General features: G+C 36.0%; 4 protein-coding genes across 8 annotated transcripts; 3 read left to right on the forward strand and 1 right to left on the reverse strand.

Moving 5' to 3' along the window:
* The first annotated feature begins 262 nt into the window (after positions 1-262).
* Positions 263-4,759, forward strand: LOC131145622 (pyridoxal reductase, chloroplastic). 2 transcript variants are annotated; one of them, XM_058094798.1, is made up of 9 exons: positions 285-459; positions 575-803; positions 1,960-2,053; positions 2,310-2,433; positions 2,803-2,904; positions 3,220-3,371; positions 3,467-3,560; positions 4,271-4,452; positions 4,567-4,759. In XM_058094798.1, exons 1-9 carry the CDS (start codon positions 355-357, stop codon positions 4,568-4,570), a joined length of 1,086 nt encoding a protein of 361 aa, XP_057950781.1. In that variant the 5' UTR covers positions 285-354; the 3' UTR covers positions 4,571-4,759. The 2 variants fall into 2 exon arrangements, with proteins under 2 accessions (XP_057950782.1, XP_057950781.1); XM_058094799.1 differs by having other exon boundaries at positions 263-459; positions 4,271-4,759.
* A 1,466-nt stretch (positions 4,760-6,225) lies between these two features.
* On the reverse strand, positions 6,226-9,978 carry LOC131145623 (ubiquitin-ribosomal protein eL40 fusion protein). Of its 3 annotated transcripts, none has more exons than XM_058094802.1 (5): positions 9,521-9,978; positions 9,293-9,379; positions 8,335-8,437; positions 6,697-6,763; positions 6,226-6,540 (listed from the first exon to the last, which is right to left on the reverse strand). In XM_058094802.1, exons 1-5 carry the CDS (start codon positions 9,621-9,623, stop codon positions 6,514-6,516), a joined length of 387 nt encoding a protein of 128 aa, XP_057950785.1. In that variant the 5' UTR covers positions 9,624-9,978; the 3' UTR covers positions 6,226-6,513. The 3 variants fall into 3 exon arrangements, with proteins under 3 accessions (XP_057950785.1, XP_057950784.1, XP_057950783.1); XM_058094801.1 differs by having other exon boundaries at positions 6,640-6,763; positions 9,521-9,775; XM_058094800.1 differs by having other exon boundaries at positions 6,226-6,763; positions 9,521-9,757.
* A 4,958-nt stretch (positions 9,979-14,936) lies between these two features.
* LOC131145625 (probable 6-phosphogluconolactonase 4, chloroplastic) lies at positions 14,937-29,168 on the forward strand. Its single transcript, XM_058094803.1, has 3 exons — positions 14,937-15,473; positions 27,457-27,592; positions 28,474-29,168. Exons 1-3 carry the CDS (start codon positions 15,106-15,108, stop codon positions 28,936-28,938), a joined length of 969 nt encoding a protein of 322 aa, XP_057950786.1. The 5' UTR covers positions 14,937-15,105; the 3' UTR covers positions 28,939-29,168.
* Positions 29,169-44,848: 15,680 nt separating this feature from the next.
* Positions 44,849-54,988, forward strand: LOC131145626 (rab GTPase-activating protein 22-like). 2 transcript variants are annotated; one of them, XM_058094805.1, is made up of 5 exons: positions 44,849-45,460; positions 48,255-48,390; positions 48,518-48,567; positions 53,277-53,330; positions 53,430-54,988. In XM_058094805.1, exons 1-5 carry the CDS (start codon positions 45,288-45,290, stop codon positions 54,673-54,675), a joined length of 1,659 nt encoding a protein of 552 aa, XP_057950788.1. In that variant the 5' UTR covers positions 44,849-45,287; the 3' UTR covers positions 54,676-54,988. The 2 variants fall into 2 exon arrangements, with proteins under 2 accessions (XP_057950788.1, XP_057950787.1); XM_058094804.1 differs by having other exon boundaries at positions 44,849-45,187.
* Positions 54,989-72,089: the final 17,101 nt, after the last annotated feature.

The raw sequence follows: 72,089 nt of genomic DNA on the forward strand, positions 1-72,089 counted from the left end.
CTTGAAGCTACAACTTTTTATTTGAGAAAATATCTTACAATTTAAGTGGACGGACACATTATGTCGATTAATTAGTCAATTGTTTAAATAGTTTTTGACACCATATTTTCAAAAAAAAAAGTGTAAAATTAAAATTTTATTTATTAATTTGATATATGTATTTTTAATTAAATTAAATAATTAAAATTATTTATTATCTATACAATAAAATTATGTAGAATTCCACATATCAACAAATTAATAAAAATGAATAAATAAAATGGTAGCGCTTCCTCACCACAGAGACCCAACCAGAAGGCTTCTCAATCCAAATCTAATCAAGTCGCAAGTCGCAGGGGCCTCTCGCTGGGTGCAATGGCTTCCTCACCAGCCACATTCACCAACGCCACTCTTCTTTCATCTTCTTCCTCCTCCTTCAAGCCTCTTCTCAAGTTCCCACCCTTTTGGCCATGGCAGAAGGCAAGTGCCTTCTCCCCCATCTCACTCTCTCTCTCTCTCTCTCTCTCACACACACACACACACATACATTGTTTCTCACTCTTGAAATTTCAATGGCGTGTGAATATGTTAGCAGGTAAAGATTGGCCCAATGAGTGTGTCGCCGATGGGATTTGGAACGTGGGCATGGGGGAACCAATTCCTGTGGGGTTATCAACCATCGATGGACGCTGGACTTCAAAAGACCTTCAATTTGGCGGTGGAGAATGGAATCAATCTCTTCGACACTGCTGATTCCTACGGGACTGGCCGCCTAAATGGGCGGAGCGAGAAGCTTCTTGGCAGGTTCATCCGCGAGTTCCCAGGTCAGAAGCTTCAGCTTCCATCTTTCCATAAATTGCTCGTGTTCAGTTTGTTGCTTCTGCGAATTGTTGTACAGTCCGGAAAAAAAAAAATGCATACCATTTGATGATGTATTGACTGCCCAAGTGCCCATATGATGCTGTGAACTTGTCAGAATGCGACCCCATTGCAGTCGTTTAATTGCTTTTTTGCTTTAAGTTCAAAAAATTGCGTATTCATTAGATGAGTCGATGTTTTTGTGAGTCAATATGATTCAATTGCAATATTTTAGTCGCCCATTCTCAGTTTTTGGCCACTGCCCATTACGTGATGTTTGAAAAGTTGCATACCCATTTGATGGTGTTACGTTCTTGTGAATGAATGACTCGGTTTCCACGCACAAGTTTCAAGCCCGGGTAAAGGCATTGGGTAGTCAGCAAGAATTTACGAACCCCTATTGATTTCGATGGGATGACTCCTAGCACTCCAACTTCTGGGAGCCTAGATTCTGCAGAATGATGAAAGATGATTCATGCCCGACAATCCTACCAAATTAGACTTGAAGATAAGTTATTGCTATTGCTGTATCTTCCTGTGAATGAATGTGATTGGATTGCTGTCTTTTAAGCCATTAAGGCAATATGTTATGATTAATTTTTTGAAGTTATGTTGATTAATCCATTGCTTGGTGATTGAATAAATTATACCTTAATAAATACCTAATTACCTATTTGATCACATCATGTATTTTGGAACGTTTGGATCTAGATGTAATCTTTCATGCATTTTTCTTTTCTTTCTATTTTTTTTCTTGGTTAGCCTTTCATGGGGTCAAGGCAACGTAAATCATAATTCACGACCCATTTCTTAATTATTCAATCGGGCACACACCCAATTGATCAACCTGCCTTTAGATAGCGATGAATGCCCTTTATTTGTCAATTCTTTTCAGACAATTAGCTATATTATGCTCAAATAATCTCGTATGCATTTCATCGCCCTTCCTTTATTGTTCTTGTGGATGATTGTGTGTCAAGTTTGTCAACTGTTAAGATCCCAGTTGAGGGATTTCCATTTTGGCCCATGAGGTATTCTTGGGAGTCTATTGAAGCATAATATTTTTCATTCTATGTTAGAATTGTTTTAATAAGCTAAATGTATAGATTACCATATTCTCAGGGCGAAATGGGGTACAAGATGACATTGTGATTGCTACAAAGTTGGCTGCATATCCATGGCGCTTGACTCCCAGACAGTTTGTAAATGCTTGCAAGTACACTTTCCACTTCTGCTAATTGCTTTGTGTGCTCATGGATATAATCTTCCTGATTTCTCTTTGGTTCTTCATTGAAGGATAAGTATAACTTGGCACTAGCTATTAGTTTGGTGAAATTTATGTCTCAACTGGAATAAAATATTGGTTCATCACCCTTCAGTGCAATGCTTTAGAAAGAAGGGACGAAGAAAGAATATCCGGTAGCATGGTTTGGGTTGACATTCGAAAGATTCTGATGTTAATAATATTTCAGGTCCTCTCTGGCTAGAATGCAAGTTCAGCAAATTGGGATAGGTCAATTGCATTGGTCAACTGCAAATTATGCTCCTTTGCAGGAGTTGTCTCTTTGGGATGGTTTAGTGGCAATGTATGAGAAGGTTACTATTATTTATTTTCTAACAAAAGAATTATAGCAGTATATATATATATAAAGAAAAAAGAAAGAAAATATAGAACAATGGCGACTAATATAGTGCCCCTCCCCCACAAATATATATATATATACAATATATACACACAATATATATATATATATATATATATATATATAAATGTTCTTCCTATAGCTTACTTGGTCAACGCTTTTTCCCTTTCCTCAAAATTTAAGAAGACTTGATTGCAATGATTCCACATTGTAAGTTAAGCAACAGGCAAAGCCTAGAGGGCTTCATTGATTGATAAATTTCTTGGGATTTGTCCAACCAACCACAATATCTAACTAAACCTGTGCAGATGGTAACATGCAGGGTTTAGTTCGAGCAGTTGGTGTAAGCAACTATGGACCAAAGCAGCTTGTGAAGATACGCAATTACCTCAAAGCCCGAGGTGTCCCACTATGCTCAGCTCAGGTGCCTCTTTGTCCAATCTCAAGATAGACTATGGCTTCACAAGGCATATCAGCCTCTCTTTCTCTTTCCGTTTTTTTATTTTTTTTCCCAAGTGACACACCCAAAGCAACATGTGTTCCATCGATGCTGCAAGGTGGGGCCTTGGATGTCAAAGAGGCTCACTATTTGAATGTGCTAGGTAGCATTTTGGTGGAGGCAAATCCTATCCTCCGGGATCTATTCTCCATAGAACTCTAGACCTAGGGTGAATTGTATTTCATGTGGTTGGATTTGGGGAATGTTGACCTTGTATTTAGGTAGGCGTCGATTTTTCAGGTGCAGTTTTCTTTGCTGAGTATGGGAGAGGATCAGATGGAGATAAAAAATATATGTGATTGTTTGGGTATCCGCTTAATTTCTTACAGTCCTCTAGGACTTGGGATGCTTACCGGAAAATATACACCATCTAAATTGCCACAGGGGCCTAGGTACGGATGTTTGTAAGTTTTTTCTTTATTGATTATTTATAAAGAGTATGTGAATGATCTAACAGGCTCTCATCCTTCTTTTTCTTATTTTACAGGGCTCTATTATTCAGCCAAATTCTTCCAGGATTGGAGCCTTTGTTGAATTCATTGACAGAAGTTGCCCAAAAAAGGCGCAAAACCATACCTCAAGTATTGACTTCTATCATTCTTTGGCTAGTGTTGCATCCATAAGTTATCATAATAGTACATTACCCAAAAATTGAGCTAACAAATAAATTAGCATGATCATGTTAAGTAATTTGTTATGTGGCACTGTGGCACACCTCTTTGTTGGAAACATTGGGAACATGGGGAGGATCCACATGCCCAAGTGGGTTATAGTCTATAGCCCCTACTCAAGGAACTAAAAACTCATTACATTATATATGTAAAGGGCTAAAAAGCAACAGCTTTTTAGGGATTTCATCCGACTCAATTTGCTGCTGCATGGGATCCAAATCCAAATACACAAAATTTGTGGGTGTTGTTACAAATTTTCTTTTAAAAGAGAAGAAAATCCAACCAATGAAAAAAAAAATCTAATGTTTGCGACTCTGTTTTTGGTTGCCTAAACTGTCCTAAACTAACTTCATTTAACTTACCAATGCTCTCTACGCCCGTCATATTAGAACTTGCTTCATTTGACATACATGCTTGCATTCGAAGAGACTATAGTCCCTTGCATGGTGGGGAAATGTCTCCATGCTACTCTTACTTGTAAACATTGTTCATGGAGAAAGCTGTTCATGTATTATTTGTTCATGTTTCCACTTTTATGCTTTCATTGTCTCTGATGCTGATCCATTCCAATGGCGTTTATCCTTGAATAAATCTTCTTCTAAATGGGTTTTGTTGGGTAGGTTGCTATAAATTGGTGCATTAGCAAGGGTACCATTCCTATCCCTGGAGTTAAGACAAGAAAACAAGCAGAAGACAATTTGGGAGCCCTCGGTTGGCGCCTCAGCTCAGATGAGTTGACTCAGTTAGAACTTGCAGCACAGGCAGCTCCACGGAAGATGATCCAAAACATTTTCCAGACAAGGTGAAACATCATACTTTATGACACGATTATTTTTAGAGGGAATGAAGTCTCAAAACGCTCGGAATGACAAAAATGTTTTTCTGCTTTTGTTTTCTTCCGGCTTCAAATGTACAGATGAAGTTTGGAAAAGCAGATAGGGGAAAATGATTGGAGATGATCTGCCTAGAGCTGTGAAAAAATAAGAAAGGGTAATGCAAGTTTTAGGATGCAAAAGAATATGTCGAGTGATTGGCAATTTTTGTTTTTGGATAGATGTATATCCCTTGTTGCAGTTAATGAAAATTTTCTTTTATTTTTTCTTTTTAAAGGGTAAACTAGCATCAAAGACAACGAGTCCTTCAACAATTGTGAATGCTTGAATTTCATTTAGCACCATTTAGGAGCACTTGAAAAAAGTGTTTATATGACACTTATCACTTAAAATAAGTAATTTTATAAACAAAAAAAAATTATGTTATTTTACTTGAACAATAGCAAACAACAATAACAAAATCAAGTCTTATTTTCATTAAGTGGGATCGGCTATATGAATCATTTTTCATCAATTTATGCGATTATGGACCATTTCTTTTGATAGATTTAAGAATATTAAATCTTTACTCACTATCTCCTCTCAAGTTATTTTAGGTTTACATTTACCCCTTCTATTACCCTATACAGTAACTAAGTCACTCTTTCTCATAGGTGCACTATAAGGCTTACGTTGCAAGTATTCATATCATTTGAGTCGTCCCTCCTTTATCTTATCTTTTATAGGAGTTACACTTAATTTACCAATTTTTATTTTTTTTTATAATTATTTAAGTAAATTTTAAGAAGCAATTTACGATAAGTGTCATTGTTCATATGTAGACTCAATTTTGTAAATATAAGAAAATTTAGTAATTATTTTATAATTTAAAAAATACAGTAGAAGATAATTATATATTTTTTGTTATATATTGTAATATGTTAATTATTAATGAAATATAATTTAATTATGGAATGAAGAGGAAAAATCATCTATTAATTTAAATTCATATTAGAAATTTAAATATTAAATTCATTAAAAATATTTATTGACATAAATAATCATTTTTTATAAATATAAATTAAGAATAACATTATTGTTAATCAAAAAATACCATTACATTATATTTACGTATAAAAATATTTTAAATATTAATTAAAAATAACAATTAATATATTTTTTAATTAAAAAATTTAATGTAATTATCATTTAAAGTTTTAATAATAAAAATAATAATATTTTTATTTAAATATATTTTAAAAATACATATTAGTTATTATAATTTAATTAATGATTGAACAATAAATATATTATTATTTTAAATTTAAATAATAATGTTTTTATCATAATTTAATTTGATAGTGATATGTTATAGATATACATTAATAACAAAATTATTATTAACTAAAAATAACAATCTTATATTATTTTTTTAATAAAAAAATATTTAAATTTTAAAAAAATAATTTAAATAAATTTTAATTAAATTATTAATTAAAAAATATCAACATTTGTAATCTAAAATAAATATCCCATAATCCACATTCATCACTAATACCAAGAATGATCTGTCCTGCCTCCACAATTTTATAGTGTCTCTTTTTACTAGGGACAACAAATCTGTCTCACCAATTGTGGGGAAAAAAGAATAACAATTCCTAAGTCTACTCTTTGTACACATATTTATCTATTCATATTTACTATTTAGGGCAGATTTGGAAAGCAAATAGGTTAAGCATTGAGACATTCATTTGGGAGACAGATTTGGATCAAGAAAATATATTTTCCTGACAACCATTGTTTCCAGTACAACACATTGCTCAAGGAACTTCAAATTTTCAACCAAACCAAAAAACCAATTAAAATGAACATGTTTAGATCATAACAAAACAAAGTAACATGCAAAAGGCAGATCCATGCCAGATGTTTAAACCTAGAAGTTCTAATCTCCTCACAGGCCTAAAATGAAGGTGCTCAAATTTTCCCTGAAAATCCATGTGATGCTTCAGAAGAAACAAGCACGAACCCGAAGTCTCCTCACAACCAGCCATCTACTTGATTTTCTTCTTTGGCCTCAACTGCAATTCCAAGCACCCAAATGAAGAATGTTAATCAATAACAATTGTAACAGAACCCAAAAAATAAAAAATAAAAGAAAAAAATTCAATATAAGGCACCTGGTTGCTGTGTCCACACACCCAAAAAATAAAAGAAAAAAATTCAATATAAGGCACCTGGTTGCTGTGTCCACACTTCTTCTTTCTGCAATTGACAGCTCGAGGGTGCAGACGGGCATAGCATCTGAAACACCAACTCATCATTCAAAGCATGTTAGAATTGGATTTGAACATAATAACACCAACTATGATATGCATACCCAGCATTTTGCACTGCTGCATATGGAATCATTTATGTTTTGGACAAATTCGGGCACAAAATAGGGGAGTTAAAATGACATTATTTTTTTTACAATTGAACATAAAAGATTTTAACTACAATAAACAGGGCATTAACATTGATGTATGGCCTTGTCAGTACAAACAAGCTCAAAGAAATATATGCAAAAACCCACAATGGGAGGGAATCGAGCTTGGTTGAGATCACTTTGTCCTACAACGGCTAATTTGCTAAACCTCAACTTACTGCCGTGCTAAAACACCTCATTACAATGATGAGATTAGTAAAAGGGTAGGGAAAGGAGGAAAAAAGAAAGGGTGGGTGGAACTAGTTTATCATAGCCTGGTTACAACTCAACACAACTTCAAGCCTCATCCACATCTACTTGTGGTTAGGTAGAGCAGTGTATTGATTTGATTCTTCTAAAAATTAAGTATTAAAATTAATTTAAGTTACCACTCAAAATGTGGATGGAGACCTAGAATCATAGAAATGATAGGGTGATTCAGTATTTCAACGCGTTTCATATATTAAGTAGTAGCCATCAAAAACAGCAAAAACCTTTCAAGCCCCAAAGAACTTCAAAATGCATTGAATTTCTAAATCACCTTAGCATTTCTATGATTCTGGGTCCCCATCCACATTTTGAGGGGATAACTTCAATAATTTATATTAATTAATTTTTAAAAGAATCAAAATCGATAAACTGCTCTACCTAACCATCAAAAACAACAAAAAAAAATTCAAGCTCCAAAGAACTTCAAAAGATATCCCCTTTTGTCATTAATGTTGAAAGTTCTAGGATTAAGTACTTTTAAACTCAATAATTATTGAATAAAATGTGCATGCATGCATGAGCATGTACAAGCATATGTCAATATTCAATAAATATTATAAAAAGCTCAAAAGACTACATGGACCTCCCATGAGATTCCAGAAATTCCATAAGCCTAACTTGGATTTGCCAAAATGACATGGTTCAGAAAATTTCACAAATCCTCTCCTATGGTTTGGCAAAGAGATGTGGGCTTCCCTTATATTTGGCAAAAGGAAGGTCCATTGGATTTTTGACATGGGAGGTTCACGTCTTTTACCAAACTAGAGGGGTCCTCAGGAAAGCCCACATCATTCTGCCAAACCTTGGGAAGGTTGGTGAAAGGAAACTACCAGAAGAGCTAAATTAAAGACCAGGCAGCTACAAAACTAACTACTAAATATCCTGTTGAGAACTTTCCAAATAATCAACATGAAGTTCAAATATAAAATACAAGTGAAACAAAAATCTAAAATGGCCATTCAGTAAAAAAAATACAACCATGTTCTAGAGATAATGGGCATTTCCATATACCATCTACTCTCAAAAAAGATTAGAAATATTAGAGAACAAAAACAAGCAATAAAAATATACTGATAAACAATATAAGATTATTAGAACCACTTATTGAGAGTTAAAACTTATGAAAGCCAACACTTACTTGCGGCAGATCATTTTGTCCTGGTTATATTTCCGTGCCAATGCCATCAAAGATGGTTCTATGATTCCACCACGAAGCCTCAAGACAAGATGCAGAGTTGATTCTGCACAATTGCACATTCTTTTAAATCAAACAGGGAAATCTACCATAGATATTTAACCTGAGATTATTAAAACATCCAAGGATTCTCTCCTTCTAGAGGGTGCAGAAGACCATCTTCTGCACATGCATCCATGTGACAAGTGTATACCATAAGTGATTGAACGGCCATAGATTAGCCACGTCATCATTATTATATTGCTATAGTATCTATCACTGATCATATTGAATGGTCAAAATATAAGCCATATCATCATTATTGTATTACTGTAGTATTCATTCACTCACAACACTCATGGAAGATACATGTCACGGCCCCTGACAAGAAGCAAATCTTGGCCCATTAACAAGAGTATAAATAAATTTCCAATTTATTTTTCAACAAAGAGTGTAAACTCTCAAAATATATTCCTTTCCCCTTCAAGCATGTTTTGGAAAACAGATGTCCATTGGGACGATTGAGTTCAAACTGTGTTTGGTGGAAAGTGTGGAATTGAACCAAAAAAAAAAGACAAAATTGTGATAGTTTCGTTGAATCCCACGCAAGCCAAATCCATAGCTCATAATCCCGGAAGATCATTACGCAAAAGCATGACTTCAAAACAGGGAAAAAAAATCCAATGTTTTTTCAACGAAAAAGCAAGCTTTTTTTAAATTTTCTCTTTTTCGAAGCATTTCCCAGAAACAAATTACAAAAACAAACGTGAACACAAATTTTCATGTCTACTAACAAAAAAAATACACGTTTACGCATAATATCCAGCGCAAGTTTACAAAAGCAACCAAAAAAGAGAGAAAAGAGAGAAAAAAAACAAAAACAGAACCTGAAACGTCCTTAGATTCATAAACATCCACTAACCTTTCTGGATATTGTAATCCGCGAGAGTACGGCCATCCTCGAGCTGTTTCCCAGCGAAGATCAATCTCTGCTGGTCAGGCGGAATACCTGAGACATTTACATCATCGAGTATAATTGATCAGATCATGAAAAAACAAAAAAAATATGGAACTGCTCAAAAAAGGAATAACAGAAATTGGCCTGAGCTTCAATTCAACAAAGCCAAAGAACGTAATAACATGTAGGTACCTTCTTTATCCTGAATTTTCGCCTTCACATTGTCAATGGTGTCGCTCGATTCGACCTCGAGCGTGATGGTCTTCCCAGTTAGGGTTTTCACAAAGATCTGCATCCTCTCTCTCTCTCTCTCTCTCTCTCTCTCTCTCGGCTACAGCACTCCGTTGTATACGGCTGGATTAGGGTTTTTGACGCGGCTGCTAGGGCTTCCCATCGAAACGCACCGTTTTTGCGTCGCACGCCCATCAAAACACACCAGGACGGCACCTTTCTTTTTTCTTTTTCTTTTTTCATATATATATATATATATATATATAAACACTTCAAAAAATATCACTATTATGAACATTAATTGGACTTAATGGTTATTGGCTCTGAAAAAGAAATGCACGTTAATTGATTAGTGAGAAATAATAGGAAAAGTTATTTTCTTATCTATCTACTTTAATACAAAGCAGGAAGCAGGATAACTGTTTATAAGAATTGTTCTCTCTCTATTCACATATTCTTTTTCATGATAACTATTTAATAGTAACCACAATTTGGGTTATGTGGGGTATAATTTTTAAAAATAATAATAATAAATAATAAATCAAAGATTATAATTTGTGATTTGAAACACTTATATCCCTTCACTTAAAGAGTGTTTGTCATCACACACACACACACACACACACACACACACACACACACATATATATATATATATATATATATGGAATAATGAGATTCCCATGCAAAAAGAAAAATAACTTGAAATTACAATAATAACAACAACAAAATCAAGTCTTAGTCCCACTAAGTGAGGTCGGTTATATGAATCCTTTTCTGTCAATTTATGCGATTATGGATCATTTTTTTTTATAGATTCAGGGATATTAAATCCTTACTCACTATTTTCTCCCAAATTATTTTAGGTCTACCCCTAATCCTTCTACTACTCCTGCACAATAACTAAGTCACTCTTCCTCACATGTGCACTACGTGGCCTACATTACAAGTGTCCATGTTATTTAAGTCGTCCCTTCTTTATCTTATATTTTATAAGAGTTACACCTAACTTACTATAAATATGTTCATTCCTCAATTTATCTTTCAATGTTATACCACTCATCCATTTAAACATTTTCATCTCGACAACTTTTACTTTTTGGATATTATGTTTATGAATAATGTCTTATTTTCCATTTTATTGATTCTCTATATTTTACACTGTAATTTGTTAGATATTATGTGCAAGAAATAAAAAGCTTAGAGTGCCTCGTTTACCTTACAAATTCTTCTTTGTGCTTAATATATTTCTTTATTTTTTAATTAATTTAATTTGTTTAAAAATATACAAAAGAAAATGCGCTAAAAGTATTATTTTCTAACAATTTCATCATACATTCTCTTTAGAATTAGGTACCTTGTAACGCCCCTCAATTTCTTAACATAAAATATCACATAATAAATAAAATGGTCAACCCGAACCCGTGGGTAGCGGGAACACCTGTCAAACACAGCGGAAAACCTAGCAGCAGTAAACATAAAATCTCAAACATCCAATCATAAAACATAATACCAGAGCATTCTATACATCCTCACATACATCCAAATATCTCTTGGGTCAAACACAAAATAACTCTAACGCTATTACAAAATCTTAACCTTCTCACAAGGTAATCTCACTAGCTCAACGGCAGCCCTGACCCGCCTGTCTCTCAAGAGCTCCTGAAAAATTAATTAAGTTTGGGGGTGAGACACTTCTCAGTAAGGGAAAATAAACTAAATACAGCTGTGTGGCAACATGAATATTTAATGCATTTGTACGTATACAGTACATTTCATAATTCTATAAACATAATCATATCGTACTGAGTAAACATATATTTTCACATCTGTTAATAAATCATATCATACATAAAATCATCTGTTATAACTGTAGTACTGAAAACAAACCCAGGATGACTAGCTAGCTGGTGTCATGTATTACCCCCCATGACGGGTTGTGTAGCCCGAAGGCGGGACCCAACAATGGCTGGTCGACCACTGCAGAATCAAATATGTCTGTAAGTACGATGAGCCCGCCACACCCTGGTCCGGACTGCCAGGTGGACGTCCTCACTCTACTGAAAGTCACATCGACTATCCATCTCTCATCCCCTCGTGGGACGGTAGCACTAATAAGGCCTCGTGCCAAAATAAACCCATAGCTACAGTACCGAACTCCTGGTCTGAACTAAACTAATATCCTGGTTGTGAAAACATATAATACATGATCACACGTAATATCATTACGGCCTCGTACCGAAAACATAGATATGGCCTCGCGCTGAAATCATACATATGGCCTCGCGCCAAAATCATAGTAAATATGGCCTCGCACCAATAATATAAATACGGCCTCGTGTCGATAGAATAAATACAGTCTCGTGCCGATAACATAAATACATGGCCTCGCGCCAATAACATAAATACGGCCTCGTGCTGATAACATAAATATATGGCCTCGCGCCAAAATTGTTTTAGGTATATATATACTGAAAATACATCATTTATTACATAATCGTCAAAACCATCACAACATAACTCATATTTTCATAAAAACTGAAATCATGCTTGGTTCGTAAAATCTTTCACATCATAATATATTTCACATAAAATAATATTCATGCCACACATATGCTGTTAAAAGTCATACTTCATATTCTAAAATCGTGAATTCCTTACATCTCATACATACATATACATTTTAATCATCATAGCAGTATTTTCCCAATCGTACATTTCATTTGTAATACACAATATAACATATGCTTTTTTGAAAATAAATTTATTCATAATCAATAATAATTTGTATGAAAAATTACTACTTTAGTTTATTCCCTTACCTGCCTACTCAGAAATTCCTTAGGACCCAAAATTTCACGCCCTTGGCGCCCAAAATTTAATTCCTGCAATTTACATTTTTCCCAGATTAATTAATTTATTTCTCCAAAATAATACTCATCTAGCCTTCCCTAGACTCCATATATCTCAAATTAATATTTAAACTATTATTTAACATCCCCACTTAATTTTTCAAGTTTTGCCTGCGGGTCCCAAAATTAGACCCGCGGCGCTCACCTGGACCCTAAATTTCAGAAATCATACTTCAGTCTCAGATGCTTAATATTTTAGTATTTCTAAATTAATGCTAATTAATTAAAAATAAGCCCTTTAATAATCGCCGCACCCTAAATTTAGGGTTTTGGCCCGACACCCCCACGAGAATTCCGTCCTACTAGACTTGTAGAGAATCATCTCTAGATTCTCGTGGTGGTGTCCGTTCGTCAATTGGGCTTATATTTTACAAGAAATTAGAGAAAAAGGGAAAAATTACTTACCCCAGGGAATACGCTTACGCCGCTCCTACCACCGATCCGCTCTGGTAGAAATGACGGCAACGGCGAATGGAGTCCAATGGTATATTCGGCTTTTGGATTGGGCGAAAATCCGTCACGAAATCGAGGAGAGAGGGAGAGAGAACGTGAGGAGAGAGAGAGATTACAGAGAGTTGCAGGACAAAAAAAAACAAATAAATAAATAAAGAAGAAGAAGAAGAAGATAGAATATAGGGCGGCGTATTTAATATCTATATAATAATAATAATAATAATAATAATAATAATAATAATAATAATAAATACCTATTTAATTAATAATAATAATATATTTTATTTAAAAAATAAAAATAAATTTTAATTATTTTTTTCTTTTTCTTTTAAATTCAATTAATTAATTAATTATTATTATTATTACTTTTTTTTTTGAAAATCAATCCATTAATCTTTTATATCTCTTTTTGGGTTTTTACATACCTTGTAATTTTCTCTTTATAATATAATAGTGCTCTTTAACATGTTTTAAATTCCCAACAATAACTAAGAATTAAAAATGAATATATGAAAGTAACAATTCATTAGGAGAATATATATATATATAGACACACAAACCATTCTCTACATTCTTTAAATATAAATTTTAATTGTACTAAAATAAGTATAGGAAACATAGAGCATAAGAAAAAGATTTAGATGCTCAAGAGCTATGATGTTCCTATCACTAAAATTGCTTTTAATATAAGCTACATTACTTTTACAAATTTATTTTATTGAAAAGAGCATGATATTCTTAGGGTGACATATGGTTCACAAGTTAGGTTAGGAACTCTTAAATCATAGTTGGTGTAACAAACTATTAGAATATGACTGACTACGAAGAGATACTCATCCTTTTTACGCAGAGTAAGATAGGTTGATTCCCCCCTCACCAACAATCTAACTAGAGGAAAATAAAATAATAAACGGGCAATGATATCGTCTTCCGATTGTCTTTTTAGGACTTTACTATGAATATCTTCAACGATTCCTTTTTATTTTTCTAAGAACTTAGGCCAAACTTACCACATGTTCACAAATATTACAACTTTAAAATAATCACAAAATCCTAGATCCATTTAGGTTTGGAGTTCTCATGGAATTCTTAAGGTCTAACAAGTGAATGTCATCCATAATATGCTCAAACTTGGTGTTGAGGAAATTGACTCATGCACGCTAGGGGCTGGACAAAATGATGAGTTTATAATCTTGAAGACTTGAAGGGAGTCTTTTGGGACCTGGGAGGAATTACAGAGATGATGTGGGGGAAGATATACGAATGAAAACATAAGCAACAATAGAAAAAGTGTATATTGCAACTATGATCTTAAGAGGATCTCTTAGTAGTGGAGAGAGAGCATAGTTTGGGATTGAAAGTAAAGGACATTGAGGGTTCTCTTGATGGAACTTTAAGACATTAAAATCTTTTTGAAGAGAGAGAATATATTTTTTAATAGAAATCAATTTTATTTTTAATGTAATAATTTTGTTTTGGTCATAAGGGTACTTTGGTATTTCTAATAATTAGCTTATTCAATGGGTGTATATTTCAAACACAAAATATAATAATAATTTTAGTCAAATCATTTTTATCTAACCCAATCCGATATAATCCCATACGTATTAACCACAAAATTAAATGTGTTTTTGGGGCATTAAGTCTTTATAATTATTATTATTATTTGAAATCATAATTTTGTACTACCTTGTGAGACGACAAAACTATCCCCAACCCCCTTCTATTTTAAGTCCCAAAATCTTCCTCTTATCTTTTAAAATTGAGAGTAATGCTCGATAAAGTATATAAATCCTTAACCAGGCCAGAACACAAATCATTGTCAAATCTTGAGTTTCTGTATTCTCTATTTATTAACTACTTTCGAGTGAATTATAAATTTATGTTTAATACTTCCGAGAAATTATATAAAAATTAGGTAAACTACCCTCTTCAATAACTTTATAAATACATGTCATCTCAAATAAATATTTTTTGAAAATCACGTAAAGAAATATTTTCGTCAAAATTTAAAAATTTAAATGATAATTAAAACCCAAAAAGATGCATATTTGTTTCATGTTTATACATAGGAAGCATGATCGCCACGTCACCTCTAATCATCCGTGCTACCCGAGGTGAGTTCATCAAAACCCACCGCTTGGCCGGCCGACGCTCCCAAAACCGCCTTCCATAAGTCGCATGCGCTCCCTGCGCATGGCTGCTGCGTTCCACGCCGTCTACGCTAACCTGCGCACGCCCTCTCAGCGCACTCTGCTAGTCGCACCCGCGGTGTTTCCCGAGAGCAGATCCCTCACCTTCCCGGCCAGATCCAAGACTTTGATCACTGCAGTTGCCGCCGACCGCAAGAGTTTTGGCTGCAAAGCGGCGTCGTCCACAGCGGGGATGGCGGCGGAGAAAGGGAAGCTGAAGGAGGAGATATTCGATTCGGAGGAGGAGCTGGCGGTGGCTCTAGCCAAATACACCGCCGAGTTATCGAAGAAGTTCACAGCGGAGCGAGGAGCTTTTACGGTCGTTCTCTCAGGGGGGTCTCTTATCAAGTCTCTAAGGTTACAACCTAATTCATTATTTATTTTTCAATTTCGTGTTCTTGCCCTGGAATATGTTTGGTTGCTGTGAAATTATCGGGAAAGACTCAAAGACCGAGAGAAAAAAAAAAAAAAACTGAAATTGGAGTTTAAAAGGTTTCGATTACGCGAGGCATGATTACGACCTAATTCTCTGTTGTTTTTGCCTGTAAAAGAATTGAATTGATAGAAGTAAAGGAGATTAAGAAATAGAGGAGAGTTGAACCTATCGTATATAAAACTGTTGGGAAAAATATAATATATATGAACAAATTTCCACAAGTAAATCAATGGACTAATGCAAATAATAAATAAAACAATTGAGACACAAGAATTTAACGTGGTTCCCTCAAATATTGAGGTACGTCCACGGGACACAGCGGTCTAAATTCACTATCACCAAATATGTTGTACAAAGTGGATACAAAAGGCATAAGCCTTATAAATACACAAGAGTATATAAATAAATATAGCAAGATGGAAATGCCTCACTAAATATTCTGAACAAAGTTTCCAAAATAACCAACAAAAAAAAAAGCACATCCAGCAAAATATCAATATGTTGTTGATAAAAACAACTTGAGTTGCAGGAGTGACCAGCGGAGCTACTGTAGAAAAATGGAGAGGACGAGTGGCTCTAATATTGGCTGTAGGCAGAGGGAGCTTGTATTTGAAAAACAGAGAGTGAAGTCACCGCAAGCAGGAAAAAATGCAGATGAAACAAAAAGGAGATGAAGGGGCAGCATGCTCCACCCCTGCGCGTGAGGCCTTGGAGCCTAAATCAAAAAGCATGCTGCAGCTGTTTTCCTTTCTGGGAAGCCAACAACATTAAAGAAACCAATTTTCCAATTTGTTGGGCCCCACAAGGAGGGAAACCCAACAAATCTCTCCCTAACAAATCTCTCCCTCCAGACTTATGGGGACAACTCCACCAATTCGGCCAAAACTCGACACTCCACATGCTTGTCTCTAGTCAATGTTTTTGTCATCATATTCGAACCATTATCATCAGTGTGAATTTTGTTAAGTTCCAACAATTTCTTATCCAACACATCCCGAATCCAATGATATCTAACATCAATATGTTTTGACTTTTGAATAGAAGATAGTATTCTTACTCAAATGAATTGCACTTTGGCTAACACAATAAAGAACATACCTTTCTTGTTCCATGTTGAACTCTTTAAAGAATCTCTTCAACCAAAGCAATTATTTGCAAGCTTCCATAATGACTATAAACTTGGCTTCCGTAGTAGATAGAGCAACACATTTCTGTAATTTAGATTGTCATGCCATAGCTCCCCCTGCAAAAGTCATCAAATAACCCGAAGTGGATTTTTTAGAATCAACATCACCGGCCATGTCGGCATCTGTGAATCCATGGAGCGTAGATTTACCATTTCCAAAGCACAAGCACACCTTTGAAGTGCCTCTAGGGTATCGGAGAATCCATTTTACTGCTAACCAATGCTCCTTTCCTGGATTAGAGAGAAACCGACTAACAACTCCAACAGCATAAGCTAAATCTGGTCTTGTGCAAACCATTGCATACATTAAGGAACCAAAGACCGAAGCATAAGGAATTTTCTTCATCTCTTCCTTGTCTTTCTCACTTGTAGGACTTTGTTTTGTACTAAACTTGAAATGAGTGGCAAGTGGGCAACCAACAGATTTTGCTTTATCCATATTGAACCTCTCAAGCACTTTTTCAATGTAACTTTCTTGAGACAACCAAATTTGCCCTTTTTCACGATCACGAACAATTCTCATGCCAAGAATTTGCTTTGCTTGTCCCAAGTCTTTCATAGTAAAAGACTTGCTCAACTCCAACTTCAACTTGTCAATCTTGGAGAAGTCCTGTTCTACAATAAGCATATCATCAACATAGAGTAAGAGAATAATATAAGTACCATCAGAAAATTTTTCCACAAACACACTATCATCTGAAGAGGTTTTTGAATAACCATGATCAAATATGAAAGAATCAAATTTCTTGTACCATCTTCGTGGTGCTTGCTTCAACCCATACAAACTTTTCTTTAATTTGCACACTAAATTCTCTTTCCCTTTTTGTTTGAAGTCTTCCGGTTGTTCCATGTAAATTTCATTTTCCAAGTCACTATGTAAGAAAGCGGTTTTCACATCTAGTTGCTCAACTTCTAAATTCAAGTATGCTACCATGCCAAGAACAACCCGAATAGATGACATCTTCACAACCAGTGAGAATATTTCATCAAAGTCAATTCCTTTTTTCTAACCAAAGACTTTTACCACAAGCCTAGCCTTCTACCGAAGATTCTTTCCATCATTTTTCAACCTAAACACCCATTTGTTTTTCAAAGCTTTCTTTCCTGGAGGAAGTTTAACCAAATCAAAAGTGTGATTGTCAACTATAGAATTCATTTCCTCCTGTATAACCTCCATCCATTCAACTTTATTTTCATGGTTCATGGCTTCTTGATAGCTTTTGGGTTCCCCTTGATCCGTTAGAGTAACATAGTCACTTGATGGATATTTAGTTGAAGGTCTTGGCTCTCTTGAAGACCTTCTCAATTGAGCTTGCTCTTGAACTTGTTGCTCCCCCTCATTTTCATCTTCAACATCATTAGGAATTTCATCATTTCCAACATCTTCAAGAGGTGGAAGAACATCCTCCATATTTTCATCATGTGCCAAAGATGGAGAAGGTAAATCTAAGTCAACAAAATCATTCCCATTAGATTGTGGTTGCTCAACCGTGCCAAAATCTTCAATTGTTTGATTTTCGAAAAATATAACATCTCAGCTTTTAACAATTTTCTTGTCGACCGGATCCCACAATCTGTATCCAAATTCATCATGCCCATAGCCAAGAAAAATACATTGCATTGTCTTGTCATCAAGTTTGGATCTTTCATCTTTTGGAATGTGAACAAATGCACGACAACCAAACACTTTCAAGTGATCGTAAGTGACATCCTTACCTTTCCAAATTTTTTCAGGAACTTCACCAAGTAAAGGAGTTGAAGGAGACAAATTAATCAAGTCCACCGCTGTCCTCATTACTTCACCCCAAAATGATTTTGGCAACTTCGCATGAGAGAGCATACATCTCATTCTCTCTAGTCTAGTACGGTTCATCCTTTCGGCAATACCATTTTGTTGAGGGGTTTTCTTGACGGTCTTTTGATGTCTAATTCCTTGGCCGTAACAATATGCATTAAATGGACCAATGTACTCTCCACCATTATCCGAGCGCACACATTTCACCTTCTTTCCAGTCTCCCTTTCAACTTTAACCTGAAAATGCTTAAACACATCTAAAACTTGATCTTTAGTCTTCAAAGTATAAGCCCAAACTTTTATTGAACAATCATCAATAAATGTAACAAAATAAAGTGCACCACCATGAGATTTAACTTTCAAAGGACCACAAACATCTGAATGTATCAAATCTAAAACATTAGATTGTTTAGTAACAAATTTTGTACGAAAATGACCTCTATGTTGTTTACCGGCCAAACAATGAACACAAGCTTTAAAAGAAGTATCTTTCATCCCGGGTAGGAGTTTCTTTTTGAACAAAAACTGCATTCCTTTTTCACTCATGTGCCCAAGCCGCTTATGCCACAAATCGATGGAAGAGTGACTTTTAATTGCATTCACAACACCGTTACCAATTTTACCTTGCATCATATAAAGTGTACTAGTCTTCTTGCCTTTAGCTACCACCAAATTACCCTTTGTGAGCTTTTATGTTCCATCACCAAAATAGTTGTCAAACCCTTCATCATCAAGTTTTCCGATAGATATCAAATTTAGTCGAATATCGGGAACATGTCTCACATCTTTGAGCACCAACTTGCATCCCAAATTTGTTTCCAAACAAACATTTCTCATGCCAACAATTTTTGACAAACCTTTTTTTCCCATCCGAACAACTCTATAATTTCTTTTGGAATAAGAAGAGTGAAGAAATCTCCTCGAGAAGTGACATGGAATGATGCACCGGAATCAATAACCCAATCAGTCTCTTGACTTGTCAAATTAATGCAACTTTCATCACAAACAACCATGAGATCACTATCAGATGCAACTGAAGTTGTGTCTTCATGCTTTTTTTCAAAATTTCTCTTTGTTTTGCTCCTTGAATTTCAATTTTCTATACTCACGCTTCATATGCCCTTTTTTATGACAATAGTGGCACTCAATATCTTTTTTTGAAATTGAGCTAGACCGACCTCTTGATTTATCATTACGGTGAGAATATCTGCTTTTGCTTCTACCTCTCCCCCGATTTTCTGTCACAAGTGCCTTTGAATGAGAAGAGCCAACTGATTTTCTTCTAATTTCTTCATTCAACAAGCTGCTAGTTACTTGGTTCATAGTGACAATTCCATGGGGAGCCGAATTACTAACTGTCATAACCAAAGTTTCCCAACTTTCCGGCAAAGAGCTAAAGAAGCATTAAGGCCTGCAATTTCATCATCAAAAATTATTTTCATAGTAGCAAGCTGATTGATAATATTTTTCATCTCATTCAAATGTTCGGTAATAAGACCACCATCTTTATATTTCAAATTCACCAATTTTCGGAAAAGAAAAGCTTTATTTGTATCCGACTTTCTATCATAAAGACCCTCTAATTTTTTCCACAATTCATGTGTCGAAGTTTCGGTAGAAACATGATGAAAAATACTATCATCAATCAATTACCGGATAACACCAACGGTTTTCCTATTAAGCCTATTCCACTCATCATTACTCATGTCTTTAGGCTTTCGGCTATCACCCTCAATAGGCCCATCCAAATCTTTGCAAAATAAAAGATCTTGCATTTTTGTTTTCCAAGTTACCCAATTGCTTCCATTGAAGCTAATCATATGGCTAACATTACCATCCATGATACACAAATTTAATGCGTACAAATAACACGGCTCTGATACCACTTGTTGGGAAAAATATAATATACATGAACAAATTCCCACAAGTAAATCAATGGAGTAATGCAAACAATAAATAAAAAAATGAGATACAAGAAATTTAACGTGGTTCCCTCAAATGTTGAGGTATGTCCACGGGGCACGGCGGTCCAAATCCACTATCACCAAATATGTTGTACAAAGTGGATACAAAAGGCATAAGCCTTACAAATACACAAGAGTGTATAAACAAATATAGCAAGATGGAAATGTCTCACCAAATATTCTGAACAAAGCTCCCAAAAGAACCAACCAAAAAAAAAAGCACATCCAGCAAAATACCAATATGTTGTTGATAAAAACAGCTTGAGTTGCAGGAGTGACCGGCGGAGCTGCTGCAGAAAAATGGAGAGGATGAGTGGCTCTAATACTGGCTGCAGGCAGAGGGAGCTTGTATTTGAAAAACAGAGAGTGAAGTCACCGCAAGCAGGAAAAAATGCAGATGATACAAAAAGGAGATGAAGGGGCAGCATGCTACCCCTGCGCGTGAGGCCTTGGAGCCTAAATCAAAAAGCATGCTGCAGCTGTTTTCCTTTCTGGGAAGCCAACAACATTAAAGAAACCAATTTTCCAATTTGTTGGGCCCCACAAGGAGGGAAACCCAACAAAAACATGATACAAGATAACTCTTTATATAAAGTTTCGTATATAAAACATGATATAGGATAACTCTTTATATAAAGTTTTAGTACATTAGAGTAGCTATCTTCTAAATATAAATAATAACAAAATATCTTTTCAAAATTTAAATAATAGCAAAAGATCGGATCGGTTGTTTAATAGCAGATCGGTTGTCTTCCTAATTCTCCTCCTTATTTTCCTTCAGATGACAGCTACAACTTTGCTTGCTTGGTGTGTTATTCAGTTCCACATTTTCCTCTACGCACCCCCTCAATCTGAAGGGTGGTGTTCGAACGTTCAGATTGGCATTTGAAATTGGTGAGGGGAGACCAACTCAGTTAATGAATCAGCAAGTTGATCTTTACTAGATATAAACTGAACATTAAGCTGCTTTCTTAGAACTTGGTCATGTACATAATGAAAATCAATCTTGATGTGCTTTGTACGAGCATGAAACATAGGATTAGCAGCCAAGTATGTGGCTCCAATATTGTCATACCATCACACAGGTGATTTTGGAATCTTAAGGCCAATTTCACATAAAATCGATTGCAACCATTGTAGTTTTGAAGTTGTATTTTCAAGTGACTTATATTCAGCTTTGGTGCTACTAGAGACAACTGTGAATTGTTGCTTACACCGCTAGGAAATAAGATTGTTGCCCATAAAAATGCAATATACTTGATTGACGATCAGCTGCCCAATCAAAATCTGAAAAAGCGTGAATTGCAAAATTTGATGACCTGCTGAGGAACAAACCCATTGATATGGTATGTTTAAGATAACATAGAATCCTTTTTACAGCTTGCCAGTGTGGTTCAAACGGGTTATGCATGAAATTACTTACTTTGTGTACTGAAAAAGCAAGATCAGGTCTGGTGAAAGCTAAATATTGTAAGCTTCCAACAACCTGTCTATAGAGATGAGGATCTGAACATTTAGCACCCTCAATTGCAGATAGTTGACAGCTAGTTGACATAGGACTTGTGCACGACTTGACTTATGCCATGTGAGTGCGTTTCAAAAGATCGGCCACATGCTTACATTGAGTTAAATACATACCTTCTCTTGAGTGCAAGACTTCTACCCCCAAAAAATAGCTAAGGTCACCAAACTCTTTTACTGCAAAATTAGAATGCAGGGTACGAATTACATGTTGTATGGCATGACTGGAATTACCTGTGATGATAATATCATCAGCGTAAATAAGAATCACAACTAGAACACCTTCTTGCGCCAAATAAAAAGAGAAGTGTGACCTCCACAGGCTTGGTGCAGTGGTAAAGCATGAGGGCAATCAAATAGGAGCATTGGAGATTCGAAACCTGGCGAAGGCAAAGACTGGGTGCTCTTTGTCGCCCCTCCGGGGGTCTTGTCTGCACTATCTAGGGGGTTCTACGGGAGGAGAATTGCATCCCGAAAGTCTAACCCGAGTGTGTGTAAGCTGTGACCGCATCCGATTACCCAGGTGGCGAACCAGGGGGGAAGGCCGCCACCCCGTGGGTTTGGTGCCGCATCGCGGGTCCAATCAAGGGCTCATCGATGACAAGAGTTCCTACGTCATAAAAAATTAAAAAAATTAAAAAAATTAAAAAGAAGAAGAAGAAGAAGAAGAAGAAGAAGAAGAAGAAGAAAAGTGTCGGCCTTGCTATCACGAAATCCAACATGTTGTAACTTATCAGTTAGACGAGAGAACCAAGCTCTTGGAGCTTGTTTCAAGCCATATAATGACTTATGTAACCTGCAAAGATGATGAGGATATTGTGGATGAACGTAGCCTTGAGGTTGTGCCATATATACCTCTTCCTCCAATTTTCCATGCAAAAAAGCATTTTTAACATCAATTTGCTTAATTTTCTAGTTAAATGAGACAGCTAGTGACAAGTCAATTCGAATTGTAGCATGCTTGACTACAGGGCTATAAGTTTCATTAAAATCGACACCTTGTTGTTGATGAAATCCTTTGGCAACAAAAGGGCATCGAGCTTAGCATTCATCGCTACATGCCAATGTGGTGATTTGACTGCGTCACTATCACACGATGGTTCTACATCAGCAAAATCAAGAGAGCTAAGTAAGGCTTTCTGTAGGGGATAACTCAAAATCATCAGAGGTGGATTTTGGATTAAAAATATTGCTCCTTGATCTGGTAACCATGGCATGCGTTCTAGTGCTTCGTTGTGTAGCAGTAGAATCCGAGGCTTGCTGAGTTGTTTCCTCTGGTATGCTTGAGGGTAGAAAGGTATCAACAGCTATTATGACAGACTGGGAGGCAGAATTAGCAGGCCTAATAGGGGCTTCTTCATTTGTTCCTGCAGAATGAGACACTAGAGGCACATTAAGGTTATTTTCAAGTGGTAAGATCTTGTATTGCATATCATTCATTATGATCAGGAGGGGTTAATTTGAGATGTAAAGGCAAGGCGACATATGTGAACGAGTTGGACGTTGAAGATGGTGCAGGTGAGGTATTTTCTTGATAAGGAAACAAATTTTCATCAAATATTACATGACGAGACACATAAACTCGACCAGTTGATAAGTCAAGACACTTGTACCCATGGTGATTAACACTATAGCCAAGGAAAACACATGATTTGCTTTGGAAATCCAATTTATGTTTGTTATATGGTCTAAGATTAGGCCAACATGCACATCCGAAGACCCGTAAGAAAGAAAAATCAGGGTCTCGGTGATAGATCATTTCATAAGGTGACAAATTGTTGAGAATGGGTGTGGGAAGACGATTAATTATATAAGTTGCAGTGTAAAAGGCGTCTTCCCTGTAAATTAGAGGTAAATTCGAATGTGATAACAAACTAAGTCCAATTTCAACAATTTGTCTATGTTTTCGTTCAATTGAGCCCATTTGTTGGTGAGCATGAGGGTAGGCTAGACGATGTGCAATGCCATTTTCTTGAAAATAAATATGTAGCCTATGATACGCACCGCCCCAATCATAACGTTTCAAAATGTTTTTCCACAATTAATTGGAAATAACCATAAAAATTTTGAATAATTATCTAGAAAGCTAACATATTACCGAGCACCTGTAGTTGATGCTACAGAAGCCAGATCCCATACATCTGTGAAAATAAAGTCTAATGGAGCATGAGAAAAACAATTAGAAGTAAATGGCAAAGCATGGCTCTTGGCTAATTGGCAATCGGGGCACACAATGTGCCTATTTATTTTATCAACTAGAAGCTTATTGAAGGACAGAACATGTTGAACAACTTGAGGAGTAGCATGGCCAAGTCGACTATGCCACTGATTAAAAGAAACACGAATAGTTGAAAGGGCTTGAGGATGAACGTTGGTGTTGGAAAAATGGTATAAACCATTACTGGCTTGACCTCGATGAAGGACGTTCGCCAAGTAATCCTATAGAAGAAAATATTTGTCAAGAAACTCGAAATAAACATTATTATCAATACATAATTTTTGAATAGAAAGTAAATTTTTCTAAATTTGAGGGACCAAGAGGACTTAATTTAACACAAAAGAATGAGATGATGTATTAAGAGTAGAATTGCCAGTTTTAGAGATACGCAAACCGTGACCACTGCCAACCATTATAATCATCACTCTTTAGGTTTAGATTGGTCATATCATGTGTGATATGGTGAGTAGCACCCGTGTCTACATGCCATTCATTCTGCTAGCTGCCATTATTTGTTGCAACCAAGGTTTTTTTTTATTCTGAGAACGAGGAGGATCTTGATAGATGTAGGGGTGAGCAAACGGTCGGTTCGGCCAAATTCGGTTAATTAACCGAATTAACTGAAAATTTCGGTTAAAGAATATTGTTAACCGAACCGACCGAACCATTGGGCCTCATCGAACCGAACACGACCGAATTTATTTTTTGGGTAATTCGGTTAACCTAATTTAACCGAGAAATGAGGGAAGGGGGAATCCTGGAAGGTGTATCCAGAACAAGGGAAGGGGGAAGTCAGGAAGGTGTACTCGGGTGAGCTTGACGCCGATGAGGAGTCCGGGTGGTTCTCGATGAGCTGGTCTGTGCACGAGAGAAGAAAAATGAGAATGAGAGGGAGCTTGTGTGTTGGACCTACTGGTGACAATGGCTGGCCAGTGGCGACGGCAATGGCATCACGTGAAGATGGTGGTGCGGAGCAGTGAGCTCAAGTGAGCGAGAGAGAGGCAGTGACTCAGTGAGGGCTTCCGACTTCAGAGAGCAGTGACTGTGTTGGTGATGATAGCCGGCGATGGCGATGGACACAGACCAAGGCATCGTGTGAAGATGGTGCCTGGTGGTGCAGAGGACCGAGCTCGGGTGAGCGAGAGAAAGGCAGTGAGGGCCTTACGAGTTCTGACTTCTGAGACTGAGAGCGGTGAGACTGTGAGAGTGTGAGACTGAGAGTATGAGAGGGAATGAGTAATCAGATTTTAATTTACTAATTTATATTTAAAATTTAATTAATTCGTAAATCGGTTAATCGGTTAACCGAATTAATATTCTCCATTAACCGAACCGAAACCCGATTAACCGAAATATTGGAAAGCATAACCAAACCGAATTTTTTAACCGAACCGAACTGACCAATTTCGGTCGGTTAATTCGGTTTTCCCCGAATTATGCTCACCCCTAGATAGATGAGATTGAAGTGTGGTAGCACTTATGAGCGGAGTGGCTAGGTTTCTTGCAAGCTTGACACACAATTGTAGAAGAAGCATATGTGTCACTGCGATTATAGGAGGAAGCACCCCCTCCCCAAGAATTGTTAAGGCGGCCTCTACCACGGAGCCTCCTCGCCCCCTAGTGTTGGTTTGTTGCGACTATCTCTGGACGACATTTGCCTTAGCAAGTGGTGCAGGAGCAAAAAGATGATGGCAGTTTAGACAAGATTTAGTAACAATGAGCAGAGAATAGACCTCCTCAAGTGTGACATGGTCAGTGCGAGCATAGATGGAGGACACAAAGCTATCATATTCATGCCCTAATCCAGCAAGAACATAAGAAATGATGTCGTCACACTTGAGAGGTTGGCCGGCCATAACAAGTTCTTTAGCTAATTTTTTTATCGACAAAAAATAATCATTGGCAGATTGACTGCCTTTCTTTGCATTTGCAAGTTGAATTCGAACCTGGATGATACGAGCTCGAGACTACAAAGAGAAATTAGTCTCAAGTGCTCGCCAAACCTCATGAGAGGTTGCATGAGAGACTAACTGGGCTAGGATACCCTCAATCATGGAAGACATGAGAATGCTCAAGATGAGATTGTCCTATCGCACCCACTAAGTATGTGCACGATTTGGAATTTGAGTGGTTGCACCCATTTCAGGATGCAGAGCAGCAATAGTTTGGGGAGGGATTTTGGACGTGCCATCAAGGTATCCATATAGATCCTAGCCATGGAAATAGGGCACCAATTGTGCCTTCCAGATGGGATAATAATCGGCAGTCAATTTGATTGAAATAATATTGGAAAGTGGAGTGGTTGTAGTGGTAGAAGAGGAGAAGTAGCAGTGCTAGTGGATGATGAAGGAGGGGAAGACATGATGAGACGCTAGTTTTTTGTGGCTCAAAATGATACCATGTAAAAGAATTGAATTGATGGAAGTAAAGGAGATTAAGAAACAGAGTATAGTTGAATTGATATTCTATCGTATATAAAACATGATACAGGATAACTCTTTATATAGAGTTTCAGTACACCAGAGTAGCTATCTTCAAAATTCAAATAACAACATAATATCTTTTCAAAATTTAAATAACAGCAGAAGATCGGATTGGTTGTCCTCCTAATTCCCCTCCATCTTCTAGATACAATAGAATATCTTTTCAAAATTGAAATAACAGCGGATTGATTGTCCTCCTAATTCTCCTCCTTATTTTCCTCCAGTCAACAGCTACGGCTTTGCTTGCTTGGTTTGTTATTCAGTTCCACATCTTCCTCTACATTGCCCAATTTTCATGATCTGTTTGGTTGCTGTGAATTTTTTTACTTATACAAGGAAATTGTAATTTTTAGTTCTGAAAAAGTTGCCTAATAAGGGTGGAAAGGCCTTCATTTATTTTTTAAGTAATCTGTGTGGTATCTTTGAAAATTTAGGGGGAAGCTAGAAATTGGAATTGGGAGTCAACATTTTGTTTTGTTTTTTTTTTCCTGAGGCCAGATTAGATGTCTAAAGGCGTATTTTATTATTGTTCTTTTTCTCAATTTTGTTTATTAGTCTGTTTGTTTGCTGTGAAAATTTAGGGGGAAACAAGAAATTGAATTTGGAGGTTAGAAAATTTTCTATTATCTGAGAGCTGAGTCACTTCATTATTCTGTCTGTGGATGAGTATTTTTACTAATATATTTTGTTTGTATCGTGGGAATTGTTTGGGTGATCATTTGATGTTGAAATCTCAGGAAATTGGTTGAACCTCCATACATCGATTCAGTTGAGTGGGCAAGATGGCATGTATTCTGGGTGGATGAGAGAGTTGTTCCCAAGGATCACGAGGATAGCAACTATAAATTGGCTTATGATGGTTTCCTCTCGAAGGTACATTTGAATTAGAAAATGAAGGATTTATGGGTTTTATATCAATTATTGCTGGAGGAGTTATAAATTCCATTTATGCATTGTCTTGGAAAGTTTAATTCCTTATTAGGAATCTTCTTGTGGTCTTTTCTAATTTAGTTTACGTATTTTGTCACGATTATATTGGTGATTTGTGAAGAAATTAAAATTTGTATAGTCAGTTTGTATGGAGTGATGATTTTCTCTATTGTCTATTCTGGAGCAAATTCCAAAATTTGGTAGTGTTGAATCATGATTGTTCTTTTTCTGGGCATGTATCTTGGTTAATTTCAAGGGCATGTATTGTACTGGGTTAAGTTCTTTGTTGAAATTTATGGGTGAATGTTGATCGTTGACATTCTTATTTATTGGTACTTACTATTTAGAAGAAGAATCATTTTGGGCATGTTTGGATATTCTATGAAAAGCAAATGGCTCCATGGTGTCCACCATAGCATTTGATGGTACCAATTCATCATTTGAAATGAATTTATTAGAAAATGAGAGATGACAGTTTGTACAATATCAGTTTCAGCATTCCATTCTAGGTCATGATTTAGAAATTTATAATATAATCTGCGATGATGATTACCAATTTTTTTGTGGCCATTTTGGGATTGTTGTTTGTGTTCTTAACATGCTAATAAAAAATTATGAACATAACACCATGCAAGAAACACAATTGCATCAATGTGTATCAGAGCTCTGGACATGCTCTTGGTAATCTATTATTTTTGACAAATATGAACTGGGGATGATACTAGCTAGTTATACAACTATAGTTCTTCTCCGTGGCTACATCAAGGTCTTTATTTTCAATGCACATAACTCATCAATTGTTTTTTGCCTTTCCCTTTTGGCAGGTACCCATTCTACCTGGGCATGTTTATGCTATCAACGATGCACTTCCAGCAGAGGGTGCTGCAGATGATTATGAGACCTGTCTCAGACACTTGGTTAAGAACAGTGTTATTGATTTATCGGCAGCCAGTGGGTTTCCTAAATTTGATCTAATGCTAATGGGAATGGGCCCAGACGGGCATGTAGCCTCTCTTTTCCCAGGGCATCCTCTTGTCCGTGAGAAGGAGAAATGGGTTACCTTCATTGCGGACTCCCCTAAACCTCCTCCCACGAGAATTTCTTTTACCTTTCCTGTGATCAACTCATCCTCCTATATCGCAATGGTTGTGGCTGGAGCTGGTAAGGCCAATCCTGTGCAAATTGCCCTGCGTAATGGCCAGAATTCTGATTTGCTGCCTGTTCAAATGGTTTTGCCCGAGGGAGAAATGACTTGGTTTCTTGATAAGGATGCAGCTTCGAAGCTGTAGGACTGAGCATCTCTATTACTGAATGTGTTGCTCTCTATAACTGCATGTGTTGATCCGTGTAATAGGTCAGTGTATCTATTTTGTGTTGCGTGGCTTGTTTTGAGATCCTATGGTTGCCCCAGAAGCTTTTGTATGATCTCATTGACAGCCACTGAGTAGAAAAGTTTCTTTGTTTGCCTATTTGCTAAGTTGGCAACAGAAACGATATGAATAAATTGAACTTTGTTGCAGAATATATGTGTTAGAATTAGTTTTCTCATTGCACATTTATTTCCTTCATGTCATCTCCCCATTCCATCAAATTGAGCGTCAACTGTTTTCCTGAACCACCCTAACTCATTGAATTTCTTCACTGAGCTTAATACTCTGCAAATACCATGATGAAAAAAGGTGCAAGTTCCTCCCTGCACCGACAATCGTATGGTCATAATCAACAATGAACAGAGGAACATCCATCTGTTTATTGAACATGGGAATTTGCTTCATTAATAATTTGATTGTTAAATATATAAATTAAGGTATTATTTTGTCAACAGACCTATGAAATGAATCGGATTTGCCTAAAAAATTGAAGAGCATGTTGTGGCTGTTCTTGTTCCTTGCATTTAGAAGCTAAAAGCAATATATTTTTCCCTTGAGACATTTATTTTGTTCCTATCCTGATTGCTTAAAATCTCTTTAGCCCAGAAAAAACTCTTTTTGAGATTTTTTTTTTTCTGGTGACACCATGACAGGTGCATAAATTTGTGCAGGTTTACTCCCATATTAAAAAGAAATTAGGCAATTAGAATATATGTATTACATATATTTTTATTACATGTGACATATAGATTACCTAGTAGAGATGGAAAAGGATTTTCTTCTAAACAAGGGAACAAAGAACTGTCTTTTGCATATGATCTGAATGACCATTCTCTACCATTAGGGCACAATTTTCAATGAGATCTGATGGTAACATCCAAGTGAATCATCTTTTCCTTGCTATTTATATTTCTGTTATTCTTCTGCATTCATAATTAAACTAAAATACTTTAATTTTAATATATGTTTGTGAATGTAGTTCCCTAAATATGAATCTAATGGGATGCTGCACTTACAAATCCCCACATGTAGGCAAGACTATGACAAAATGGATTTAGTTTGATTATTTTTCGATGAAAAGCATAAAAATTGTTTAGTACACTTGAAAATTTTCTCAAGAAATGAGAAAGAAACTAAAACACATAAAAAAATGATGAAAAATATTTAAATTGCACACGCGATTAACTTTTTAATTTTCATAGTTTTATTCATATTTAAAATTTTTTATTCTTGATCATGATTTGGATAGAAATAAAATATAACAGTGAATTGATTGTATTTTATTTTTCTTTCATTCCTCCGAATGGAAAATTAGTTTTCTATTGTATATTTCCTTTACAATTATTATTGAAAATAAAAAAAATTATTAATATCACAAATGAATACCAACTTAGGACTAACCACAATGTTAATTTCAAACCATTTCATCTTCATCCGTGATCTTCTTTTTTATCATTTCTATGCCCTCAAGACGCCTATTTTTCATTTGTCGCTCGATGAGACTTTATCACTGTGTATTATTATAAGCCACTATTTATGAAACTCTTTTTTCTAGCATATGACAAGTCAATAGTTTTTTCCCGTTTTATTATTAATTTAAAATAAAATATTAAATAATACTCTTTTGAGAAAAAATTTTCCAGTTTAATGTTTACGTAATCTCGCAGCACCAAGCTGCGAGATTTAACACGTGTCACAAACGTAGAAGTCCTGGTCAAGCAAATCTTACAGCTTTGTCTTGCGAGATTTAAACATGCGTCAGAAACTGGGCAGTCTTGTCAATTAAATCTCGTAGATTGGTCCTGCGAGATTTACCAGGCGTATATATATATATATATATATATATTAAAATTAAAAATGCATTATACCTGTAAGAACCCGAATCGTGAAATGTGGGTTTTTATTGTAAAAGAGGGGTGAAAAAGGAAATTTTGTAGACTTTGTCAACGAGGACATAATTCGTCGACGAAGGCAGAAGACTTTTCGTCGATGAAATTCAGAGGTTCATCGACGAAGAAAAGCCGAGAGGCAAAAATTGGAAATATTTGGATTCGTCGACGAATTCTCCGATTCCTCGACGAGAACCCCGACTTTTCGTCGACAAAGGTACCATTTCGTCGACGAAATCCCTCGGGTCAAAGGTCTATAAAAGGATCTTTTGGGTTACTTCTTGGCTAAGTTATGGATTATCTCTCTCTCTCTCTCTCTCTCTCCTCGATTTCTTCATCATTTGTCACCGGAATCGCAAATCCGAAGTTACTGCGAGGATCAGTGAAGGATTCTTTACGTTTCTAGCGGATTGGAATCTCGGTTTGAGCGATTTTGAGTTTTGGGCTAAAATCGAGGTAAGGCTCGATTTTCATTTCTGATTCAGTATATGTGTAGTAATAGGGTTTGTAAGTATGTTATGTACTATGGTTTGTAGGTTTTGGAGTCTCAGTTCGTAGTTTTGAGGACCGTAGAGTTTGTAGTTGGATTTCGGGTTAAGGTAAGGGGATTCTGTTTATATTAGTCCATTTTTGAAATTAGGATCGGTAAGCCTGTAGGCTATGATCGTATGTATGTTTTGATTACTTATTTGGGGAAATCTATCGGCTAAAAATAAGGGATTTTTGGGTTACAGTTTTCGAGAAAATTGGGGATTTCGGGTATCATCTCTATTTTGTTTGGAAAATCGTTTGTCTTGTTTAAACTGTATTATTGAAATGACTGTAATCCATATTTGCATAAACTGTATACTTGAATTTGTAAACGATATGATTTGCCGTAAACCAAATAAGTGTGGTATGTTTGTATGTATATATTTTGTTCCAGATATTTGTGAAACAACTATGTGGCGGCTAATTACCGTACGCTGAGATGTATAGGAACATGAGTTTCAAAATGATTCCAGGGATTTATAAAACAACCAGGTTTCAGGTAGTTATCGTGGCGAGAGTGGCCGGCTCTATGTCCGGGGTGTGAAATATCACCAGTATGATTCGGCTAGTCACCGAAGGTGTGATCTACACCGTATGTAGCAATGGATTCACAGTGGGCCTAGGTCATCGCAGCGTAGTTTGACACATGGCAATGTAATTGGGGTGAGACTAGGTAACCTTGTGTAGTTGCATATGTAGCAATGGATTCACTATTGGGCCTAAGTCGTAGATCTTCGTAGTTGCATGTGTAGAAATGTAATCGCTGTGAGACTAGGTGACCTTGTGTAGTTGCGTATGAAGCAATGGATTCACTATTGGGTCTTGATCGTCGCAGCATAGTTGCGTATGTAGCAATGTAATCGCTGTGAGACAAGGTGACCTTATGTAGTTGCGAACTAGTGTGACGACACTGACCGTATGTATGTATGTATTTGGGTATCGTATGAATTGGAATGGTTTTTGTGAATATATTGGAACTGTATTGAAACTGTACGAATTGTTTCAACTATATCGTATGTATAGTGTTATAAAGTATGTAAAATGACACTGGTATGCCACACACTGATATAACCTGTTTTCTCCCTTACTGAGAGGTGTCTCACCCCGAATATATACAAATATTTTTCAGGTCTTTCGGGTAGTCGAAACTAACATCCTAGCATCCGGAAGCAAGGGGTGTTGTTTAGCTACTACTAGTGCCTGATAGGTACGAGTTTTTGTAATCGGGTTGTCGTGATGGATTTTGTAGACGTCCATAGTATGTATGGTATTCGTAGGGATGTATATCCTTGCATGGTATAGACTCTAGTATGGTACAATTTATGTATAGAAAGACCGTATTTCGCTACGTATTTTGATGAGTATGAACGTATGTATGTATGTATGTATGTATGTATATAGGGCATTCGTTCACCCCACAGGGTCAGACCCTCTTTGTACGTAGTATCATGTATGTTTTTAATTGATACAGAGACAGGTTAGGTTACTAAATTCACCCCTAGGACCCACTCGCGGGTTCGGGTCGTGACAATACCCAATTAAAAAAATAAAGTATTCTAATTCGAAGTTAATAACTCAAAATGTGCTTTAATTTATAATTTTAAAAAGATTATAAAATATTGTAACGTCCCTCAATTTCTAAATATAAAATATCACATAATAAATGAAATGGTCAACCCGAACTCATGGGTAGCGGGGATATCTATCAAATACAGCAGAAAACCTAGCAGCATTAAACATAAATCTCAACATCCAATCATAAAACATAATACCAAAGCTTACTATATCATTAATATACTGTTTATATGTATAATCTCCAAAAAATCAAAATAACTCTAGAACTATGCAACAAAATCTCCTAGTCCTAGCTCAATGCTTACCCTTCTAGTAGGGAAGCTCCTCTTACTCAACAGCGGCCTTGACCTGCCGGTCTCTCTGGGTTTCCTAAAAACTTATTTAATGTTGGGGGTGAGACACTTCTCAGTAAGGGAAGATAATCTAAATACAGTCGTGTGACAACATAAACATTTAAAGTGCTTATACATATACAATATATTTCATAACTCTGGAAATAATCATAATATCATACTGGAGAATCATGTACTTTCATATTTGATAATAAATCATAACATACATAAGCATATGATATAACTGTAATACTGAAAACATACCCAGGATAAATAGTTAGCTAATGTCATGTATTACCCCCCATGACGGGTTGTGCAGCCCGAAGGCGGGACCCGACAATGGCTGGCCGATCACTGCCGAATCAAATATGTCTGTAAGTACGATAGGCCCGCCACACCCTGGTCCGGACTGCCAGGTGGACGTCCACACTCTACTGAAAGCCACATCGACTATCCATCTCCCATCCCCTCGTGGGACGGTTAGTACTAATTTGAAGTAGATATCTGATCTACACATATAGCTACGGTACCGAGCCCCGAACTGAACTAAACTAACATTCTGGCTATAATAACATATAATACATGAACATATATAATATCATCACGGCCTCGTGCCGAAATCATACATATGGCCTTGTGCCAAAATCATAGTAAATACGGCCTCGCGCCGATAACATAGTAAATACGGCCTCACGCCGATAATATAAGTATGACCTCGCGCCAAAACATAAATACGGTCTTGTGCCGATAACATACATGTGGCCTTGCGCCAAAATCGTTTCAGGTATTTATATTCTGAAAATAACTCATTTATCATATATTCATCAAACTCAGTATAGCATAATTCGTCTTTGCAAAATACCTGAAAATATGCTTTGCTCGTAAAATCATTCATATCATGATTCATTTCACATAAAAATAATGTTCATGCCACACATATGCTGTTAAAAATCATACTTCAGATTCTAAAATCATGCTTTCCTGTCATCTCATATATACATATATATTTTAATCATCATAACAGTATTTTCTCAATCGTACATTTCATTCATAATACATAATATAACATATGCTTCTTCTGAAAATAAATTTACTCATAATCAATAATAATTACATGGAAAATTACTGTTTTAGTTTATTCCCTTACCTGGCTACCGAGAAAGCCCATCAATTTCCTAGCCTGTCTCCCGTAGGATTTCCAACTCAATATCCTGAAACTCAAAATTCTCAGTGTTAAACATCATTATTTTCATGTGTACATTAATTTCTATAACTATCTCAAAGTCTAATTTGGTTTAAAAAGTCTTACCTCAACTCAGAGATGATTTCCAATTTCGTTTTCCCAATGATCTGCTCCGGTAAACTTGTGGAGAACTTCGCCAAGAGCGTCGTGGTAGCCTCAAATCTTCAATTCGGCGTAAAACCAGCCCAAAATTGAAGAGAGAGAGAGAGAGAGCCAAAGAGGAGAGAGAGAGAGAGTGGAGAGGAAGCTTCAATAAATAAATAAATAATCAGATTTTTCATATTTATAGGCGGCATAATTCGTCGACGAGTCTGACCTTCGTCGACGAGTTCTTCACAAATTTCATTGACGAAATCCACTCCTCGTCGACGAAATTCAGTTAGCTCCGAAACCCCTCTCGGCATTTTCTCATCGACGAAGCCCTGTGTTCGTCGACGAAATCTTTAAAGCCTTCGTCGACGAAACCCTGTGTTCGTCGACGAAACTTGGCAGCTTCCCTTCATTTCCCATCTTCCATTTTCCCTTTTCTTTTATCATTTAAATTCCATTTTATTCGGGTCGTTACAAATATTTTTCCATTTAATTGAATGAATGAATTGTTAATCTAGTTTAATATCCAAACATATAGAACAAAGCAAAAATTCATATGCATGGAATTTTCTAGTTTCTTCTTCTTTAACAATTATCATACTTCAGGTTTTTTTTTTCCTTTACTTATAATGCTTCTTAAAACAATATGAATGGATTAAATGCTATTCATTGCAATAGTCAAATTTAAAAATTTTATTTTTTATGAGAATGCACATATATATATATATATATATATATATATATATATATTATAGACACCAAATTTTATTCGGAGATCTAAGATCTTGGGTTAGTCATGTTCTCTCCCCCATTTTTTGTGTACATTTCACATCTCACTTCAGCAGCATACATATTTTACACGTGAAAGTGCGAAAATATCTTATAAACAAGAGTTCATAAAAGTCCATTAATATAGATAACTTCAAACCATAAGTACATTTGAATTGCATCACAATATAAGGATTGATAATTTAAGATAAATATAAGTAGGCATCATAAAATATAAGTAGGCATCATAGAACATATGATGGTGCAAATATTTTTTATTTTTATTTTTTTATAAATTTCAATATGAAATAAACAAGAAACAACTTTTTAAATTCCATAATGAAAATGTAGTGCTTATGTTGGATAAAATCATATAAGTTTTTTTTTTGTTTTTTTCAAAGTTTACATTTTTTAAATGTCATTCTTGATAATATTATATGAAGTGTGCACAAGACACATGGTCATACAAATGAAATGAAAATAATCAAATGCTATACAAATGAAATGAAAATAATCAATGATATACAAATGAAATGAAAATAATCAATGTTATATAAATGAAATAAAAATAATCAATGTTATACAAATGAAATAAAAATAATCAATGATATACAAATGAAATGAAAATAATGCTATACTACTCAGTGTTGCAGTGAGGTCGTCTCCGGGGTTGTGGTGGCTACGTCTGCGTCTGCCCTCTCCCTGCTGGTCATCTGCATCAGGTGTCCTATCCCATCGTCTTGTATGTGGATCATCTCCGCTAAGAGGTACCGCGTAATCATCATCCATGCGAAGCGCACGCAAAGAGAACAAGGCGGTATAGCAGGTGCATCGGCCTCCTCCCCACCAAAAATGTCATCTAATAAAAATGACATTGATGGGGTGGCAGTAGATTCAAATGGGGTGTTAGCTGGTTTATTGGACGGTCCCGCAATATCAGCTATACTAGAAGACGCATATGGTGCTGATGGACCGAACACGTACTCTGCTTGTACAATTAGTGGTGAGGAAATGGGACTCACTGGACGACTAGAGGAGGCATGTCGTCCTCCTCCTACTGGAGCTGGTCGACCTCCTCGTGCTAGTACAGCAGGTCGAGCAGCTGGGATCCGTCGTCCGTTCTCATGGACAAGGTCCAATGCAACATTCATCAATCGGTGGATAGAGGGATTTGGCGAGATCTGATTTGCCTCATGTAGTATGTTAACCTGTAGGATACGAAATAATTTAGTTAACTCATGCAGATCGTAACGTACACATAATAAAAGGAAGTGTGGGTTAAAGTCTTCTTATGATGCTCAAATATACAACAGTGGTCCTGTCGACGAAGTGGCGTGTGATGGACTTGTACCAGGTGAAGTATAGGTCATCCAGACGCATCGGACCATCCTCCGCCACTTTTGGTACGATGTACTCTCGCTGATGCTCCCACGCAGTCATGAATATCGCGTCTGTAGTCGCCTAGTCTGTGACCCCTCGTCCGCGCCCATCCATGCCATGGAGGTCATTCCCAACTACATCTACCTTGACGTCAGAAAGCGGTCGGGCATGTCCTATCGATAGCCGAATTGCCATATGACTCGGTCAGGGAGATATGACTCGATAATATGAAAGCATATGAGTGGCACTCGGGCTACCCAGAGGTCACTCCCGACTGCATAATGGGAAGGTAGGTCGGCTAAAATCTCAGCCGTGTAGGGCCTCCATAGGAATTGCACTTAAACATAAATAAAAGTTAAGCGAACTATACGTAACTAAAAGAAAGAAAGAAAATACTATGTGCTACACTTTAATTGAACTATACCTCATCCTTACCCCTGATCATATTTACGATCTCCCTAGCAATGAGGGACGACGTGATTTGGTTATGATCCTACGAGAAAAGTTCGTTCAAACATATGTGCGAACCACCATATTGGGTGATTTCAAATAATCGGTGTTTCATCCGATACATTGCACGCACTCTCCATCCATAATCAGAGTCCTTACACCTAGTAATCCATAACAGTGGGGTAGACTGCACGACGTGGAAGTCATGGTGCGTTTGAGCATGGTATATTCGCACTACCACTATCAACTGATCCTTTAACTCGAATAACATCCCCTTACTTAGCTCAGACGATTCATCCCAACGAGCCACCTGTATAGGAAGCTCCTCATCACGTGACAAATCTGCTGTATCTACGTCAATTAGACCGTACATAGGAGGTTCGTCCTTAAACTGGGCATTGTACGTGGCATCATTCATTTCACGGGGAAGTGGGTCGACATCATCGGGGAACTCATTCGTCCCTTCACCCGTTTCTTGCTCGTACGTGTCATCGTGTATATTAACATCATTCGTAATGTTCATCCCCTCGTCTAATGTGTTGTTCGCAATAACGAACAACGATCTTAAACGTTATGCTAGAACTTCTTTGCAAACTACAAGATCATCCGTGTGAAGAATAGGTCTTTCGTACATCTGCGGCTCGAATGACGATCCCAGACATTCGTTCAAATCCACAATAGGCATCCCACCAATATCCGCACTCGTGTATGGTTCAATACCTTCTTCCTCCGCTTCAACCACATGCTCGGCAGACGTTCCCGTCTGCCTATCCGTGGCGACACCCAAGTAAGAAATGATTTTGACATATAAATCAGTTTAAACATGCGAGAACCTATAATATCTACTGGCATGCAATTCACATCACTACATTAGTCATGTATAAGGCATTCAGATCAAATTGTCACCCGATTTACAAATCAAATTGAAAGACTATAATCAGAATATAATTATGAAAATATGCAAATCATAATCCAATGGTTTCTCTAATACAGTCATAATTTCGTTAAACCAAAAGTTAGGCTTCCAACACCAAGTTACGGGTGTCTACTATGATATTGAAACCGATCATGAGTATGAATTATGCAGCATATTAAAAGAATACATGTTCATCTTGTCTTTGGAACAAATAACAATTATTTGGACACATAACATACAATTATTAATTTTTTTTAAATTAGGTTTTTCTTTTTCAAATTTATTATTAATTTTTTGTTGGATTAAAAATTAAATAAGTTATATTAAAAATAAGTTGCTTGAAATTTTAATTTTTAAATGAAAGCTCTAAACTAAAAAACTAATTTTGACCCCTTCACTTTATAACCTAACTACCAATACATAACTTAATATTGTGTCATAAAATAGAATATCCAAGCAATTTTTTTTGTTCTTCCGAATATGTCTACTTCTTGTAATTGGTGGGTTCCAATCTTATGCGCATGAATCATTTCTTCTGATTATTTTTCCTTATATGGATCTCATAACATTTTACTGCCGAATATTAAAATTAATCATAGAGTTAATTTAAATTTTTGTGATTTTAAATAAAATATAATACATTAAACTTCATTAAAAGCTATAAAAATCTAAAACTGAGGCAAAAAGTTATTCATACATAAGCTAATTCCATAGTCAAAAAATAGTTTGAAAAATAAAATTTATCATTTTATTGTGTTAAAAAAAAAATGATATGAGTAAATTAAATTTAATAAAGTTTTCTGAAGTTTTCTACTAATTTTAGTATAATTATTTGATTAAATTTGCTCTTATTTTGTTAGTTAAAATTTTTAACAACGACAATGCGGCAGCAAATGAAATAATTCACAATTTTTAATAACCACAATTTTTAACAATAGTAGTAATAGTAATAAAATATTATTCACCAAAATTCAGAAAGGAATTTATTTGAAACACAAATGAAATGGAAAAACTGAAAGGAAGTAAAATACATACCTCCTCAAATTGGGCGTTTCCAAATAATACATTCAATCAACAAATTGAAGGTGATACCAACTAATTTATGCACACACCCACGATTTTATAAGTCACACTAACAATTCTACCAATCAAAAAAATGCGTATTTTCAATTCAAAAATAAATGAGTTTAGGGTTTTCAAAGTGAACTTACCCCATCTCCCCCTTTTATAAGCTTCCTCCTCAACCTTCACAAGCAACAGTAAGCCAGCAACGTGCATGAGCAACGGTAACCTGCAATCGTCCGGCCCCTTCTGCTCGGCTGCACACGTTCTGGTCTCTGTGTCTCTACTCTCCCTACTTTGCAACGTGAAGAAAATTGAAGGAGACAAGACATTTGAATGTATTGGGAATAAAGAACAATTTCCCGAAACCTGTGAGAAACAAAATAGAAGAAAAATAATGCCAAAGAAAAATCAATTACACGCACAAGACAATATTTACGTGGTTCGGCAATTTTACCTACGTCCACGAAATTGCAAGGATTTCAATATTATCAGGAAGAAAACAGAGAGAATGCGGCGATACAATGCTCTCCTTCTCGCTCTCTCGCAGGTACAACCACGCTAATCCTAATCACCCGAAAGCAATCCTTTTTATATGTTGCGCCTAGGGTTTCGTTCCGAATGAGCTTCAAAAATTTTCGGCCCAAGCTTTCACTCCATGGACTAAGCCTTAAGATAAAAATCTCTAATTAAATAGAGGTCGGGTTTTCATCCAAATTAAAACACAATTAGGCTCCACAAAAGCACAACAGAATGGGCGAAGCAAATCTCGCAGGATCAAGTTACGAAATTTGCCACGTGTCAACTCAGGGTCATCTCCGAAGAAAAGATTTGCTTCACTCACCTTGCCATGGGTCACCACCAAAAACACTGTATGATTAAATCTCGTAGTACCAAGCTGCGAGATTACGTAAGCATTAGACTGAGAAAAATATTTCAGCAGAGTATTATTTAATATTTTATTTTAAATTAATAATAAAATTGAAAAAAGTCCAATTCAAAAGCATATATATATATATAATGTTGTAAAATATAAAGTACTATGCCTGATTTTGTTGACTCAATAATTTGTGGACCTGCTTCCTGGCCTCCGCTTTTGTTGCCTCCAATGCATGGTTGCTGGGCCAGTGAGGAATGTGCCACTCAAAAGCATATAAAATTTTGTATTTTTTAAAAATTAGGATGTGTTTGGGAGCATAAAATTTTAGTTTAAAATTAGATAAAATATAATATAAAAGTATATTTGTTATTTTAAATTTACATAAATTTAAATTTAAGTTTCAAATTAACGCTCGAGATACTAACCTTATGTTTGAATATTAGAGTGTATTAGATTTTGATAAAATGTAATATAAAATTGTATTAAAATTTGTTCAAATTTTTTAAAAAATTTAAATCTAAAATCTGAAATCTGAAATCCGTGCCCTTCAATGTAACTTAAGAATGTTCTTAGATTTAACTCCCCACCCAAAAATAAAAAAAAATTGACATAGAAAACTTTAAGTATATTTACTTTAAGAGAAGAAAAAGACAAAAAGAAGAAAAAAAAAACTCATTTTTTATTGTATCTTCTCTACGTGCAGAACATTATTCAAAAAATAATAAATTATTATAATATGATAAAAAATTAATAAAAGTTAAATATAAATTATATGTAAAATTAAAATTTTATTTATTGATTTAATATATATGTTTTATTTTCTTTCTCACTTTCTTTGATAAGTAACCATAAAAAATTAGAATTTTTAATATATATTTTTTTCTTTTGAAAATATTTTTGACAAAAGATACTAGCCTTCCCTAAGGTTTGACAAATAGACAATAACATCTCCTGAGATTTCAAAAATTCACAAGCCTCCCCAAAGATATTAAAATTTTTAGGAACCTTTCTTAAGGTTTGTTAAAAAGGCACAAACATTTCCTTTTATTTTACAAAAAAAAAAGATAACTTTTTTTTTTAATAAAAGTTATATATCTTTTTGGTAAATCTCATGAGAGGTCCATGACATTTTAAAAATTTAAGGGAATTTAATAATATTTTTAAAATTTCAGGAGAGATTTCTATCTTTTTGTCAAATCTCAGAAAATGTAAGTATATTTTGTCCAAATATTTTTTAAAATTTCAAAGAGTAACTTTAAAAATAAAAAATAAGAAACTTACCACCATTGTAAGTTTCAATAATTATCTAATTTTGACTTCTTGTTATTTTTTATTTTTTAATTAGGTGGTCCACAAGGAAACCCAACAAAACATTATGATGATTCATATTATCATTTTGTTCTTTCATTCCAAAACTTTACATAATATTTTAATATTCACCACTTAAAAAGGTGGATTTGTCTTATTTACCACTCACAAGATATTTACAAAAAAATCAATAAAATGAATTATAGTTATGTTACTAACTAAAGTTGGCATTTTGATGACTTAAAATTTAGGTTAGAGGTAAATGCATTTTCATTCGCTAAACTAATTTAATTTCAATTCAACCATCACACAACATTTAAAAGTATTTACAGCAAATTAGAATGCATAGTGGCCACAAAAATAATAATAATTAAGTGATTGGATGCTTAAAAATTTCTAACAACAAAAAAATGAGTTTAATTTTGTAAAATCTTCATATTTGGTTATAAAATTTTGATTTTATTATTTTTCATTTTCTAAGTTAAAATATGATAAATCTTGAAAAAAAAAAATTATACCTACCCACGATCTCATTTATTTCACCGTGTTATCTCTTTTTCTTAACTTTTCCACCGGATCTATCTACCCACAATTTTTTTCAATGTTTACTCTTTTTTGTCAATTCGTTTCTGACTATTTTTTTTTAGTTTTTTATTTTTTATTGGAAAAGCCAAAAGAAATGTTGAGAATATTTGAGAAACCCTTTAAGCATTATTTTTTTTTTTTTGGTTGAAAAAAATGACAGGAATTTGTTGAGCAGAGTCCAATTATATATAAAGTAGGGCATGCTTCTCCCTTTATTTTGCTTTTCAAGAAAGTGTTATAAGGTAATCATTCATCATGCACATGCTGCCAACATATCATTGAAAAGGGATAATTTTCTCCACGTGCATGGCACATGCTATTGTTGAAAATTTGGGATTTTGTAAAAGAATAAAAATTATTTTCTATATATATTGTATTATTAATTTTTTCAAAAGTAATTAATTATAAAAAAAATTAATGTTGATGATATATGTATAAAAAATTGGAGTAAAGACATAGACCTCTCCTCACATTTGACAAAAAGATATAGACCTCCCTTAAAGTTTTAAGAATTTCAAATACATTTTCTAAAGTTTGCCGAAAAGACACAAATATAAAAAGAGATTTGCTTCTTTTCGACAAATCTCAAGGGAGATTCTTATAATTTTAGAGAAAGTTTATGAGACTTAAGGGAGGTCAATGTCTTTTGCACTAAAAATATTTATTTATTCATTTGTATATGTGTATATATATTATTTAAACTCTTTCTCATTTTTTTAGATCAACAAATAGAAAAAATGAATTTTTTCATATTTTTATTTTATATTTGCCCAAAAGTAAGGCTTAAATGTTGAAAAAAGGGATTTTAGGATTTGTTTTAGTCATGTAAATAAAATTTGTTTTTAGTTTTAGTTTATAAATGTTGTTAAAATGTTAATTTATAATGAATGAAAGTTTTGAAAATGAATAAAAGCACACTTTTATGTTTCTTATATAAATATTATAAAATGAAAAATAAAGTGATATTTTTGTACTTTTTAAAAATTTAAAAATAAAAAATATTTAATACTAATAATAAAATGTTCCCTTCTCCTTTCACTTTTATTTGCACTATTTCATGTTAACTCTAAGATTTTTGCTTCCCATAGCTTATTTTTTTGGACCCGGTGAGCCAAAATTTTGGTGAAAAGGGTCAAACCTCGAAAGATCTTAATGGTCATATTAATTGTGTAAAATAATTTTTTATTTTTCATATTTTATTTTTGAATAATTAAAAAATTAAACTTTTTTAACAAGAAAAATATAAACAATTATCTTTTAAAATTTTGCAATTTTTATATAAAAAATGAAAATAATAAAGAGTTTTGATGCCATTCACTTGTAAAAAATAATTTTATTTTTATATCTATTTTCAAATAATTATGAAAAAATGTTACATTTTAAAAAAAATTATAATAATTTTTTCTTATGATAATATTCTTAAATTTTATGTTTATGAGCTGTTAATGAATAAGCTAATAGTTGCTTTGGTCATACACAAATCGTAAGATATCAATTAAACTCTTTCGATTCGGTTTGACCCTGTGCGTATTTATGTCTTGTGTTGAGACCGCTAATTATTTTCGCATTAGTTATATATATATATATATATATATATATATATATATATATATTTTATATACTTCTCATATTTGTAAAGCATACCATTAGTATCTTAAAATAGTTTCCAGAAGTATTGAATAACACGAGTTATGCACTTTGATAATGTTATAAAATATACGATGAGATGGGTAATAGTACGAATTTATAAAATATAATTAATTATATATATTATTGTCTTTGAATTAATATTTCATCTTCAAATATTTTGCAAATAAAATTCTAAAAAATTGCATTTCTAGTTTAAGTCATGGAAAACACAATTAAAAATGATTAGTGGAAGAGATGAACATTGAAATTTATTGAAAATTATTGGCTTGGGTGATGTTGTGGATATAGATAAAATGAAACCAATTTATTTTTCATTTAGGTGAAAATTATTTTGTGTGGTATTTAAAATTTGAAAAAAAAAATAGATAAACAGGAAATAGTAAAATAATGGAAATATCCTATTTTCTTCCTTTTTCATTTGGAAAATTATTTTGCTATATAGAAATTAGCTAGTGGCATTTTTTCCCTTTTAAAAAAACAAATGAGGGTCTAAATAGTAATTTAATATTTTTACAAATACATCTGGTCCATTCAAACCTCATTATATTGATTAATATTAAATGTTACTCAGTCTTCTTAGATATTTTTCTCGAAACGTTCTTAAATAAATTTTTTTCCTAATTTGAAATTAAAAAAGTTTAGAAAAGTAAAATAATAAAATTTTCCATATTTAGTGTTTGAGAAATAAAATATATCTAATAAACTAATGAACACAAATTTTATTACATATATAATTTTTAATCATATTTAAATTATTTTTTTATTATTAATAGTATCTAATATAAAGAAAAAGATGTGATGATTTTTTTTAAAAAAATTTTCCTTGACCCAAACAAAACATAACTTTCCTTGCCAAATAAAGTGTTACTGTACTTAATGCCAAAAGAAAAAGAAATATATGAATTTTGAATTCAAACTTTAATTAAATATATGTAAATTTTCATAACATATAATCTAAAATTAATGAATTTTGTCTAAATTTGTATGAATGTAAATGAAAAATTCAAAATGTCAAACACAAACTAAAGTATCAAAAAGAAGAAAAAAAGAAATAAAAAAAGGGAAAATTTCTCTCTAGATATAGAACCTGAAATACGACGTCGTTTTATTTTTGGACGGTCTCTTCGCGGCATCCTTTCCATAAGATATGCTTGTGGGGAGTCGATGTCTTCGGTCCACAGTCCACTGACGACAGAAAATCGAAAAGTTTAGAGAGAGAGAGGGGGGGACTGTGTGTGCGTGTGTGTGAGAGAGAGAGAGAGAGCGAAAGCAGTTGGATCAGTTGGTAATGGTGGAAACCCCACTTCGCGTGCTGAAGGGCATATCGGTAATTTTTCCGCCCCTCTCCTCCATGTTCAGCGCCGGCGACGGTAGTTCTCGTGCCGGAACGCTTCTCCTCATCCTCAGCGGCGGCAGCGGCAGCGGTGGCTTCGGATTCTGGTCGGTGGCAGCTGTCACGGCCATGGCCGGGTTCGCCTTGGCCGTTGCCGTCTTCTACACTTCTCGTAGGTAAAACGAAATCTCTCTCGGACGCCGTAATCCCTAGAAAGAAAAAATTGTTAGATTTTGTTCAGTTTCAGTGTGAGTGCGAGAACAGTAGCTATTATAGATGAGAGCTCTCCGGCGAAGTCAAACTTCGTCGTCGCCTTCGAGCTCTTCTTCGCCGTCTTCGTCTTCATCTTCTTCGTCGTCGTCGTCGTCGTGGATTCAGTTGCGATCGGTTCTATTCGTCGTTGCTTCTTCCTCACCGGCTTCTTGTTCTTCCTCTTCTTCTTTTGATCGGTGAGTCTCGCTTTCTCTTCTGGATTTTTCTTTGCTTTCCTGATGCTACTTGTAGTTCAGTAATTTTCGTTTACTAGCATCAGATCTCGATCTCAGAGTAGCCAAAATATTTTTTATTCCTGGTTAATCTGGAGCTTAATCTCGTAGTTTATTCTAGTTTTGCTTCCATTTCTCCAGTGGTTCTCCTGTTTAATCCTTATTTCTTAATCTTATTGCTGCTTTGTGCTTATTTCTGACAATTTAGTGTAGGTTTGCTGTGATACTCCTAGCCCAGTCCCACATTGTGGCTTATAAGGTTGAGTAAGTCTACCATCAAGCAATTTAAGCATTTTGGGCTAATTAGCCAGTGCAAAAGTTCTTGATCTAGTGGCTGACCCTTGAGTGTTACTAATGGTATGAAAATAGCCTGTTGGCACTCTGCTTATTGCTTTCCACGTGGGGATGCAAATATGTGACATGGAGGAGTGTTTCCCGTCAGGAGCTAGACAGAGTAGTAGAGGAGATCCATGTATTACTTGGGTGAGACTGAGCCTGTGACATGGGTTTATGATGTGGTGCAAAGAGGATGTTGCATATTTATGTGGTGAAATTGTGATACTATATTATTCTGGTCCAACATATGTTGTGTATGGAATATATGTGTGGCTTATAAGCTAGGGCAATCCTACTACCAATCTACTTGACTTGAGCATTTTGGGTTAAAGTTCTTGAGCTAGTAGTTTGCACAAAAAGCTTTACATTTCCTATGCCTACCATCTATTCACTTGTCTTTGGTTGAGGCTAAGTTTTCATTTATATATTGTCACTTGTAACACATTGATTTGAAAGTCTCCTAGGGGACGCTCGATCAAAGCCTAGGACTTCTATGTTGTAGGTCTCATGTTTGAAACTAGGAGGGGTAGGAAGGGGTATATGACAGGAAATGAGTTACCTCCCGTTGTGTAGCCTAGGCCTAGTGTGGATTTTCAATTGACCAAAAAAAAATATTGATTTGAAATGTAGGGAGAATAATTGGAAAATGAATCATATTTTTTTGGTGACCCACGTCAATTTGCTTTTTAGTTATATTCTTATGAGAGAGGTTTCCTTCTTTTTTTTGGTTCCCTGCCTTGCATTGAAACTTTTAGCTGCCCCATAAAAATTGAAGTTTTAATCTTCACTTTTTTCTTTGAAAATAAAGTAGGACCGTTTAATGCAAGATGGGTTTTATGCTGCTCTGGTACTTGGGAAAGTAGGATATGTCTGGTGGCCTCAAATACTTGGACCTAGGAAGCATCGGTACTATCACGGGACATGGATATGTCACGATACTGACACAGCTATGTGGCGATTTTGAAAAAAATAAAGATACGACATGGGAGAATATGTTAATTAATTAATATATATAGCCATATTTTTGTTTCTAGATTACAAATATTGAGGTAGTTTTAATTTAAAATGAAATGTAGACATCATTCATGCACACTTATCATAAGTTCACCCATCAATTTTTTTAAAATAGCAAATAGACGAAAGAAAAGAAAAATAGAAAAAATGTTTTAGTGCTGCCCTGCCCCTGCTATTTCCAAACATGCCAAAACTCAATATCTCCCCATTTATCTCCACTTCTCTACCCAACATGCTTTCTCTCTCTCCCCAGTCCAAAAAAAAACCCCATTGAAAAGCCATATGCCCATATCCAAAATGCCTATAATCTTTATTTATTGCCTCCCTCGTCCTCATCTATGCTCTCCATCAAGACCCAAAACCCATCTCTCCCCCACCAACCACACAAAGCACTTTTTCCTTCAACTATTACATGCTTAGAAGCCAATGATCAAGAATGAAGTAGGAAGAGCTGTAGCCTAAGAGGATTTTTGAAGATTTGCTGCTTCCTTGAGACAATGGCAGAAGCCAAGTAGGAGCAAAGCAATGGGTTTTCTAGAAGGAAATGGGTGTCTCCCGCCAAGCAAGCCAATAGGCCCGAATCTAGGAGGATCTCAAACCTTGACATTTGGATCCTCTTTTTTTTGGTCTTGTATGAAGGGGCTGAAGGAAACAAAACATAGTGTTTTTGTTTTCAGAAGTGTTTTGGACATGTTGACGCCATGCCGTGGTGTGTCCAAGAGTGTCTAAAACATGTGCGAAAATAAAAAATGTGGAAATTAATTTCCAACACGTATTGGGGGCGGGTTGGCGTCCGACACATTTCAAATACCGACACTTTGGTCTTTGAGGAGTGCCTGTGTTTCCTAGACTTGGACCATCAGCTCCACTATAGTAGCTCTTGCAATGCAACATGACAGTTGTTACATGGTTTAGTGCTCCTACCAGCACCTAAAATTAATGGGGGAAATCTTTAGAAAATTGATGAAGCAATGTAACCTATGTCTACGAACAATTTCGAGCCAAAACATCCTCCCCTCCCAGGCCTCCTCACCCCAAAATAAAAAGAAAAAAAACCGACCTGCTTCTTTTCACCCATGCATACCCAAGTCCATGTAACATATGTCAAACAACAATTTTAAACCAACACGATAATTATGAAATATGTCAACAGTTCTAATAATGATCACTTATTTATATATATTTCAAGCATATAAACTACGTAGGGACTGCCCTGGAAAAAATGGTGCCAAATGTTTTTGGCTCAAGTTTTTGTTCCATGTTACTTTTATTATGCTTTCCTTGTCTCTAATTTGTTTTTTTGCAGTGTTCTTTTGCAATTTGCTTTTTGATGTTGATTTTGATTCTCTTTTATATTGCTGATTATCTTTGATTTCGCTAACTACTTTTATCTGTCTTATTGTTTTAGAGTTCATCTCAAGTCACCTTGGTCTCGCAAGAAGAAAAGACATGCACTTTCACCTTCGCAATGGAGAAGTTCCTTTACATCAGATGGGAAACTCCGTGATGGTGGAGTTAAGTTTTTGAAAAAAGTTCGCAGTGGAGTGAGTTTCCATTTTTAATTAATGTTGTACTTTTTTTATTTTTTATTTTATTTTTCATTTTTTTTCATGTTTGCACACACATCAATTTGTCACGTTGAAATTATTAGTTCTTATATATTTGATGTAGGGGGTTGATCCAAGTATCAGAGCTGAAGTTTGGCCTTTCCTCCTTGGATTGTAAGCATGTTCAACCTTTCATATCTTTCATCATTGTTCTGTTTTCTATATCTATGAGACATATATATATATGCATAAATGCACTGGATTTGAGGGCTTTGGCCAATTATGAACCTAGTTGAGGATTTTGTTGCTTTGTCCTCGTGCATTTTTTTCTTGGGAGGGGGGTGGGGGTTGAGGGAGGAGGAGGGGGTGTGCACAAGTTCTCTTTGGCAAAAATGCCATGGACTTTGCTTGTGGTTTCAAAAATTTCCCATACCTCCCTTGAGGTTTGAAAAAAAATGTAGACTTCCTTTGAGGTCTTGAAGATCTCATGGATCTCCCCTGAGGTTTGGAAAAAGATGTGTACCTCGGATACTTGGCAACAAGACAAGCCAAGGAAGGGTTGTAACTTTCCCACGAATCAAATGTCAAGGCATACGTTTTTTCGGCAAATCTTTGGGGAGGTCAGTGCTGTTTTGTCCTTTTATTTTGAGGAGGAGGGTGGGGGAAGGGGTTCATGTTGAGCTGATAATATTTTGGAAAATTTCAAGTCAATCCCAAAAATATGAACTACTTTTTATGATGATTTCCATGTGTGAGAGAAGTGGGACAAAGAGGAGTGGTGTATAGTTGGGCTAACCTAATCCTTTTTATCATTGTTCTTTTGTCAAATTTTGTTAGTGTTAAAGCTTGATATACATTGTTGGCCCCCTACCTAATAGCGTAAGCTTTTAGGTAAAGTTAGTCTAACATGTTACTAGAGCTGGTTACCAGGAGGTCCTGGGTTTAGTCTCGTTGCCCGCATTTATTATGCGATGCTTAAACAATTATTGTATTCCCTGTAATGCGTTTTATCTATTGTGCGTTTTTCTCCATGTGTTGTTGGGCTGCACATGCTGGCGAGTGTTAAAGCTTGATATACATTGTTGATCCACAACCTAATAGCTTAAGCCTTTAGGTAAAGTGGTAGTCTAACAGTTAGTATGCCTTTTTCTTCTCCTCTCTTTTCCTGCATAAAGAAGGCAAGTCATTGACACAAAATGTATCTTCTTTTCTTTTAGAACCTTCACTTACCCATTGAATCTAAAGAGTATTTCAAAAAATATATATTTTTGTTTTTTTTTTTTTTCAATTTTTCTATTTTATCAATGCATTTATAGTAACTATAATTAAAATTATGAGATGCACATACGCATATAGATATCTTAGTTAAATTTCCTATATTAATCTTTGTTCATATTAATAGCTTCTATGTAGTTGGTGTATCAAGAAGGTTGTTCCATTGCAACCTGTATGTTGTGGATTCTAGTTAAGAAATAGCCTCTTTGCATTTATGGATTGAGCTGCATACATCCAATCAGCTTCCTCCAAACCCCACATTGATGGGACCTTCATGCAGTACACTGCTGATGTAGGACAGTAAGAAACTGAAACAAAGAGGGAATTGAGGGATAGAAACAAAGAGGAGGAGAGAGGAAGATGAGAGAAGAAAAGAGGCTGACAAGAGAACAGATACAGAAATTAAACAGAGAGTCAGCGAGTTAGACAAGAAAATAAAGAGAGAGAAACTAGGGAACAAAACACAGGGAGAGAGAGAGAGAGAGAGAGAGAGAGAGAGAGAGAGAGAGAGAGAGAGAAAGAGAGAGAGAGAGACCATATGCTGGAGTTCTCAATTGAAAATGATATTTGATCAATATAATACGGAAGAAACTATTATACCCCCCCCCCCCCCTTAAAAACGTATAACTAAAAGTCACAATTACAAAATAACCGTGAAATACTAAAAATTCATACAATAACCCTAAATTAATTAAAAAAATTCTAAAATAACTAGAATTTTTCCAAACTAAATTGAAAATCCTAGTTTCTAGAGCTAGAAATATAAGCACCTAAAGTTCTCCATTGGTGACCATAATTCGAACTCCCTTTATTAGTGAAAAATCAACCTCGAGTTTTGAAATGGTATAGTAGCATTAATTCCTTGACGGGAACAAAGAAGAGTATGGGGAAATAAAAAAAGTGGCATGAACTGCATTGGATCATTAAATACCATAGGAGAGTATATAAAAGATCCTCCAAGTGCACATAGCATGGAAGGCTCCATCATTTGATAAAATAGCGAGTGCTCCAAACATGAAATCAATTTAATATCTATATTGGCAGCTCCAGCAAATAAGCATTCAGTTCGTATTCTAGAAAGACTGAAAATGTTTCACTAGGATTGGTTAAAGAAGATGTGGAGGGAGAAGATGCTAGGCATGGATGGAGGGACAAATGTATTGGATGGAGGAAAAATCATCTCAAAGGGATTTTTAGCTGTAGGATACATGATTAGAGAATTTTCAACAACCTCTGGAGTGGCTAATTGTTTCTCATTCTTGGAGTTAGAAATGAAAAATTGAGGTGAAGAGTAAGTTCATTCACAGTCATAGCTGTCCTAATAGTTGGCAGGTCATTTTGAAGGTTATTGCAATTCAAAACAACTAAGTTTGTTGGAAATCAAGGTCCATTTCTGGCCTAGAAGCAGCAACAAGTTTAGGGTCTCTAAGGGCAAGCCTAAGGCCTTTTTTTGTGATAAAAGAAGATAATATTACTAAATATAAAACCATGAACCTGAGTGCATGAAGTTAAGATTAAGAGCACAAGGAGTCAGGCATTTTTTCAGTTTTGCAATGTAATATGCTTGGTAATATCATCTCTCAATTCTTGTTTTGAACATAATCACCAATCTTAAGTTACTCAAGAGCACAACGACAAATTAGGTCTCTAAACTTGAGGTAGTAAGTGGTGACACTACAAGAAAGTTTCCTAGGACTTCTTAATTGGTCCACTAATTGCTCTCTACAAGAATCTGGGGCATTTTTCTCTTTTAAAATATATCCCATTTCAGACCTTGTGGTAACCATGGTCTTAAATTTCCACGAAATTGTTGAAATTTCCGGTTTCCATCACCCTCGAAATCAATATGAGGGTTGATTTCCATCTTGCATGAAACGGAGAGGTAGTTGAGGGAGAGAATCAGAGAGAAGTAGTGAAAAGAAAAGAGGCTGCTATGCAGGACAAAACAGAGAACAGAGACAGAAATTCAACAGAGAGCAGAGAATTAGAGAAGAGTGGAAAGAGAGAGAAACTATATGGAACATAGAAAAGAAGGGAGGAAGCAGAGGAAGAAGGAGAGGAGAGGGTGAGGGAGAGGCTGCACGAGAGAGAGAGAGAGAGAGAGAGAGAGAGGAGTACCAGTGCTGGAATTCTCAATTTGAAATGACAACTGGTAACTTATAAATGCAATACAGAAACACTTTTTTTATGCACACAACATTCCAACTAAATGAAGCAATTACAAAATAACGCCAAAGTACTTAAATACATAAAATAACCCTAAATTAACTAAAATTCTAAAACAACTAGAACTTTTCCAGACTAGGTTAATGATCCTAATTTCTAACAATCTAGCAATATAATCATCTGAAGTTCTCCATTGGCAATCCTCCATCAACCGCTCTAATTTATTTGGCTTCATTGTTGTGTCGCACCTAATTCTAGCATGCATAGATGACTCATTAACTGCATCAATGTGTCTCCTTGTTGTATTTGGATTTTTAACATCCGGATCTTTCCCTACAGATAAATATATATGTAAAGAAGATTACATCAAGGGAAGCCTTGTGTTTTTTATTTGCTTTTGTACAACCTCTTTTGTGCTTGATTTAAACTTGTGGGATTTCAGGAATATTATTTAAAATACTCCTTTTCCGACCCCCCCCCCCCCAAGCCGTCACATTTGCTCTTCTTTTCTCCTTCCATAATTTGATTCTTTCAATTGCCTGTCCTAGCTCACCTAATTACTGTTATCTTCTTTACGTTCTTCCTGTTGAAGAGCAAGCAGATGAAGTATCCCTTGAAATTTGGTGTAGTTTTAGACCCAGGTTCATGGGTTCAATCTCCCTCCACTCTACTGTTTTTGCCTTCTTTCTTTGGTTGGTTTTGTTTCATAATCTCGAAAAGAGCACGTTTTTTTGAAGTGTGGTTATGTGCTCACAAATTGCAAGGGTTGCAGGCAAAAGAAGTTCTTGTGGTAGTTTTGCCTAGCATATGTTGGATCCAAACAATAATTATTTTGGTTAGAAAATTGTTTTGCCTAGCATGTGGTTCCAATTGTTTTCTGGGCTTAAACTTATAGTCATTTGATTTTAAGCTTTGACTTGAAAGTAATTATGTTGTAGATGATGAAACTGTGAAGTCATTGTCGTCGTCAATCTAAATTTTTTCTGTAGAATTTCTTTTTTCTGAATCATATTCTTCTAGGATACAAAGGGAAATGCAGTGCTGAAGCCATTTGCCTTTTAACTCATTAACAGATGCACCCTCTTTTTAGATGCTGATGGTCCTATACAACAAAACAACAACAACAACAACAAAATCAAGCCTTAAGTCCCGCTAGGTGGGGTCGGCTATATGAATCCTTTTCCGCCAAAATATTTACTGGCTTGTTTGTTTGTTTAAAATAGAAACCAATTTTATTTTCTATTTCCTTTTTTAGTTGTGCATCCTACTCTGTGTGCCAGTAGAGGTGCAATGGCCCAATACCCTGCATATACAACAAACCAAGCCTCAAGTCTCACTAGGTGGGGTTGGCTACATAAATCCTTTTCGGCCTAGTACCCTGTATATATGTCTTGATTTTTTCTAACCTGCACCAAACTTATTTAGTTGCTTTCTTTCAACAGATATGACTTGAGCAGTTCTAAAGTAGAGAGGGATAGTATAAGAACTCAAAAGAGGTAATTTCTGAGTGTCTCATATTTGTTTTTAAGTTGTCTGTCTCTTCCTTCTTAGTTTGCAGGTTTTGACCCCCAATTGTATATTGCTGACTGATGCAGAAAGGAATATGAGAAACTCCGGAGACATTGTCGGCGACTCTTAAAATACTCTGATGAAATCTTTAAGCTGAAGGAAACTGACAGAACCAACAGTGATGGGGATAGCGGGAATTTTGTTAGGGGAATAGAGTCTCCTGGTTCTGAAGATGCAGTTAGTGCCCGGGAATCTCTTTCTAGTGATGAAAGAAGTGCAGATTTTGAGTACTCGTATATCCCTTCCAGTGCACTATTGGAAGGATATGATGGTTCAAGGCGAATCACAAATGCAAGTGCCTCTATCCTTGATTCCGAGTCATCTGATTCAGACTCCTCTGAAGACCCTGGAGTGAGTCAGACTTTCTCCCTACTGGAATCCAAGGAAGAAAATGATTCTGACATTCCTTCAAACGGTGATTTCCCCCCCACAAAGACACAATCTGAGTCAAAACTTTGCAGCTCTGAAGATTTCTCAACGTGGCAACGGATTATCCGCCTTGATGCTGTACGTGCCAATTCGGAATGGGCAGACTATTCTCCATCTCAGGCTGCTGTATCAGATGACCGGGCACGCCGTTCTGCTGAGGCTGTTGGTTTGAAGGACTACGATCACCTCGAGCCATTTCGGATTTTCCATGCTGCTCGGCTGGTGGCTATTCTTGAAGCGTATGCCCTTTATGACCCAGAAATTGGCTACTGTCAGGGGATGAGCGATCTACTCTCGCCAATAATCACAGTGCTTGCTGAGGATCATGAGGCTTTCTGGTGTTTTGTGGGCTTCATGAGGAAGGCTAGGCACAATTTCAGGCTTGACGAGGTGGGAATCCGTAGGCAATTGAGCATTGTTTCCAAGATAATCAAATGCAAGGACTCTTACCTTTTCAGGCACTTAGAGAAGCTCCAGGCAGAGGACTGCTTCTTCGTCTACAGGATGGTGGTGGTGCTTTTTCGGAGGGAGTTGAGCTTTGAGCAGACGCTTTGCCTCTGGGAGGTCATGTGGGCAGATCAGGCTGCAATTAGAGCTGGAATTGGAAAATCAGCGTGGAGCAGGATAAGGCAGCGAGCACCACCGACAGACGATCTCTTGCTCTATGCAATTGCAGCCTCTGTATTACAGAGAAGGAAACTGATCCTAGAGAAGTACAGCAGCATGGATGAGATTATAAGGGAGTGCAATAGCATGTCTGGGCAGCTCGACGTGTGGAAACTCCTCGACGATGCTCATGACCTCGTGATGAACCTCCATTACAAGATAGAGACATCCTTATGATGGCCGATGCTGCTTCTATCTTTTCAACCTTTTTTTAACTCTTTATTTTTTTGGGGGTTGGGGGGTTCACTGATTCATGCTCTATATGACAAATTCTTTGTTTGAGCTGGCTGGGTTTGGAGGGGGGGTGTAGGGTCTTCCCAAGTCTTCATACATTTATATGCATTACTTGAGAGAAGAGAATCACAAAGGCTATTGTACTGTGTTGTGTTGTTTCATTTTGATTTTGATTTTTTTTCTTGGTCATTGATCCCTTCAGTGGCTAACATTTTGAAATACAAGTTATTTAATATTATCCTGTTTTATTTTGCCAGTTTCTTTGGTGCTATGTTACTGCCTTTCTAATGTACTGGGAAGTCAATATGCTTTTATTATTATATAAAAAATAGAGTGGATAAAGACTGCTTAGACGGTTGATACATAGGAATTGGCTATACATTGATTAGGTAGATAAGGACGAGATCGAATTGGAAAATCAAGTTTGTCGTCTGATGATTTTAAAATTTTTGTTTTGTTTCATCACTGCCTCATTTTATTTCGCGAATCAGACATGGTTGAATAGTAATAGACAAAATGGAATAAAATCTAAATTCTTATCATTTGACAGTCTTCATGTTTTATTCAACTTTTCTTTTTTGTCCCATTTTATTCTCAGTTCATTCAATTTTGTGAATCAAATATGTTGCATGCCATGGGCGGACCCCTCATGGGAAGGACTGCGAGATGAGATTGGTGTGGAACTCTTGGCAAGAGATTCTAAATTTTAATATTAACTAATTTTGTTAATTATACAATAGGCTTCATAGTCATTTTCCAAGGAGATCGTGAGTTGTAACATTGATATTTGATGTCATTAGTTTGACAAATTATTCAAAGGTTCCTTGGGTGTAACATATTGCCTCTCTCTCTCTCTCTCTTTTGGATTACGTACCGGGTTTCCACATGTCCGTTTTACAGTCCACGTGACTAATCCTGCACTCCTTGAAGTCGACTTCACAACTTTAAAGGGAGGTAAATTTTAGGAATTCAAGGATGGAAACGAACTCGGGAGGGTTTAAACGTCTGACCTTGTGAGAGGCACTCCCGCAGCCCGTCTCTCTCTCTCTCTCTCTCATATAGGGGGAGAGAGATGTAAAAAAGATGTTTTTTTAGGAATACACAAATGCTGATAATTTATCAAATAACTTTAGTCTCTATATTTCATATGCAAAGATAATATCATTGATTCCAAAGCAAATAAATTTTTTTTAAAAATTCGTGATCTTCATGTGGTTTAAAATTTTTATTTTTAATCTTTCACTATATTCTCTTTCATTTTCTATATTGTAATTAGCTCAACAAACTCATTTGCGAACGACAGAATAAATTCAACTTACAAATAAATATTTTTTAAATACCCATATCTCAATTTTTTAATTTATTTTTGCACTACTATTTCCATCAGCATTTTATTTTTATTTTCTATTATTTTATATATATATATATATATATATATATATATATATATTTCATTTTGGCCCTCCAATCATAGGATTCGAACTCCTCCCTTTGATTCGCCTACGGTTGTGTGAGAATATGGATCCCCTTTACATTGAAGTTGCAATTGAAAGCACAAATTTTGGATTTTAGAATTAAATTTGAGTAAATTTAGGCCCATTTTAATACAATTTATATTTCATTTTATTCAAATTTAATATAAATCTAAATTTAAGATCAAAATAAATGTAAAATTTTTACAATACAAAATAAAATTGATTTATTATAAATCTCTGGAAAAATTTGTTTCTTATTTAAATTATTTCCCTCCTACAAAAATGACAAAAGAATTCATATGACCAATCTTATCTAATAAGACTTACTAGAGAATCCATTTTTGAAAAATACACTTTCCCATTTTTTGATTCTCTCGTGTATATATATATACACCCGTGTAATATTCAAGAATCAATAGGGAAAATTAATTTTTTCCAATTCTAACATGGTATCAGAGCAACCGCCCTTCTTCGTGTATAGTCGCTGCTAGGTCATCGTTTAGTGTTCTTCCTCTGTTACAGTCTTATTCACCGTCGTTGACGTCGTTCAGAACTGCAGTCGCCGTCCTCGTCATCGTTCGTCGTTCCCCTGGCATTGCAGTTCTTTTATCAGTTTTTGTTGTCGATCGTCATCGTTCGTCGTTGCCGTCATCGTCATCGTCATCGTCGTCGTCCGTCTCTTCTGGAGTTACTCTGAAGTTCTCTTCTGCCCTCGATTTCAGTCGCCGTCGCCCTCGATTTCAGTCCTCAGACTCCGTCGCAATCTGTCGTCGCCCTCGATTTCCAGCGTTCAGTGCAGCGTTCTCGGTTCTGTCTTGCAGTTCCGGCCATATCTCTCAGTCCCTCTCTGTTCCCAGTTTCGGCAACTTCTCTTATTTCTCACGTCATCTCCGGCGTCGTCCCCGCCAACTCCATTTTTTCCGGCGAGAGCAGCAGCGGCCGTCCTCTCGGAGTTCTGCACTGATGACACCATTCCCAACCTCCAACCCAATAGTTCTGTTTCTCGTAATTTTTCGCTCTGCAGAATTGCCTCTTTGCTCATCTTTCACATTAATGTGAAGCTGCTGTTCTTCTTTACCCTTCAGCAGATGGGGTCTCAGCTTGCTTACATCTGAGAGTTGAACTGGCTTCAGGAAGAAATCTTCTGCCCCTTCTTCCAAGCATCTGCTGATCCTCGAAGGGATATTCTCAGAAGACATGATCACAACTGACCCAAAAGCTGCAAGGCCTTACTTCCAGAATCAACTGCTGTGACTTGTTCGTTCACACCGCACGACTTCTCTAATTAAACAATCGCTACATTTGCCTTTCAATTCTTATGGCGAGGGTATCAACTCGCAGATTTATATTTTTTTGGCAGTCTTAAAAATTGGACCTGACTCGATTGGGGAGGTTTGACTCATCTAAATTGACCTGACGTTATAGAAGCATCTGATTTTTCAATAGCTGCTAATACTATAATCAATTCTCCAACCTCTTTTAAGATTGCTATCCCTGGTCTCACCATCGAACAATACCGTCAACTGAATCTTCTATCGCCCTTGAATACCAACTTTGCCAATTTTGCCAGTAATTTTGTCTCTTGTCATTCTTCTTTTTTTTCTAATACTGAATGGATTGCTGATTCAGGTGCCTCCGATTACATGACTTCCAATTTGTCTTCTTTTGATAATATTTAACTTCTCAATCAGTCATGCCCTATTAAGCTTCCAAATGGTGACATTGTTTTTGTAATTCATACCGGCACTATGTGGTTTTCTTCTACTTTCTCCTTTTCTAATGTTCTTTATGTGCCTTCATTTAAATTTAATTTATTATCCATCAGCAAACTTACCAAGGATCTTAATTGTGTTGCTATATTTTTTCTCACCTTTTGTGTCTTTCAGGACCTATCAACGAAGAGACTGATTGGAACGTGTGAAGTATAGGATGGGCTTTACCACTATAAACCTCCCTCTGCCTCAGTTTTCCACTCTCAACGTGTTTTCTGACACTACTCTTTGGTATCAACGTCTTGGTCACCCTACTATTTTATGTATTCCAAAAACCTTAAATATTTCTTCTTCTCATTTGCCTTGTGATGTTTGCGCTAGAGTTAAGCACACTCGTTTACCTTTGTCTTTAAATACAAATAAGAGCACATTTTGTTTTAATCGGATTCATTGTGATATATGGGGTGGTTATCCTACAACTTCACTTTTTGGTGCACATTATTTTTTAACAATCGTGGATGACTACTCGCGTGCTACATGTGAAACGACCCTAAATTTTCCTTAATATAAAATAAAATCTAATAAATAAATGGTCAACCTAAACTTGTGGGTAACGGGGACACCTGTCAAATATAGCGGAAATCTACGCAGCAGCAAACATAAAATCCAAACATCCATCCATAAAGCATAATACCAAAGCTTTTTATAACATTATAAAACTGTACTTCTATACATCCTCATATACATCAAAATATCTCTAGGGTCAAACACAAAATAACTCCGACCCTATTACAAAATCGTATTCTCCTCACAGGCTAATCTCACTAACTCAACGGTAGCCTTGACCCGCCGATCTCCCAGGGGCTCCTGAAAATCATTTAATATTCGGGGGTGAGACACTTCTCAGTAAGAGAAAATAAACTAAATACAACTGTGTGACAATATGAATATTTAATGTAATTATACATATATAGTACATTTCATATATTTGTAAACATTTAACATAACATATTGAATAATCATATGATTTCATAATAGCTGGTAAATTGTATTGCATGTAAACATATGTTATACTGACAATACTGAAAATATACCCACGATGAATAGTTAGCTGGTGTCATGTATTACCCCCCATGACGGGTTGTGTAGCCCGAAGGCGGGACCCGACAATGGCTGGCCGACTATTGCCGAGTCAAATATGTCTGTAAGTACGATGAGCCCGCCACACCCTGGTTCGGATTGCCAGGTGGATGTCCACACTCTACTGAAAGTCACATCGACTATCCATCTCTCATCCCCTCGTGGGTTGGTTAGCACTAATCTGACGTAGATATCTGATCTACATATAGTTACGATACCAAACTCTTGAAACTGAACTAAACTAACATTCGGGTTTTGATAACATATAATACATGATATAATAGTGGCCTCGTGCCAATCATTTGCATAAATACGGCCTCACGCCAAAATCATAAATATGGCCTCGCGCCAAAATATAAATACGACCTCGTGCCAAAAACATAAATACGGTCTCGTGCCGATAACATAAATACATGGAGCGCCAGAATCATTTCAGGTATATACATTCTGAAAATAAATCATTTATCATATATTCGTCAAAATCATCACAACATAACTCATCTTTTTATAATACCTGAAAAACATGCTTTGCTCGTAAAATCTTTCTTGTCATATTACATTTCACATAAAATAATATTCATGCCACACATGTGCTGTTTAAAGTCATACTTTATATTCTAAAATTGTGATTTTCTAGCATTTCGTACGTACATATACATTTTATCATCATAGCAGTATTTTCTCAATCGTACATTTCATTCATAATAGATAAATATAACGTATGCTTTTTTGAAATAGGTTTACTCATAATTAGTAAATATTTACATGAAAAATAACTGCTTTAGTTTATTCCCTTACCTGGCTTCTAAGAAAGCCCCTAAAATATTCTAGTATGACCCCTGTAGGATTTCTTGATCAATACCCTGAAACTGAAAATTCCCAGTATTAAACCTTAATATTTTCATGCATACATCGTTTCCTATAACTATCGTAAAACCAAATTTGGCTGAAAAAACCTTACCTCGACTCAGGGATGATTTCCCACTTGCTTTCACCAACGATCCGCTCCGGAAGATTTGGAGAGAACTTCCCCAGGAGCATTGTGGTGACTTCGGATTGTCGATCCAGCGTAAAAATAGCCCAAAATTGATGAGAGAGAGAGTCGAAGAGGAAAGAGAGAGCGAAGAAGACTTAAGAATGAAGTTAAAAATCAGATTTTTCATATATATATATAGAACCAGATTCGTCGACGAGCCACGTAATTCGTCGACGAATTTTTCATAATTTCGTCGATAAAATTCAGGCGGCTTAAAAACCTCTCTCGGTATTTCTTCGTCGACGAAATTCAATCTTTGTCGATGAATTTTCTTCTACCCTCGTCGACGAATCCCCTGTGTTTGTCGACGAGTCCTCTGGTAAATCTCTTAAAATTATTTTTATCCCCCAAATGCAATGTTCGTCGATGAAGCTTATGACCTCCTTCTGTTTCTATTTCTATTTCTCTCTCTCTTAATTATTCAAATTCCATTTTTATTCGAGTTGTCACAACACGAGTCTATCTTATGCGCATGAAATCTGATACTTTCTTTTGCCTTATGAACTTTTGCGCCATGGTTAAAAATCATTTCAATTGCACTGTTAAGCACGTGTACACTAATAATTATAGAGAATTTCTATTCACTCCACTTCAAACCTTTTTCCATGATCAAAACATTTTTCATGAGCGCACATGTGTGGATACACCTTAACAGAATGGTATTGCCGAACGTAAACATCGTCATCTTCTTAATGTGGCTCAGTGCTTACGTTTTCAAGCTAATCTTCCCATCTCTTTTTGGGGTGAATGCATTCTCACAGCCACTTATTTAATTAATCGCACCCCTTCACCCAACCTCAATCATAACCCTTATGAACTTCTTTTTCAAAAACCACCATCATATACACACTTGCGAGTGTTTGGGTGCTTGTGCTATGCCCAAACTACTCGCCAACATCGTGATAAATTCTCTCCCCGTGCTCTTCGATGTGTTTTCTTAGGTTATCCCACTCATCATAAGGCTTATCGTGTCTACGATCTTGAAAACAAAAAAATTTTCATCTCCCGTGATGTCACTTTTGAAGAGAATGTTTTTCCCTATTATCTCATATCTCCAACTCCAACATCTCCTCCTGTAGAGACCTAAACCCGAAATAAGTTGCGTTCGTCGATGAAGGGTCACGTTCTTCGACGAAGTCCTTCAGATCCTCGTCGACAAAATTCAGAGTCTCGTCGATGAGCAAATACCGAGCGGATCAGAGAAATATCCGGAACTTGACCTCAGCGACGAAGGGATGGCCTCGTTGACGAGCTGTGTGGCCGATTTGTCGACGAAGATGCCGTCTCGTTGACGAATTGGACTTGGTCAAAGGCCCTATAAATATCCAATTTGAGTTGCTTAAGAGCTAAGTTTCTTCCAAAAGCTCTCTCTCTCTAACCTGTGAATCTCTCTCTCTCTCTAAGATTCTTCGTCGTTCGTTGTCCGTTTCCAAAAACGGAGGGTACTGCATAAATCAGAAGAAAAAACCCTACAATTTTAGCGGATCAGATCGTCGTTTAAGAGATTTTCGGGTTTTTTCCAAAAATCGAGGTAGGGATCTGATCTTAGTTTTGATTGGATATTTGGATAGTAGTAGAAAATATAGTAAGATTATATTGTGACAACCTGAATAAGTATGATGGGCCCGCCACACCCTACTCCGGACTTCCAGGTGGACGTCTACAACTCTACACTAAAAGCCACATCGACTATCCATCTCCCACCCCCTCGTGGGGTGGTTAGCACTAACATGATCATAAACATCTGATCTATAAGTTACGGTACCGTGCTCCTGAACTGAACTAAATTAACATCCAGGTTCTGATAACGTATAATACATGATATTATAGCATCTTTCATAATTATGGCCTCGTGCCGAACATAACATAATTACGGCCTCGTGCCAAACATATCATAATTACGGCATCATGCCGAACATAACGTAATTACGGCCTCGTGTCGAACATAACGTAATTACGGCCTCGTGCCGAACATAACATAATTACAATCTCGTTCGGAACATATCATGTATAATATTTTGAAAATAAATCAATTATCATGCAATTCAAAGTTATCATATACTGCATTATTTCGTGATTCCTGAAAACATGCTTTTCTCGAAAAATTTCCACATCATAATACATTCATGCAAAAATAATATTCATGCCACACAAAACTGAGTAAATCCGTACGTTTCATTCTAAAATCACATTCCTGTATAACAACAGTATTTTCCCAATAACATACATTTTCTCAATAATACTCATATGTAATATATGTTTTTCTGAAAATAAACTTACTCATACATAATAGTAATTTGCATGAAAAATAACTGCTTTAGTTTATTCCCTTACCTGACTACTGAGAAAGCTCATAAAATATCCTAGAATAACCCCTGTAGGATTTCCTGATCAATACCCTAAAAATGAAAAGTCGTAGTACTAAACTTCAGTATTTCCATGTGTACATCATTTCCTATAACTACCATAAGACACCAAATTTGGCCCAGAATCGAAGAGAGAGAGAGAGAGAGTGGAAAATTTACTTAATTGTGAAGTTAAATTCGGGTTTTTGATATTTATAGAACACGATTCGTCAACGAGCCATGTCATTCATTGACGAATCCTTCATTAATTTCGTCGACGAAATTCAGTTGGCTCAAAACCTTTTTCGGTATTTCTTCGTCGACGAAATTCAGTCTTCGTCGACGAATTCTCTTAAGTCCTCGTCGACGAATCCCCTGTATTCATCGACGAATCCCCTGTATTCGTCGACGAAACCCTAATGATCTCCCCCTCGGTTATCCCTTCCAAAGTGCAATGTTGTCGACGAAGTTAACTTCCTCCTTCTGTTACTGTTTTCATTTCCCTTCCTCTTTATTATTTAAATTCCATTTTTATTCGGATTGTCACAGAATTCGTTGACGAAGACTGAATTTTGTCGACGAAGAAATACCGAGAGAGGTGTGAGCCGACTGAATTTTGTCGACGAAAACTAAATTTCGTCGATGAAATTAATGAAGAATTCGTCGACGAAGGACGTGGCTCGTCGATGAATCCTATTCTATAAATATAAAAATCCAGATTTTAACTTACAAACGAAGCCAACTCTCTCTCTCTCTCTCTCTCTCTCTCTCTCTCTCTCTCTCTTCGATTTCGGGCTAAACTTACTCCGGATCAACAATTTGAAGCCACCATGACACTCCTGGAGAAGTTCTCTTCAAATCTGCCAGAGCGGATCGTTGGTGAAAGCAAGTTCGAAATCATCTCTAAGTTGAGGTAAGACTTTTTAAGCCAAATTTTGTCTTGTGATAGTTATAGGAAATGATATACACATGGAAATACTGAAGTTTAATACTGGAAGTTTTCATTTTCAGGGTATTGGTCAGGAAATCCTACAGGTGTTAGACTAGATTAATTTGGGGGCTTTCTCAGTAGTCAGGTAAGGGGATAAACTAAGCTAGTATTTTATGAAAAATGTATGTACATTATTATAGAATTTGATTTCAGGGAAATGAATATGTTTATATATGATTTGTATTTGGAAAAATACGGTTAAAATGATGGTACGTTAAATATGCGGAAAATCTGTTCAGTGTGGCATGAGTATAAAATGTTATGAAATACTGTTTTTTGGAATGGGATTATGATACGGACTTTTATAATGGGAAAATCGGCGTACGGGTCGGGATTTATATATATATTTGCCGGCGTACGGGCCGTGCTATGATGTAATTTGCCAACGTACGGGCTATACTATGATATGATTTGTTAGCGTACAGGCTGTGCTATGATGTAATTTGCCAGCGTACGGGTTGTGCTATGATGTAATTTGCCAGTGTATGGGCTATGCTATGATGTGATTGCTAGTGTACGGGCTGTGCTATGATTTGCCTGCGTACGGGCCGAGCTATGATAAAATGTGTAATACCGATGTACGGGCTGATGATTTTCGTGATATATGTATGTATGCAAAATGATATGATTGATCTGATAATTAATGACATGAGATATTCATGTATCACGGTTTCAGTATATGCTATATGATATCAGAACCTAGTTGGTTTGGTCTAGGCTAACACTTGTACGGTACCGTTGCTATGTGTCCATGGTCTTCGTGATCATGATATTTGTGTTAACACCGCTGTATGGACTGGTGTGAGATTGGATGGTCGATGTGGTTTTTAAGAAGTGTGTGATCGCCCGTGGTGTACGGACCAGGTTAGGCAGACCCATCAGACTTACAAACTGTACTTTTGACTTAGTAGTGGTCAGCCAACCATTGTCAGGTCCCGCCTTTGGGCCACACAACCCAGTCATGTGGGGGTAATACATGACAACAGCCAGTTAACCTATCAGGAATGTTTTTGTGTTATTATTATTATATGAGATGAGATATGTTTATGAAAATGCAGTATGTTCTGCCATGTTTTGATATATATATATATGTTTTCCCAGATTTGACAAACAGTTACTGGATATGTTATGTATGGTATATGTATAACACAAAATAGTCATGTTGCCACACACTGGTATTAGTTTATTTCCCTTATTGAAAGGTGTCTCACCTCAAAATTTTATAAACTTTTTAGGAGCCCCTGATAGGAGAGCAGGAAAAGCCCCGCTAATCTAGAGTTGTTGTCTACCTTTTTTGAAGGGTAAGTTTTAGTAGGGACAGCTAAATTTTTGTGGAAAGTGTCCCTAAATTTTGTTTCTTTTGGGATGTATATATTGAAATACAGTAGATGTAGTGACTCTGGTATTTATAGTAATGTGATGGATGTTTTGTATTTATTATATTGTGATTATATGTTTCCTGCTGCTTAGGCTTCTGTTATGTGTTCTGATGTATCCCTGGTACCCACGGGTCCAAGTGGATTATGATCTACTGTGTTGGGATTTGTGATGTTGATATATAAAAAAAAAAATGTGGAAATTAAGTTGGTCATCACATATATTCTGTGGTTTTAGGTTTTGAGGGTCTCGGGTTGTTGATTTGGACCGTGTTCGTACGAAATTTCGTTTCGAGTGTAAGGTAAGGGGAATTTGATTACAACAGCATTTTTGGAAAAACCAAACCGCTAAAAAGCTAGTTTATGTTATTATGTATGATTTAACTATTTATTTGCTAAATTCTACCGAGTAGAATGCCAATTTTACGATTTTACGGATTTTGGTAAAAACGAGTATTTCTGCGTATGATCTCCAAACTTTACAAAAATCATTTATTTGTATTTATACTATAGTAGGAGATGCTCGAATCCTTTACTTATTCATTTAAATGATGTTTATTGGATTTCCATCATTTAGTGGGTTTTGGGATTAAACTCATGTGATATATGTTGAAATGGAAATGTATGAATTTTCTATACTATTGATATAGATTATGGGAACGGAGTTCCAATTTGTTATATTGAATATGTTGAAATGGAAATGTATGAATTTTCTATACTATTGATATGGATATGGGAACGAAGTTCCAATTTGTTATATTGAGAATGTGTGACAACCCGAATAAAAATGGAATTTAAATAATAAAAAGGAAGGGAAATGAAAACAGTAATAGAAGGAGGAAGTCAACTTCGTCGACGACATTGCACTTTGGAAAGGATAATCAAGGAGGAGATCATCAGGGCTTTGTCGACGAATACAGGGGATTCGTCGACGAGGGCTTAAGAGAATTCATTGACAAAGACTGAATTTCGTCGACGAAGAAATACCAAGAGAGGTTTTTAGCTGACCGAATTTCGTCGATGAAGGACTAAATTTCATTGACGAAATTAATGAAGGATTTGTTGACGAATGATGTGGCTCGTTGACGAATCCTGTTCTATGAATATTAAAAACCCGGATTTAACTTCACAATTAAGTAAATTTTCTACTCTCTCTCTTTCTCTCTCTTTGGTCCTTTCTCTCTCCCTCTTCGATTCCGGGCCAAATTTATGCCGGATCGATGATTTGAAGCCACCACGACGCTCCTAGGGAAGTTCTCTCCAAATCTGCCGGAGCGGATCGTTGGTGAAAGCAAGTTGGAAATCATCCTTGAGTTGAGGTAAGACTTTTTTAAGCCAAATTTAGTCTTATGGTAGTTATAGGAAATGATGTACACATGGAAATACTGAAGTTTAGTACTGTGACTTTTCATTTTTAGGGTATTGATAAGGAAATCCTATAGGGGTTAGGATAGGATATTTTATGGGCTTTCTCAGTAGCCAGGTAAGAGAATAAACTAAAGCAGTTATTTCCATGCAAATTACTACTATGTATGAGTAAGTTTATTTTCAGAAAAACATATATTACATATGAATATTATTGAGAAAATGTATGTTATTGGGAAAATACTGCTGTTATATAGGAATGTGATTTTAGAATGAAACGTACAGATTTACTTAGCTTTGTGTGGCGTGAATATTATTTTTTCATGAATGTATTATGATATGAAAATTTTACGAGAAAAGCATGTTTTCAGGAATCACGAAATAATGCAGTATATGATGACTTTGAATTGCATGATAATTGATTTATTTTCAGAATATTATATACGATATGTTCGGCACAAGACCGTAATTATGTTATGTTCGGCACGAGGCCGTAATTAAGTTATGTTCTGCACGAGGCCATAATTATAATATGTTCGGCACGAGGCAGTAATTATGTTATGTTCGGCAGGAGGCTATAATTATGAAAATGCTATAATATCGTGTATTATACGTTATCAGAACTCGGATGTTAGTTTAGTTCAGTTCAGGAGCACAGTATCGTAACTTATAGATCAGATGTTTATGATCAGATTAGTGCTAACCACCCCACGAAGGGGTGTGGGAGATGGATAATCGATGTGGCTTTCAGTGTAGAGTTGTATACGTCCACCTGGCAGTCCAGACCAGGGTGTGGCAGGCCCATCGTACTTATAGACATATTTGACTCGGCAGTGGTCGGCCAGCCATTGTCAGGTCCCGCCTTCGGGCTGCACAACCCGTCATGGGGGGTAATACATGACATCAGCTAGCTATTCATCCTGAGTATGTTTTTAGTAATATCAGATATAACAGACGATTTATGAATGATATGAGTTACTAGAACAATATGAAACTATATAATGATCCAGTATGATTTGACGTATGTTCACTGATATATGAAATGTATTGTATATGTATAACTGCATTATATATATATATATATATATATATTCATGTTGCCACACAACTATATTTAGTTTATTTTCCCTTACTGAGAAGTGTCTCACCCCGAATATTAAATGATTTTCAGGAAACCCAGAGGGACTGGCGGGTCAAGGCCGCCATTGAGTGGGTTTAGCTTCCCTACTAGAAGGGTAAGCGTTGTACTAGGATCAGGAGGTTTTTTTTGTATGATCCTAGTGTTATTTTGACTTTTGGAGATTGTATATATGTATAGTATTTTGATGATGTAGTAAACTCTGGTATTATGTTCTATGGTTGGATGATTGAGATTTTATGTTTACTTTTGCTTAGGTTTCCGCTGTGAATGACAGGTGTCCCCGTTACCCACGGGTTCGGGTTGAGATTATTATTATTTATGTTTCATTTATGTTAAATTAAGCAGGTCGTTACATAATGTGAAAAACGAAGGCCGGTGATACACCGAGCTGAATCAGTAAACAAAAAGGGGTAAACTGAGTGGAAAGGCGCCGGTTTGAACCCAATGTGATTATCTGAATTTGTGAAAAATACTGGAATTGCACAGGTTACTATTTTACTATAAATTGTATATATGATACTGGAACCATAGCTTGTGACCAAAAGAAGTTGAAAGAAACTTCAGAAAAAGAGGTTGAAAGATACTCCAGTTCAGGGGTTGAAATAAACTCCTAGGGCTAGGTACCGATGTTGGCAGTGCAACCATACATGTTTAAAATCAGTATGGGTATTTTAGATGGTCAACCTGCGAGGAGTTAGTAAGCTGTTGGTAAAAATAAACCAAGGGGCGGTCGGATCATAAAAGATGCTCGGCTTTGTTTGCACGAACATGACACTGTCAGAGGCAATTAGTGCACAACCCGTGCCACGGGGTAAACAGGCAAATTGTCATACCAAACTGGAGGTGTTCTAATAATCATATGCATGATTTTAATATTTGATGTGCAGATAAATGTTATATGATACAATATTATAAACAAATGTTTCAAATGTATGAGTTTGTATGAAAATGTGCATTTATGCAGTCACACACTATTGTAACACTTTCTTCCTTACTGAGAGGTGTCTCATCCTATCATACAACCTTTGTTTTCATATCCATCAGTACGTCAGTCCTAGTAGCTAAAGGGACTAGGAAGATTATTTTTTGTTAGCTTACGTAAGCATTTGAATCTTGTATTAAACCTAGATGAAAGTCCTTTTTGGAGGGTTGTAATAACAAGATTTATTCTATGTCTGGTTTTATGTAATTATGGATGTATTAGTAAACTCTGGTATAAGACTGACAGAAATTCGAATGGATGTTTATGTTTTTCCGCAACATTTACATCGAAGTTATGTATGAGTTATACCCGTATGTCCCTGTTTAGGGCGGGTTGTTTACGTATCTTGAACAAGTACAAGTATTTGGTATAAGTGAGTGGCACCTAGGTCCATATGAAGGGCTGGGTCGTCACACCTCCACTCCTTCCCCTTCCCATTTCTGATATACATCCTTCCTACACTTTACCTTCTCCATCAACCACACCTAATCCTAGCTCCTCATCTCTCCCTCCCTCTAACTTGGCCTCCTCACCGCCACCCTCACCCTCACCCCCTTCCCCACCACCCCCTCCACCCACCTTTTCAAGGCCCAAACGAGCTATCACATATCCCTCTTACTTGGCTGATTACATCTGCCCTACTTTACCACAATCCTCCATGGCCACAAGTTTCAAGATGTCCCTCAGGTACAGTTCATTGTCTCTCCTTTTTTTTATCTTATCATCGTTTCTCAAATCAACATTTGACTTTTCTTTCTATTATGTCCCAACATCCCGAACCCACCTCATATTCTCAGGCTGTGCTATTGTAGCGACCTCAATTTTCTTAACATAAAAGGTAACATAATAGGTAAAATGATCAACCCGAACCCGTGGGTAGCGGGGACACCTGTCATTCACAGCGGAAACCTAAGCAGCAGTAAAATAAAATCTCAATCATCTATCCAAAAAGCATAATACCAAAGTTATTTACATTCCTAAAATATTGTATATATTTACACTCTTCAAAAAAAAAAAAAAAAAAACAAAATAACACTAGGATCATACAACAAAAATCTCTTAATCCTAATTCAATGCTTACCCTTCTAGTAGAGAAGCTCCAATCACTTAACGGCGGCCCTGGCCCGCCGGTCTTTCTGGATTTCCTAAATACAGCTGTATGGCAACATAAATATTTAAAGTAATTATACATATACAATACATTTCATATATCTGTAGACATTTAACATAACATACTGAATTATCATATGATTTCATAATAGCTAGTAAATCGTATCGCATGTAAACATCTGTTATATTGATAATACTGAAAATATACCTAGGATGAATAGTGATTACGGGTCAAAACTGCGTAATTGGGCGTGTTAACCCGGGCTTTACGGCTTATATTTTTAATTAAAATGTCCAATTAAGTCTAATATTTTAATAAAGTGTCGAATTTAGTATTCTTGAGTTTCATTGCACAATTTATGAATTTTTGGTAATTTTTTGTCGTAGGAAAAATCCCAGGAATTAAAACCGACACCTGTTCGTATTTCATGCATAACTTTTAGGTACAAACTCCGATTGAAACGATTCAAATTTCTAGAGAAAGAAGAAAGGATCATCTACAACTTTCATGTTTTGAGTTTTGTGAGATACAGGCCCCAGAAGAGCAGAATTTGCGATGAACAGATAGCAAATAAAATGAAAATATATATATATATATATATATATATATATATATGACAGGGAGTTTGATGTGACCCGGCCATGCATGGCCGGGTCGGGTTGGGGAATTTGGGTAGGGCTTCTTTTTCTTTTCTTTTTAAACTCCCCCAGCGCTGCTTCTAAGGAGCCTGGACGGCTCCTCTGCTCTCCTCTCCTCTCCTCCTCTTCTTCTTCTTCTTCTTCTTCTTCTTCTTCTTCTTCTTCTCCTTCTCTTCCCCTGTCCCTTCTCTTTTCCTAGCTGTTCTCTGCTCTCTCTTTTGCCCATTCTCCCGTTTTATTCCTCTATTTATTTTTTTTCTTCTACTCTCTTGTATTTCCAGCCTTTTAGTTCTTTGTTTTTTTCCCTTTCCTCTTATCTCTTCCCTTCCCCTTGCTTCCCTGCTCCCTTGCTGCAACTCCCTCTGCCCGTGAACACACAGCCGCTGCAACTGCTGAAGGAAGGCCACCACTGCTGCTCTTTTGCTTTGCTGTGCTGTTTCCCTTTGTTGCTGCTCCAGATTTCCAGCTACCTGCTGCTGTGAAGACCCAAGACCTCTCCAGCACAAGCCTCTGCTCCACTCTCCTTCAAACTGCGACATCAACACAACCTCAACCTCAGCAGCTCCACTTCCTTGCCTGCAACTCCACAGCTGCCTCACCACACCAGTAAAGCTAGACCAGCAGGTGCCCTCTCCAGCAGATCCTCATGGTTCTTCCACAGCAGCCGTGAACACAGCCGCCCATCCTCTGTTTTCTCTATCTCTCTCTCCCTTTGCTTTTCTTTTATTTCTTCTCTTATTATTAAGTTGGTTATGATTAATATTTTTATTGAAGTTAATTGGAAAAAAAATTGATCTTGAATGATATTGTATTTCAATTATTTATTTGAATTCTCAAGTAATTTTACTAGTGAATTTTTATTCGTTTTAATTTAATTATTTTTATTCGTAATTCTTTTGTTAAAGATTTGATTTTTATTGTTTTACGTTTGTGTTTGATTGAGTTTTTATTAGTGCGTGTTTTAATTTCGTGTTCAAAGTTATTGTCTTTAGTTAGCGTGAGTTTTGATACTTGCTTAAGTAGACTAGGATTTCCATACTTGTTTTTTTTTTATTGCAAGCATGAGTGGCTAAGTTCGGTAACTCGGGTTGTGGGTCGATGTCGTTTGCGTTTCATGGTTTATTAGTTTCCCTAAAATATCATTGTTAAACTTTTATTTGGTTAAAACCGAAAATTGAAGGCATCGTTGATAAATCACTAGCTCTTGTTTCTTGTTTTGTTGTTGACGTTAGGCACATCAAAACCTTGATTTAATCTAGGATTTTCATCAACTAATTTACACGAAATTCGGTTGATGCTTAATGAGAGTTTATATTTTCTTCCGTTTGGATGTGGCAAATTTACTCGAGTTTAGTAATAAAATTTCATCTTATTAATGCCTTGATTGGATTAACAAGAAGAGGAGTACGGCCTAGGGAATTAATAAACGATGGAAGCAAGTAGACATTGACCCGTAACCCGAGTATTTGGTAAATTGTTTCAGTTAATCCGTTTAATTTGGTTGCGTTATTAGATTTACATTTTTGAAAAATTGATAAAATTTTAGTTTCATTTTGATAGTTTACTCAACCTTTTCTCACTTTGTTTACTGTTTTCAAAATCGTAAAAGTCCAAAAAGATTTTCAAAAACCATTTTTCAGCAACAGGATTTCACTAAACTTACGTAAATACTTTGATACTCAGTGGTCCCTGTGAAATACGATCCTGGACTCATCCTTGATACAACTTGACACTTCTGCACTTGGAAGCATAACTCAGAACGAGTCAAATAGCTAGCTAGTGTCATGTATTACCCCCCATGACGGGTTGTGCAGCCTGAAGGCGGGACCCGACAATGGCTAGTCGACCACTGCCGAGTCAAATATGTCTGTAAGTACGATGGGCCCGACACATCCTAGTCCGAACTACCAGGTGGACGTCCACACTTTACTGAAAGCCACATCGACTATCCATCTCCCACCCTCTCGTGGGGTGGTTAGCACTAATCTGATCATAAACATCTAATCTATAAGTTACGGTACCGATCCCCTGAACTGAACTAAATT

This window comes from Malania oleifera, chromosome 13 (genome assembly GCF_029873635.1).
Source record: "Malania oleifera isolate guangnan ecotype guangnan chromosome 13, ASM2987363v1, whole genome shotgun sequence".
Classification (NCBI taxonomy): Eukaryota; Viridiplantae; Streptophyta; class Magnoliopsida; order Santalales; family Ximeniaceae; genus Malania; species Malania oleifera.

Bases quoted from the DNA above. Each gene is read 5' to 3' on its own strand.
- LOC131145626 (XM_058094804.1), top strand. From the start codon at position 44,967: ATGGTGGAAACCCCACTTCGCGTGCTGAAGGGCATATCGGTAATTTTT. The intron at 48,568-53,276 runs GTAAGCATGTTC...TTCTTTCAACAG, and splicing joins TGGCCTTTCCTCCTTGGATT to ATATGACTTGAGCAGTTCTA. The intron at 53,331-53,429 runs GTAATTTCTGAG...TGACTGATGCAG, and splicing joins AGTATAAGAACTCAAAAGAG to AAAGGAATATGAGAAACTCC.
- LOC131145623 (XM_058094800.1), bottom strand. From the start codon at position 9,623: ATGCAGATCTTTGTGAAAACCCTAACTGGGAAGACCATCACGCTCGAG. The intron at 9,380-9,520 runs GTACCTACATGT...TAAATGTCTCAG, and splicing joins GAAAATTCAGGATAAAGAAG to GTATTCCGCCTGACCAGCAG. The intron at 8,438-9,292 runs GTTAGTGGATGT...GCAATTGTGCAG, and splicing joins GGATTACAATATCCAGAAAG to AATCAACTCTGCATCTTGTC.
- LOC131145622 (XM_058094799.1), top strand. From the start codon at position 355: ATGGCTTCCTCACCAGCCACATTCACCAACGCCACTCTTCTTTCATCT. The intron at 2,054-2,309 runs GTACACTTTCCA...ATAATATTTCAG, and splicing joins CAGTTTGTAAATGCTTGCAA to GTCCTCTCTGGCTAGAATGC. The intron at 2,434-2,802 runs GTTACTATTATT...GGTAACATGCAG, and splicing joins TAGTGGCAATGTATGAGAAG to GGTTTAGTTCGAGCAGTTGG.
- LOC131145625 (XM_058094803.1), top strand. From the start codon at position 15,106: ATGCGCTCCCTGCGCATGGCTGCTGCGTTCCACGCCGTCTACGCTAAC. The intron at 15,474-27,456 runs GTTACAACCTAA...TTGAAATCTCAG, and splicing joins TCTCTTATCAAGTCTCTAAG to GAAATTGGTTGAACCTCCAT. The intron at 27,593-28,473 runs GTACATTTGAAT...CCCTTTTGGCAG, and splicing joins ATGATGGTTTCCTCTCGAAG to GTACCCATTCTACCTGGGCA.